The sequence below is a fragment of the Nicotiana tabacum genome, chromosome 3 (genome assembly GCF_000715075.1).
Source record: "Nicotiana tabacum cultivar K326 chromosome 3, ASM71507v2, whole genome shotgun sequence".
NCBI classification, from domain to species: domain Eukaryota; kingdom Viridiplantae; phylum Streptophyta; class Magnoliopsida; order Solanales; family Solanaceae; genus Nicotiana; species Nicotiana tabacum.
The window spans coordinates 3,566,449-3,638,537 of record NC_134082.1 but is presented as its reverse complement, the minus strand read 5'-3'; the positions used below and the strand labels follow the sequence as shown (position 1 = coordinate 3,638,537).

At 36.9% G+C, this 72,089-nt stretch overlaps 2 protein-coding genes and 2 long non-coding RNA genes across 4 annotated transcripts; all 4 read left to right on the top strand.

The window, feature by feature from the left end:
- The first annotated feature begins 6,186 nt into the window (after positions 1-6,186).
- Positions 6,187-9,422, top strand: LOC142179363 (uncharacterized). Its single transcript, XR_012707368.1, has 2 exons — positions 6,187-6,248; positions 9,060-9,422. It is a non-coding gene; the product is annotated as an uncharacterized LOC142179363 (long non-coding RNA).
- A 12,644-nt stretch (positions 9,423-22,066) lies between these two features.
- Positions 22,067-22,375, top strand: LOC107817155 (glutaredoxin-C11-like). Its single transcript, XM_016642930.2, has one exon. It carries the CDS (start codon positions 22,067-22,069, stop codon positions 22,373-22,375), a length of 309 nt encoding a protein of 102 aa, XP_016498416.2.
- Positions 22,376-34,486: 12,111 nt separating this feature from the next.
- On the top strand, positions 34,487-34,789 carry LOC142174679 (glutaredoxin-C13-like). Its single transcript, XM_075240702.1, has one exon. The coding sequence runs from the start codon at positions 34,487-34,489 to the stop codon at positions 34,787-34,789; it is 303 nt and encodes a 100-aa protein (XP_075096803.1).
- Positions 34,790-37,253: 2,464 nt separating this feature from the next.
- On the top strand, positions 37,254-45,089 carry LOC107808603 (uncharacterized). The gene is made up of 4 exons (XR_012707367.1): positions 37,254-37,673; positions 38,484-38,588; positions 40,410-40,690; positions 44,494-45,089. It is a non-coding gene; the product is annotated as an uncharacterized LOC107808603 (long non-coding RNA).
- Positions 45,090-72,089: the final 27,000 nt, after the last annotated feature.

The window sequence follows — 72,089 nt, the reverse complement described above, 5'->3', positions numbered from 1 at the left end:
ACTTCTTAACAAATGTATGGGCATCCTTGAATAGAGATGGCCAAAAGAGACCAAATTGTAGTACCTTTGCAGCTGTTCTATCACCTCCTTGATGGGACCCATAAGGTGAAGTGTGACAGTCGTACAATACCAATTCCACCTCATTTTCTAGAATGCATCTCCTCATCAACTGATCAGCATATTGCTTGTACAAATATGGCTCATCCCAATAGTAAAAGTTTACATCATGTAAAAACCCCTTTTTAGCTTCAGATTGGATTTTAGGAGGAAGCACCCTACTCACAAGATAATTCACATAGTCTGCGTACCATGGGGGAGGGTCTTGGGTGATAGAAAAACGTTGCTCTTCAGGAAATACTTCTTTAATTTGGCCACCCCCCTCCATGTGATCGTGATTTTCCAGCCTTGATAGATGGTCAGATACTTGGTTCTCTGTCCCCATTCGATCTCGTATTTCTACATCAAATTCTTGCAGCAACAAAACCCAATGCATCAATCTAGCCTTAGATTCCTTTTTTTGTAAACAGATACCTAATTGTTGCATGATCGATATGGACTATGACCTTCATTCCCACCAAGTATGACCGAAATTTTACAAAGGCCCACACAACAGCTAACAACTCCTTCTCAACGGTGGTGTAATTCAGTTGTGCATCATCAAGAGTCTTACTCGTATAGTAGATGGAATAAAACACCTTGTCCTTCATCTGGCCTAGCACTACCCCAATAGTGTGGTCACTTACATCACACATAAGTTCAAATAGTAAGGACCAATCGGGTGCCACAATAATGGGAGCAGACACCAACTTCTTTTTGAGTTTTTCAAATTCCTTGAGGAAGGCGTCATCAAAGTTGAAAGTTGCATCTTTTTCAAGCAACCTGCACAAAGAAGTAGCAATTTTAGAAAAATCTTTAATAAAGCGTCGATAGAAACCCGCGTGTTCCAAGAAACTCCGGGCACCCTTCCCTTAAATAGGTGGAGGTAATTTTTCAACTGCTTCTACCTTCGCCTTATCAACTTCAATGCCGCTCCTAGATACTCTGTGACCCAACACGACGCCTTCTTGTACATAAAATGGCACTTTTCCCGATTCAGTACTAGATTTGTTTCTTCACAACGGGCCAACACCTTGTATAAATTCCTCAAGCAATCATCATAAGAACACCCAAAAACTGAAAAATCATCCATAAACACTTCCATAAATTTTTCCACCATGTCAGTGAAAATAGACATCACTCATCTCTAGAAAGTGGCTGGTGCATTACAAAGACCAAACGACATTTGTTTGAAGGCAAAAGTCCCATAAGGACAAGTAAAAGTGTTCTTTTCCTGATCCTCTGGGCATATGACAATCTGATTGTATCCCGAATAACTATCAAGAAAGCAATAATATTCATGCCCGGCTAACCTGTCTAGCATTTGGTTAATGAATGGAAGTGGTAAGTGGTCCTTGCGAGTTACTTTGTTGAGCTGTCTATAATCAATGCAGACTCTCCACCCTGTCATAGTGCGAGTAGGAATTAGCTCATTCTTCTCATTCTCAATCACAGTCATTCCTCTTTTTTTTGGTACACATTGAACTGGGCTTACCCAGTTGCTGTCAGAAATAGGAAAAATGATACCTGCATCGAGCAACACTGTTACTTCCTTTTTCACCACCTCTTTCATAATGGGATTTAACCTCCTCTACTGCTCCATACTAGGGTGGTGCCCATCCTCCAAGAAGATTTTATGCATGCAAACCATTGGACTAATTCCCTTGATGTCAGCAATAGTCCACCCTATAGCCTTTTTATACTCGCGGAGTACTCTGAGCAATTTTTCTTCTTGAGTGTTGGTCAAGCTGGACAAAATAATCACGAGCAATGTCTCAGAGTTCCCCAAAGTATCATAGCACAGATGCGCTATAAGCGACTTCAGTTCTAGCTTTGGAGCTTCTTCAATAGATGTCTTAGGAGGGGTCAGAGTGACAGGCCTTTCCAACTCCTCAAATCCTTTAACCCCTGGACATAACTACAAGACATATCCAGTACTTACTCAATTTCTCCCATCATTGCATCTTCATTATCTTCTTCATCCCCAATCAACACTCATTCAACAGGATCTACAAGGCTCATATAAGGCACTAACGATGTGGCATCACTCTCCACCACAAAGATCATGGATAACTCTTCATAGTGGGCTGGCAACCTGAGTGCTTTACAAACATTGAATACCTCCACTCGATCACATACTATCATCGTCATCTTTCCTTCACAAACATCAATAATAGCTCGGCCCATGGTTAAGAATGGACAACCCAAAATAAATGGGACTTCCTGATCGGACTCGTAGTCCAGGATAATGAAATCAGTAGGGAATATGAAATACCCCACTTGAACCAGCACATCTTCAATCACTCCTTCAGGATGAGCAAGGGAGCGATCAGCCAGCTGTAAGATTACCATTGTTGGGCGTGGCTCACCCAACCCCAATTGTTTGAACACCGATAGCGACATCAAATTGATGCTCGCTCCAAGATCACATAAGGCTTGCCCAACTGCATGTTTACCAATCGAGATTTGGATAGTGAAACTACCTGGGTCCTTCAATTTCTGAGGTAGCTTGCTTTGAATTCTTGAGCTACACTCCTCAGTGAGTGCCACGGTTTCGAACTCGGTCAGCCTCCTTTTATTTGCAACTATTTCCTTGATGTACTTTGCATATTTGGGCACTTCTTGTAAGATGTCAACCAATGGAATATTAATTTGTACCTGCTTTAAAATATCAAGAAACTTTTTATATGCGGCGTCATCTTTTACTTTCTGCAATCTTTGAGGGAACGGAGGTGGTGGCCTTGCAACCACTGGTGGGGGTTGCTCAGCCATCGCCTCTCCAGCTGGCTTCTTGGATTCCTTATATTTTTCTGATGTTGATTCAATAGTGGCTGGCCTCTCATCAAAAGTTACTTGTTTGCTCTTTTTCGACTGAACTTCTTCTAATTGTCTCCCATTCCTCAACGACACGGCATTAAGGAATGCCTTAGGATTAGCTTCTGTGTCACTTGGAATAGCTCCAACTGGTCTAGTGTTTTGAGCACTGGCAAGCTGTCCCATTTGGTGCTCCAAATTTCTAAAATCGGTCCTGAGTTATTGATTGTCAAGCAACAACTACTTCAACAAATCATTCCCTTTCTGTTCTACCTGTTAAGGTGGCTTCTGAGGTTGATTGAAATTTCCTTGGGATCTATAATGATTCTGATTCGGCTGATTTCCACCCCATGAGAAGTAGGGATGATTCTTCTAATTTGGGTTATAAGTGTTCCCATATTGTGCATTCTGACTCATTGGACCCCTGCTCTGTTATCCCACATAGTATATAGATTCTGAATTCATGGGGAACATGTCACTCATATGGTTGTCACCGCATAGTTCGCAGCAAAGAGACATCTGTTGTACATATTGCATCTATTGTGTTTGTTGCATTGTCATTCTATTCATCTGGTTTGCCAATTTTTCTATCTCAGCTCTCATGGCCGAGAAGTCATCAAGCTCAATCAACCTGGCTGCCTTCTATTTATTTGCCTTGCGTGAATCCCCATCTCCTTGCCAGTTATGATCATTAGCAGTGAAGTTATTCGGCAAGAGTTGAATTTTCACTGTATGGTTTCGCCATGCAACTACCCCCACAAGCTAAATCAAGATTCATCTTTGAGGCCTCATCTAGCCCGTCAACCAAAGTGTGTCCCAATACCTCATCAGTCTGACAATGGTGTGGGCAATCTCTGAGTAGCTTCTTGTCTCTTTCCCAGGCTTGACGAAGTGTCTCACCATCCCGTTGTTCGAACCTAAGAATCTGACTCCTCAATGACTTTGTCTTCTTGGTGGGGAAAAACTTGATTAAGAATTTCCTTGCTAGATCATCCCATGTATGGATTGAGTTTGCAGGCTCTTTTTGTAACCATTCCTTAGCTTCCCCCAGCAGTTAAAAGGGAAAAAGTGTCAGCCTGACATAGTCCTTGGAAACATTCGGATAATTGTAGGTGTCCGTAATTTCCAAGAAATTCTGAAAGTGCCTCCGCGGATCTTCATGAGATAGACCCACATATTGCCCTGTGGACTGAATCAGCTGTACCATGTACTATTTGAGTTCAAAATACCCTGTGATCTCAGGCTTCACAATAGCCTGAGTCATATTAGCAAGATTGGGCCTTGCGGCTTCTATCACCGCACGCTCTGCATTACCTGCCATCTCTATTGGTTGTGGTTGAACTATGATGTCCAACTCTCTTTCTATTTTAGTTCTAGCTTCGACCTCCCTCCTCACTCTGTGAAGTGTCCGTTCAATTTCAGGATCAAGAGGAAGGAGATTGTTTGCGCCGTCTCCTCCTCCGTATCCAAGAAAAGAGCCTGTGTTAACACAAACAAGGTAAATTGAAAATTAAAACTTGAAAAAATAACAAATAAAAGCTTAAGTCAGCAAAGTAGCTAATTTTTAAGTCCCCGACAATGACGCCAAAAACTCGTTGCTCCCAAATGCACACGCAAGTATACGTGGTCGTACAAGTAATAAAATGATAAGTCGAACCCACATAGACTTATATAACCTACTCACTAACACACCGTCAAGCTATATTCGAGTTCAAGAGTTTAATTATGCTTAACTACAATTCTAAGTAATAACTAAATTATCAAGCAGTAGAATGATTGTTATGTATTCAATAGAGACAACTATTTGAGGGTTGTGATCAATTCACCAATCCTATTGTGTTCTAGTTAATTCTTCCTCTCATATAATTCACTCATGGATGCTAATTAGTCGATAATTGCTCTCATAGCCTTCTCCCGAAGTACTCGCCTTTTCAAAATAGATTAACGCTCATATTCCTATGGAATCAATCTATTAAGAATGCATTAAGATTACGATATTTAATTAAGCACGGTGACTAAGTATATTCTTATCATAACCAAAAATCCTCCTCCCTCCCAAGGGTTAAGATCATGATCTCTTCAATTCTTCTCTAATCTAAAAATGGCTTTCCCAAGCATAGCATAGATAGTAAATAAAACCTAACTGCTGGCCAGATAATTAAGCAATTAATCACAGAATTGAAGAAACAACCATATATTAGTGAATTATAATTGAGGTTAAGTCAACATTAAATAACAATATTCATGGCTAAATCACAACCCCAGAACAATGGGTTTGTAGCCACTCATAATACTAGCAAACAATTGCATAAGGTTTGAATAATTGAAAATACTATAAAAGATGAAGAAATTTGAGATGTTCTTGCTCCCGGATGTTTCTTGTGTGTATTTTCCCTCCAAAGTGGCGTCTCCAGGTCTAAGCTCTATCCAAAATCCTCAAAATAGAGTTTTTATATGTATTTATACTAAGTAGGGTCGGGCCCAGACGAAGCACCCTTTCCTGTGCGAAATAAGACTCCGGCTTTGTGAAATTTGTACAGGAGCGCCACACCCTGCACCGTGCCCTGCGGCGCGCTAGTGAAGATTATCAGCAGCCTTGCACTTTTCTTGTCAGGCCAGTTTTTACATTGTTGTGCCGCACCCTGCGGCATCCCATGCGACGCGGTAGTGAGAATTTACGAAAATGCAAAACATGAAAGTTGTAGCCAGTAGCCCTTTCAAACAGCTTTCCAACGATATATTGTGGAGCCCAAACGGAGTTCTGAGTGAAAAGTTATGTGCATTTTACTAGACAATGCGTTGTATGCTCGCTCGATTCTTCGTTTCGTTTTTAACTATCATCCGTTGATCCCCGAACACGATCCCGGCTTAATTCCTTGGGCTTTTATTCAGAATTCAAAGCTCCTAATCACTTGAGTTCATTCCATAATACCTACATATAGATCGGAATCACTCCTACAAGGCATAAAACATATATTTAGTGCAAAATACTAGCGATTAAAGCTCAAACTCAATTAAAGTGCAGTAAATTAGAGTGTAATAAGCGACTAAAATACACAATTATAGCCTATCATTAGTAGATATGTATTTTTATTGATGATATATATAGTCTTGCACGGTATTGGATATTACAAAATATTTTAATTTGGTCATACAGAAGTGCGTGAATCATGTTGAAGCTTGACAATAACTTGTTGCCTGCAATATGTTTTTATAATATCCTATCATGTCTATATAAACCCATACATATAGAAAAGATCAATATATAACTTAATACTCCTATTGAAATGACAATGAAATCGGTTGTTGCTCTTATCCTGCTCTTTTCACTTGCCCTGGTAAGTTTTCACATATGATTAATTCTAGGCCTCCTTTTTGGTTATTCATTACTCCTTTTGCTCCTTAATAAGTGATTTTTTAATCTTTTTACTTTGGTCCAAATTAAATATCCTTTTACATAATTAAGAAGGAATTAATTTTTTTTATAAGTAAAATATATTATTTACCAAGGAAAATATGTACAAATATAATCAGACCCTTTGTTGGACAGATGGCCCCAACCTTGGTTCTGGACCAGCTGTGACACTTCTAAACCTATTATCATTCGCCTCTAAGCAGGCATGCAACAATGGATATACATTAAGATCTTGCATGAAACTAGCTAAATTTCGTCTTAGGCTACTCCTGTAATGCACTTCCTGGACAATCAATCGTGTGATGTCTTCCACTCTCCTCTTCTTCTGGTTGAATATTCTGCAGTTCCTTTCCTGCCACACATAGTAGTTGGCAGCAGCAAGGAATTCATTTATTTTTCCGAAATTTGTCCTTATTTACATATTCTAATGTGTCAAAGTAGCAATTAATTAAGGGTAATTTAGTGAATACTTTTTTGTTTTGTTTAGAAGTTCGTATTTTCTTAAGAAGTGTGCCAAAGGCTATAAAGTCGCTTATTATGGACCGGTGAGGGTATTAATTACTCTTGGTGCACTATCATGCACTTCTTTCTCAATTGACTTGCCTTTCGAATTACAACATCTTTTCATTTCAGATTTTAGCAATTGAATTATGTAGCTTAAATTCTATGCAATTGAATTATGTAGCTTAAATTCTATCTCTTTCAATTTATGTAAACCTATTTGATGAGGCATAAAGATGTTCTAAAAATTGATGAAATATTTTGAAATTTATGATCTTAAACATACCAAAATGTTTGTGTGGCTACAAGATTGTTGAAACCTGTGGTCCTTAAATATGTCATATTATTTGTATGATTTTAAGAGCTTTTTATTAAAAGTAATATTGAAATTCTAAAATTAAAAGAGTTTCCTTAATAGAAATGGATTCATACTGAATCGAGAGGAGATAGATTCATGCAAAATTGAAACGGATGGAATAGTATATATTTTCGATTGTCTAAAAATAATGCTTGCTTCTTGAGCATTACTAACATTTCATTTTTGCACAATCCTTGCCGTTTAAACAATCTAGCTAGTGAGGGGCTTAACCTATTTAAGAGGATCATTCATTTGTTTTGGTGTATCCCTCGCGGTAGGGGTGTTTATAAAAATCCGAAAAACCGAATCAAACCGAAAACCAAATCAAACCGACCAAAAAAATCGATACTTTTTGGTTTGGTTTGGTTTTGGTTTTGAATTTTAAAAACCGATCAAATTTGGTTTGGTTTTGGTTTTAATAAAAAAAAATCGAAAAAAAACAAACCAAACCGACTATAGAAGTAGCTATTTTTTGAGCTATTTCAATTTACTGCTACAACTATATATATGTATATTTTTGTACAATATATTTAGTAGTTTGTATTTTTACTCTGGTTCTTTGCTATTATAACAATATAATTCTTTGCCTTTACATTCTAGTAGTTTGATTGATAGTTTTCTTTTGCTAAGAACAAGAATTTATTTCATGTTAAAAATAATCGATTTTTAATTAAGTACTTAAATTATTCATCACTATTTGCTTCAATTATCATCAATATATCTTGGTAAATGATAGATTTCTCAAAGAGCAATTGGTTTGATAGTGTTAAGTTGAAATGTAGTCGCCGGAATATGTGTTTGGTAGTGTATGTCTTATATTTAAGAAAACCCCGACTAAAAACCGAAAAAACCAAAAACCCGACAAAACTATCAATAAAAAACCGACTTAATTGATTTAATTTGGTTTTAATATTTGAAAAACCGACTTACTTGGTTTGGTTTCTTTTTAGGGAAAATCGATCCAAACCGAACCATGAACACCCCTGCCTCATGGGGAGGGTTCTTTTAAGTAAATGACTCGTTGGCGGTTGGAGCAGGACTTCTTATCGGACGTGTAGAAATAGGAATAAATATTTTCTACAAAGTACCCTACAAAATGCAATAGAATTTTACGTAGAACTCTACGTGTCCACACTAAACATTTACGTAAAAATGACACTATATATATATATATATATATATATATATATATATATATATATATAGTATATACAAATATTATACATTTTTTCGGCTATCAGATGTAAATAGTTTCTAGCTTGGGTTAAAAGTGATAATACCCCAATATTTACATGTGCAGTACCCTACGTAAAAATTGCACGGGACGCCCTATTTGGTTTCCCCCATTTAACCTATACCCATTTTTTTTAAAAACTTTTAACTTGTACCCACTTTTTAAATAACTTCAGCCCCTTTCTCTTCCTTCTCCTCCTCAAAGTTATATCCGTCTCTTCTTTCTCAAACTTCTCCTTCTCCCTTTTCTGCAAAAGTAACTTCAATAATGAGAGAAAGGAAAATCTTTTGCCACCATCAGTTTATTTTCAATATTGTGGATGTTCTTTCTGTTTAGATTAATTACAAGAATAAAAATATATTTCTGTTTTTGGAAACTAACAAAATGTTCACTCCCCTAGAGAATTGCATGTTCACATTATATCAAAGCATCGAAAACTCAATGTAGATGCATATATCAAAGATTGTGTAAATAAAGAGTAGATTATTTTTGTGTGTTGGGTGGTTGTCTACTCTGCCCTTCAACCACGCACCCCCATCCTTTCCGTTCTTTTATATATCAACAAGGCTTGGTGCTTATTGGTTTTCCTTTTCTTCTTGTTCTTCTCTTCTTTAGCTCTGTTCATCTATTATATATTGTAGGGAACTCAATACCACACTGCAATGCAAAAGTTTGTCGATGTGTGCAAGCTGAACGAATGAAATGGCCATGATCCTTGTGAAGCTTACAAACAAAAACTTCAGTTCTAGAGCTGAAGTTCGATAGTTAAAAAACAAAAACTTCAGCTCTAGAGCTGAAGTTCGATAGTTAAAAAAATAAAAAACTTCAGCTCTAGAGCTGAAGCTTAAAGCTATGAGCTTATTACAGACCTTTTTTCTTTTTTTTTTCTTTTTTTTGTCCTTACTTGCCTATAATCATCTATAGTTGTTTACTTCCATGCCCTTTTACTTGTATGGTTACTTCTGAACTAATATTTTGACTGCCTTCCCAGTGGCACTTTCTTTTATTCCTGTAACACTCATACGGTACCTTTAACTAACCCGAATCTTGTTTGAATATATCTCAAGTATTATAATGATGTTCTTCGAGGCTGAGTTCTCCATGTTGGGTTCTACTATGTTTATCTTACACGATCTGATGACTCGTCTGTAACCTCCTGTTTAGCCATAACTGAGATCTTCCTGACCAATTACTAACTACTCGTTGGCCCATTCTCATATCAATATTCCTCGTAATCTTTCTTGGGTTATTTACTTTGTTTTAACTTACGTTTCGCACTGGCTCCTTATTTATTAATAACAGCTCAGGAAGGAACTTTTACTTCCTCTCCTTGACGTTATGCTAGCACAATATTCTTGAATTGTAGCATATCTGTAAGATTTGGATAAGTGACATCTCATTCTTCTTTCATTTATCGCATTCTTCCTTTACCTTTCCATAGTCACTAGAACGACTTAATTTTGACTTAATGCCATGTCACTCCATATTCCCCCTTTAGGGGTGTACTAAAAGCTGAAGCCAAGAAGAGCTACCTATAGATGTTTACCTCTTCATCTTTGGCGCCGTTTCTCAACATCAATGATCCTTACTCGCCTTGCGGCAATCCTTTTGTACCAATGATGACAAATTCCCTTACTCATGAGGGTGACACTTAGCGTAATTGGCACATATAGTCTCTTAAGCTTAACTTTACTCACATTGTTTGCTCTAAGGAAGCGTCTCCCTAAATGACCATTCTCTAAATTCATCATGAATTTTCTTTTGTGGCCCATTCTATTACCGCTGGAACGAAATCTAAAATTCCCATGATGCCGAGTACTTTCCAATCATTTAGTCCCTAATTCATATTTAATTTATCTTGTGTACCAGTCCATACTGATTTCTGTTACTCTAGAGATTAACTTTCCCCTCTGGTAGTCGTGTTGGAGCCACAAACTTATTTCTCAAAATGAGGATATAACCTTATGGCCTATACTCTTTCGTTGTCTCAAGGCCCATTACCTTTCGTCTCTTCCTTTATTTGACTATAGGTTCTGTAACACTCTACCATCTTCATCCATGTATCATACCTTATTCATAATGCTTTCTTATCCCTCTTCTCATTATTCTTCTAATATTTCTGCATATCCCTTTTCTTGTGAAAACTTCAATACGACATTCTTTCGCGTTTAGCTTTCCTTTGCTTCATCTAGTGGCTCTTCAAGTTGCTTAAAGTTATCACTTTACTAGGGACACGAGCAACACTAAGGTAATATTTATCCCTTCAAGGTTATAGTGCATGTCTTTGTAGCACTCATATCTAGCTGGACTATTTTAGAGTGCACCATCTAGGTGTCTCATAAAGAAATCTATTAGCACATTTGTAATATCCTTCGAAAATGTCAACTGACGCAATCAATTCATCTATCATATCTTCTTATACTACTTTTGTTAACCCCTATAGGGCATATCTGGAATGGGTGCGACCAATCGTATATACCTCTGTTACTGTTGAATATAACTCAAAAGACTTATGTTCCTCTACCTGAATTATAACCAATGTTAACCTTCGTTAACTGAGCGCCTCATACCCTTCCTTATCTTGCTTCTTTTGCTTGTTGAAACTAGTATTTATCTTCTTGATCTCTCATTGTCTTTCACCATAAAGGTGGATAGGCATTCTTTCCATAAGGCCCCTTATCAAGAGGCTTACACCCTTCAGTACGCATAATCTGTTGAAGACCTCATATTTACTTATCACAAGCATGATACAAAGTCGAGTTCCTCTAATTCAACACTTCCACAGCTATATCTCTTATCGATCATCTTTCTGAACATAGGCATCGTCTTATTACGAATAAAAATAGAAGCTTCGGATTTGAATTCTTATAAGTGAGCTCTACCACACGATCTAGAGTAAGAAGAAAGAGGGACAGTCTTAAATACCTTGTAGCCTCCTGTTTATAAGTGTGGTGCACGACATACCCATAAACAAAACTCTACTAGACACGGCTTGTAGACTCTCTAGGACAGAACTGCTCTGATACCACTTTTGTCATGACCCAAACCGATGGACCGCGACGGGCACCCAGTACCTTACTTGACCGAGTACCAACGTAATGTACCTTTCTTATTACATCATTATATACATGTGACATATGGGCCTAATAGGCTAACATAATCATTTATAAACTCAAACATAGGCTGACAGGGTCGTACAATCTTTCACATACACGACATATGTCTACAAGCCTCTAAGAGTACATAAGTGTCACAAAGGTCGGGACAGAGCCCCATCATACTAAGCAATAGATGTCTAGATCATACTAACCAAATACGCAACTCCGAATCAAATGGAGCCCACCAACATCTTCCGCTGAGCTGATAGCCTACTTGGAGAGCTCTCGACCTGTCTATCAGGACCTGCGGGCATGAAACGCAGCATCCCCAGGCAAAAGGGACGTTAGTACGAATAATGTACCGAGTATGTAAGACACATAAATAAATACATAGGAGACATGAAAGACATATGGAGTACATGACTCAACCCGTAAGTCTGAATAACTTTGTAAATCATAAATTACTTTCAGCATCATGCATATGCGTATGAATGTCATGTCGTGCATAGGTATATGTTTCATAACATCATCAACCTCTGAGGGCATCCCATCATATCATATCGGCCACTATGGACAAAGTCAAAATCGTATACCAATTGATCAGGTGGTGGTGCGTATATAATGCCATAACCATTCCCATATCCCATATACATATATACGCCATATCCCATATACATATATATACATATATATATATGCGTATATAACGCCGTTTCAATACATACATATATATATGCGTATATAACGCCATTTGAATACATACCCATATATGTGTATATAACGCCGTTTGAATCATATTTCAGCCACTGTGGGCAACATCATCATCATATACCAGCTGATTAGGTGGTGGTGCGTATATAACGCCGTAACCTTTTTCCATATCCCATATACATATATTTACATATATACGCATATATAACGCCGTCTGAGTCATGGGTCAATGTACATGTATGCAATGTATGAAAAGTACGTTAATAAAATCTTTCAAAATTGTCATAAGACCACTTTGCCTTTGAGTAATATCATAAAGTAATATCTTTTCAACTTTCGTATTTTTCTGAGACCCATAAACAGATGATAATATATTATGACACGTGGAAATTCAAGAACATAGATATTACTAATACTTCTATGAATAGAGTCACTTATGGAATTTGTGCATTTGCACGTTTCATTCGTATCGTATGGATCATGCCAAAAGAAAGAAGGGATAGCCTTAACATACCTGGAGTAGGGAAAACTCCGTGTAATATTTCTTACAACTCCAAAAATCGGATTAAGCTTCTGCTTTTGTTGAAATTCTAAAACGACATTTCCTTCTACTTCGTTGGAATTCTAATTCTTGAACAAAACGTTAAGCTTCATGCTTTTCACTTGAACAGAAGTTTGATAAAGCTTGTCTTTGATTATAAAGTTTGATAAAGCTTGTCACTTGAACAGAAATTTTAAAATTTGTCTTTGAAATGAGACGTTTGTTTCCTTTGATTTAATAAAGATTCCAATAAAGTCTTGGAATTTTGTTTGATTTGCAGAAGCTTTTCTTGGATCCATAGTGGTCGAAAATGTTCAGACTACAATGTGAATTGTAGATAAATCTCTTAGATTGGAAAGTCTTAGGAATTTTGAGGGAGGTGTCTTGACACAAGTTTCTTAGGTTGCCACCTATCCAAATGAGCAAAGAGTCATTATTTGGAAAGTGCCATGGCTGCCACGTTTTTTTTGGGTGGAATTTATTAATCTTTATCCCCTTATTAGGTAATTAGGTAAGGTCTCGTTACTCGGTAATTAATCAATTACCCGTAAAATTGAGAAATATTCCGACTTGCTTAAAATATTACTCACTTTTCTCATACCTTATATACTTTATGTCATGACCATATAATACCTTGTATGACACTAGTCCATAAATACCGGGTATTTTATCTCGGACTGTATTTTACCCCAATATGCCAAACTTCGTCAAAATTCGTTTTCTTCGATATTACTTACCCTCTTACCTTCACGAATTTACTAATCACTTGTTAAATAGCATAATCCTTATAATCCCCAAATAATCTTTTCCTTGGACTGATGTCAATTACCTTACGACAAATTCAACGTAAAATACTGCAGGGTGCAACACTGTCGTAACTTATTACTGCAAAGCGCAACATCACGGTAATGTAATACTTCTGGGTAGAACACTGTCGTAAATTGATATTGCAAGACATAACACCATCGTAATATATTACTGCAGAACGTAACATTGTCGTAATATAATATTGCAGAACATAATATTGACATAATTATTGTGGGGTGTAACAGTTTTATGTGATGCACAACCTATTAAATGAAAGATATTCGAGTCTAGTTTCTAATGCTTCAGATCGTTCATCATTTGGACACTTCTACCAGAAGTTATGACCAAATTACCAAAAGCTCGCAAAATTTTACACTACCGCACCGCCCCATGCGTCGCCCTATGCGGCGCGGCTGTGTAGATTAACAGAGCACCTCCAAATTTCTTTTCATTACCACGATGCCCCATGCGCCGCAGCTGTGCAAATCTTCATTCTTTTTCAACCCGACCCTATTTTGATATAAAATCTTCGGGGGTTATTTTCCCCACTTCATTTGGACTAATTTTAGGGTTTTCCTCCACTCTCTCAAGAACTCCAACCCCTCCCATCTTCAAGTAAGCAATACCTATTATCTTGGTGTGAATTCCATTATTTATACACTAGTATTGATGAAATCTATACATAAAATACTTAGATTTTATAGGGATTTCTTCAAGAACTCAAAGGAGGGTTTTGCAAGATTTATTCCAAAAAGGTAATCCTACACCCTTAGACTTACATGTATGGATTTACTAAGGGAATAAGAGTATGAATAAGTATTGGAACTCTTGGTATGGTGATTGGAAACCATAAGTTCCCAATTTAATTACACAACTATTATAGAGATTGAAATATGTTTATTTAATGAAACTTAGTTGGTTGGGTGTGGATGGATTGTCATATATGTGATTTTGGAAGTTATAAGTTAGGCAATCAAGATGGTGGGATAAATTGTTGATGAATAGTGGTAGATAGATGAACTAATTATGTGGTGATGAAGTGTAGAGATTTATGCCTACAAGTTATTTGATAATATGCCTAAATGGATTAAGTTATGGAATTTGTTACTAATATTGGGTGCCATTGGATGTTGCTATTGTAGATTGAAGGTTCTTAGTATTGTGGATCATTGTAGTATCACTAAGGGGCGAAATTGAGGTATGTGAGGCTAACTCTCTTTACGTTTGGGAATGTTTATGATTCTCCCTACGTCCCATTTATTATGACTATTACTAGTTTCCTCAGAAAGTGATTATGCCTTAGTTCCATGAATAGTCGTAGAACTTCTATTCTCTAGCTTCGTAACTCACTCATGACTTTCATTCTAAATGTTGTAAAATCAGTGCATAATCAATATAGACTTGGGTTTGATGTCAATGAGTCTCAGTCTAGATTACTCAGCATGTCATAAACAGTTGAAGTTTCAGTTTTTCATAATCAGTTCATGAATACATATCTCAGTCTAGCTCTATTCAGCATTCAAGTATCATGTAACTTAGTATGGTTCAGTATTTCAACATCATGTATTTCAGTATGATTCTCAGTTCCTGAATGTTGAACACCTGTATTTGGGCATGAGGCGGTAGTTTATATGATTTATGCATACTTGGGCCTGAGACCGTAGTTTATGCTTTATGCATGTTTGGGCCTAAGGCCGTATTTTATGCTTTATACATTTTTGGGCTTGAGGCCGTAGTTATGTATACGTATACTTAGGCTTGAGGCCCTAGCTTTTGCACATATATATTAGGCCCGATGTCGTAGCTTATTCAGATAAACAGGTTGTTCATCATTCAGAAGAGGGAGTATTCATATCCTTATTTTCTTTGTCCATTTCAGTTATCAGTTGTCATTTCAGTTATCAATTATCATTTTAGTTATCAGTTATCAGTTCAGTTACCAGTTATCAGTTATCATTTCAGTTTTACTTTCAGTTTCAATAGTTATCATTTTAGTCATCAATTATCAATTCTCGGTTATCAGCTTAGTTTCAGTTTCAGCATCTATAATTCTTTTTTTCAGTTACTTTACATACCAGTGCAATTCAAATGTACTGATGTCCCTTTTTCCCGGGGCATGCATCTCACGATGCAGGTACTGATTTACATGTTAACGATTCAAAGCGCTAGGATTCTTGTACCAGCTATTTGGTGATCCCTAGTTCTTTTGAGGCATTATCATTACGTTATAGTCTTTCAGTATTTACAGATAGTCAGCGTTTTCAGTACTTCAATAGAGGCTTTATAGACTAGAGTAACAGCTAGACAGAGTCGCAGGCTTTTCATATTAAGCTATTTTGGCAACAAATATGTTTTAGAATTGTATTAGTATTTCCGCACTTTGATTTTTATCATTCAGACTTTTATTATATCAGCATGTATTGGTTTATCTTCCGTGTTTAGTATGTTATGATATCACATGTTGATTCAGCCAGCCAGTTGGTTCGCTCGGTCACATGTAGTCAGACACCGAGTGTCGTGTTACGTCCAGGCCTATGTTCGAGGCGTGACAATTGGTGCCTCGGAACCCAGTTACCCTTTACCGAGTTTTTATCGGGCTACAACTCAGTCCAGCCCGGTTATCGTTGTAATTTTTGTTTTGACCGTTGCCAATGGTCAGATTAAAAAATGACCGTTGGGCAACGACCATCTTTTGCAAAAATGGCCATTTCGGCCTACACCCTTAAGAAAATAACCCCTACCCCTACCCCTAATAATTGATAAATTACAATTTAAGTCTTTTAAAAACTATAAATAGCACCCCTTATATTCAAAGAATTTATAACCTTTTGTTTAAAGGTATTCCTAGAAGTACTTGTAGAGTTGATATCTTTAGGCTTTTTGGACAATATCATACATATATCCGTTATTTGTTCACTAGTCTTTCTTGTAGAGTTTCTCTTACTTCTGATATTGGTCGTACTATTAATGGAAATGATTATTTGACTGTTATATGACATTGGATAGATGATAATTTTTATATGCAAAAATGTATTATTGCTTTTGAATATGATGAAGATCAAAGCCATACTGGTGCATTTATAAGTAATACTATCCATGAAGTTGCTATATTTTACAATCTTTCAGAAAAAGTTTTGTGTATGTCATGATAATGCTTCTAACAACAATGTTGTTCTTAAAAAGGGTAGCCCGGTGCACTAAGCTCTCGCTATGTGCGGGGTTCAGGAATAAAGGGCCGGATCACAAGAATCTATCGTACGCAGTCTTACCCTGCATTTCTGGAATGCCACCCTTATCCGCCACATAACTGTAACCCAAATCACACAACAATTTACACGAAATATTATCACAATAACATAATACAAAAATTCATATCACAAACTGCCCATAGGCCACAACCAATTCCAAGGATATAACAAAATCAATTAATTTTGCAGCAAATAGCCCAAGGCTCCACACAAAGTATATAAAATCTCAAAAACAATAAAGATAGAAAAGTAACTCAACATAGGACAACGCCTTCTTTAATCTAAATTTTTGACAAATATATTCGTACCTCAATTTAAACTTATTTAATTAATTATTTGCATATGAAAAATCCATAATGTAATTATTTCCAAGAAATATCAACTCAACAAACACACGGAATTCACATAAAGATTCAAGTAGCAATCACATAAAATTATCATACAAAATACAAAATTGACAACAATGAATGAGGCACGACAAATCAAGGATTTACTAATTTCCAACAATTTTCCAATCTAATATATATATATATATATATATATATATATATATATATATATATATATATATATATATATAAGGGTGTCTACGAATTTTAACAGGTATAATTTACACATATAAATCAAGTACGTACTTGTCACCTCATGTACATGGTTTTCAATCACGCTCAATACCTAAGGAAAAATTTCCCCACACAAGATTAGGCGAGATACTTACTTTTTTCAGGTTAGGCTGATATTCCAAAATAGCCTTCTTGCTTGAATTGACCTTCGGACAACTCAAATCTATGCACATTAATTGTATAACTTCATTAAAATTCATCGAAAATAATTTCAAATAATAAAACGTCGACTTAAAATTTCACATTAAAAAGTCAACCAAAAGTCAACGTGGGGTTTGCCTCTCGGAACCCGATATAATTTTTACGAAATTCGAACACCCATTCCGATATGAGTTCAACCGTACCAAATTTACTAAATTCTGATAACAACCCGGGCCTCAAATCCTCATCTTAACCTTAAGGAATTTCACAATTTTTCAACTTAATACACCAATTAAATATTAAAAACAACAATGGATTCGCGTAATTTAACCAAAATTGAGTTAGGAATTCTTAATCCAATGTTATCCTTGAAAATCTCCCTAAAATTGCTTCTCCCGAGCTCTAAAATCGTCAAGAATGAATAAAATGGCTAACTCCTGAATATAAGCTTCTTTCCAGGCAATTTGCATTTGTGAAATGCGACTTGCCTCATTATTTCCCGCCAAAACAAAAGGCAGTACTAGCTTTCAGTAAATCTGCCATAACTTTCTGTAAAAATATCCAAATGATGAAAGGTTTAACTTTCTGGAAAGTAGACACCAAGGATTACAAATTTTATGTTTTGGTCATCTCCAAATTCCTTATAGATTTCGAGATATAAGCTCCCAAAGTCAGCCCTGTGCAGCAGAAATTTCTTCATCGCGATTTCAAAACTCTTCCCAGACAGTATGTAGTATATCGACCATAACTTTTTGTACACAATCCAAATGCCAAGTGGTTTGAATTTCTGAAAACGAGACACAAAGAGCTACAACATTCAGGATCATCTCCAAATTTCTTATGCAATAGAAATTTCTCGTGATGCACACTGTTGTAGCCAAAAACCAGCAATTAAAAATGACCTAGAAATGGTTCGAAACCACTCTGAAACTCACTCGAGCCACTCAGGACCCCGTTCGAATATACCAATAAGTCCAGTAACATAATACGGACTTAGTCGATACCTCAAACCACGTCAAACAACGCAAAAATCATGAATCGCGCCTTGAATCGAATTATGAGTTTATGAAATTTCCAAATTCTATATCTTGTGCCGAAACATATCAAATCAACCCGGAATGACTTCAAATTCTGTATGCAAGTCATAAATGACATAATGGAGTTGTTTCAATTTCCAGAATAGAATTCCGACCCCGATATCAATAAAGTCAACTCTCGGTCAAACTTTCCAAATAATTTCTATTTTCCAACATTCGCCAAAATGCGCCGAATTATCCTACGGACTAAAAATACCATACGAAACTATTGGAATCATCAAAATTCAATTCTAAAGTCATTTGCTCAAAAGTCAAATCTCCGGTCAAAACTTTAGAAATTCAAGCTTTATAAAATCAAACCTTTTATTTTTTTTCAAAAACTAATGGAAAACGTACCTACGCACCTCGAAATAACTTCAAATTTTGTACATAAGTCATAAAATATTGTTAAGAAGCTGATCGAACTCTCGGAATCCAAATCAGGACCCGGTATCAACAAAAATTCAATTATGGCCGAATTTAGGAATTCTTTAAATCTTTAAATTTCTAGTTTCCGTCAAATGGCGATAATTCATGCTAGGGACTTCCAAATTTTATTTCAGGCATACGCCCAAGTCCCAAATCACGATACGGACTCACCGGAACCGTCAAAATATTGATTCAAGCCTATTTTAAAACATTGACTGAAGTAAACTCAAATGAGTTTTAAAGACGAAATTTCACATTTGCTTTGTTTTTTCACATAAATTTTTTTTGAAAAAAGATACGATTGCATGCGTAAATCGAGAAAGGCGGAATGGGATTATTCGAGGTCTCGAAATATATAAATAAATATTAAAATTAAAAATAACCTATCGAATCATTACATACCGTTTGTTAAAATCTAAAACTTGGGATGTCATTGAAGATGTTGTGTGGTGCTTATTATCCTACTATTGCAAATGGTTTAGTTCATATTGCTGAAATTTCCTTTTTACTCCATAATTTGAAGAGGAAAGAAGGATATACTTTTGTTGAATCTATGCTACATAAATTTAAGAAATATTTCTACCCAATTCCCCCTATTAACCTAATTGGAGCTATTTTAAACCCTTCTATCAAAATGACCACTTGTTACCAATTAATCATTGCTTTATATGCTTATATGGATATTGGACCAACTGAAACCTCTGTTATTGAAACTTGTATTTCTGATCTACACAAGCATTTACAAACTTTATATAATTATTATGCTAACATTGTTGATGCTTCTGTTGCTGTAGATGCAAATATTACTTCAAGTTCAATTTCAACATCTGGGACCGCTGCTTTGGATGATAATGATGGTGTTGAAGATTATTTGATTTGGTCTACACTTGGGGAGTATCAACAAAGCAGTAGCAGGAATATTGATGAACTCCAATTCTACTTGCAAAAGTCACCAGAGACCCGTACAAAAGAATTTATACCGCTGGACTGGTGGAGGAGCAACTCAAATCAATTTCCTGTTCTTTCGGCCATGGCTCGAGACGCGCTAAATGTACCGATTTCAACAGTCGCATCAGAGAGCGCATTGGCAGCAACAAGGAGATACCCGTCATTCATTGGGCAACAACGTTTTGAAAATTTCTATATGCTTCATAGATTGGATAAAAACAGAGCGGCGAAATCAAGGGCGTGAAGAGGTAGATGAAACAGAGGACCAAGAAATTGGAGATATAATGGTTTATGGTTTCGATTCAAGCAATGCCGGAAAACCAAGAACCTCATGTTAAAATGGGTGAACTTACAAAAATGATGCAAAGCATGTGATGTATTCTTTCTTATTTTTTATAATTGTTGTAAACTTTTAATTTGCAAGTTCAAAAATTAAAAAAAAAATCAAAATAAAACTTGCAAATTAATTTGAAGTATTATTTATTATTCAATGAAAATATAAAACGAATGCCTTCGGAGTTTGATCCTTACATATTTGTCTTGTTAAATAATTTTTCGTAGCCACTTACTTTCAATTTTAAAATTTTAAAATTCAAATTTAAAATTTAAAATTTTAAACTTTAAACTTTAAAGTTTAATTCTAAGCCGTAAACGTTTGCAAACACTTAAGTATTAATAACTTGAATAAGAAAAACATAATATACTATATAAAAAAAAAGTAACCCGGCCCAGTCCGGACCCATTAAGCCCGAACCTGAACGGGTCCTAAATAACCCGAAATTTCCCAACCCGTTACCAGCCCGATTATCCAACACAATAACCAGCACGGAACACTAACTGGAAGGGCTATTTCTTTTGTGTATAGCCCGAAACAGCCCGTCCCGTTAACACCTATAATATGAACTCGTCGTAATATTTTATTATATGATTAATTATCGAACAAATATCTTATTCTATATTCCTCTACATCTCTTGTATCAGTAGTATTAACTTTACGCATCATTAAAGTTTTGAAAACATTATTATTATAATGGTTTCTAGTCTCCAAAAGTATTTACCCACTAGACAAAAGGAAATTTCATGAAAAATCAAGGAATAATATCTTTGCCTTTCACCCCATTAATGTACGTATCGATTAACCATAAAAATGGTTGTACGGACACTGCAGAAGTATTATGTTATAGTTGGTTCTTTCTGTCAACTTTTCATAGCATTAAGGGGTCAAAATTCGGACACTTATCAAAGAGATCAAGTTTTATGCACTAAAAATATGAAATTATTAACATAATAATCAGGTTTCTTACAAGATAATCACAAATAAATATCTGTCACAAGCATAAAATCGTAACTTGCTAAAATATGATAATTAACCTGCTATTCAAGGTTAAACTATAAATAATCTATATATCACTAGTATAGTGATATATAAATAATTTTTAGACTGCCACTATTTTTAACTTACATCATGAACGGATCTAGAGTATTAGATACAAATTTGAACGAACCAGTAGCTTTAGCTTAAATAATGTATTTATTAGAAAATTCATTAAATATGTATAGATATTTAGTTGCGAATCCAATAACTAAAATGAGCTACAGGTTCGGTTTGGCAATTTTAAAACCCATAAACCTCAAATCTGGCTCTGCTCTAACTTAAATCGATTATCAAGGGCATGGAATTATTTTCTACTTTTGCTTTCCTTTATACAAATAAATATCTTTAAGGAACATTGTCTTTTCATATATGTATCAGTATATTTCTTTTCCTTTTCTGGATAAACAATGTAATCCATATCTATCAAGTTCCCTATAAATAAGCAAGGTATGAAACCTCAAATATCACCACCATCTACCAAATATTCTAGTACCTAAGTGAAAAACTCTTCCTTTCTCTAGCTCCTTATATATCTCCTCTAGTCTATATATCTATATAATTCTCGTCATCGCATCGATTTTTATCTTAACGCCAACTTGTTTGGGACTGAAGCGTAATTATTGTTGTTGTTGTTGTTGTTGTAGTATCGAGATGGATAAAATAGGAGACTTGGCATCAAAGAAGGCAGCAGTAATATTTACAAAAAGTTCATGTTTTATGTGTCATAGTATTAAAGCACTCTTTTATGATATAGGAGCAAGTCCAGAAATTCATGAACTTGATCAAGATCCAAGAGGGAAAGAAATGGAGTGGGCATTGAGAAGTTTAGGTTGTAATCCATGTGTTCCTGCAGTTTTTATTGGTGGAAAATTTGTTGGATCATCTAAGGATATTATATCCTTACAAATTGATGGATCACTCAAACAAATGCTCATTGATGCCAAAGCTATTTGGTTCTAATTGTCGGCGTAAAAAAAATAGTTCAGTGCACCAAGTTTTTATTGTGTGAGAATTTCGAAAAAGATTTTGGACCAATATTAGGTTTATTGTACAAAGTCTTGTATGAAACAAACATCTAGCTAGGTTCTTAGCTTGTACACAAAATTTTCATGTGTCAACTTTAACCCACTATGTTTTTTTCCCTCTTTTATTTTCTTATTTTTAGTTTTTATATGTTTCTAATCCCCTTTTCTTTAAAGGAGGTGGGGAAATGATAGCCATATGTTTTGTCAAAATGGCTGATAATGGAAACTTTTTCTTGATTAATAAAATGTTTTTGTTTATGGTTCCATGTTCTCAAGGTCACTTGTAAAATACATTAAGTTTATTGTTGTTGTTGCTCCATATTCTCAAGCTATTATTCTTCATGTTTTCTGTGACAATTGGATTCAAAATCACATATACTTAACCTTGACTAACAGTTAAGTCAATAATGTAAAATTATCTAATAATCTTCGTGCGTCACAATCAATAGCGATTTTGTTGTACTAAAAAACAGGTGACATGTAACATATAGGAGAACGCAATTAAAATTTACTTATTAACTTATGTGATCCATGTATAAGTTGAAGGTTTGACATAAGCAATACGAATATATGAGTAACAACGTAAGCTTTAACTCGTTGACGTATGATTTTTTAAGAGTTCTTCGGTGAAAGAATTGTTAGTTTTTTGTTCGAACTCTTCAAAAATGTTGTCAGGTGCCGATTCTTTAAAAATAGTGCATTTTTAAAGAACCCGACATAGCTTATAATCTTTTATTACATTTAGTTTTAGAGCTGATAGTCTCATTGTGAGGATACTAGAATCGTCCTATCCTATTTTAGTTTGATCAAATTCCCTCAAGATTTGTATATAAGCAGAAATCCTGGTAATTAATCAAGGAGTCAATATCTTTCAACAAGTCTTTCTTAGTATTTTAAATTTTAATTTCACACAATCATGTACTATGTACAATTCGATATATAACTATAGAGCTAAACCCTCAAAGATATTCTTAGCACTTCGTACAGTTTTCTCCAAAATAACTCTCACCACTAAGAGTATCCCTACACCCATATATTGCTTAGTCCTTATGGTTTTCTTCAAAAGCCTCACGCTACTAAGAATATCCCTACATCTTATGTGTAGCTCTCTAATATTTTCAATTACTAATATAAAATTTTGTTCGCACACTTAACAATCTTCACCTTATATTCCACGGAGCCCATTATACCATGATCCATGGTTACTTGCGAGATTCATTGTGCGTCACCTATACGATCGAGCCAACATTAATGGCTCACGCTTTGGTGTGATAAAGGTAGTAAAGTGAGCCCCACGCTGCCATTATTCTACTATCTTCAAACTTGTCTACGAAAAAAAACTCGTCTTATTGAACCGTACCATTGTTTCTTATACCAATTGTTTGGCTGAGTCAGTCCAATGATACTCTTAATAATTGTGTGGTATTATTTGCTTTATATATGTCAAGTCTGATACTCACAATTTTTTCCAAAAGGCCTCAAACACCATTAAAAGTATCCATACATTTTGTATGTAGCTTTCAATCTTTTCAATTACCGATGTGAAACTTTGTTCGTACAACCAACAATAACGAATACTCTTACATGCATGATTTAAGAGGGACTTTTCACCCGATGCGAATCTAGATTAATCAGAACAATAGAGATTTTGATGCCGAATAGTTCAAGAAGAAAAGAAAAAGGAGGACTTATTTTCTTCTCTGTCATTTATTTCCCCCCCCCCCCCCAAAACCTATTTTGCTACACTAGCTCAAAAGGAATCAGCGATCTAGAGTAGACATAATAAGTTTGAGAGAAACCACTATATGTCTAACTTGGACTAAGATATACTCACTCCGTTCACTTTTACTTAGACACGTATATTAAAAATAATTTTTATTTGTCACTTTACGCATATCAAGAGAAGACAAAAAAAATTTCCCTATTATACCCACAGTATTTATTACTCATTTCAAATTATTTTCTCAAATCATAAAACATGCATCAATTAATATAGGTATCGTGATAAATTATACGCTTCATTTATTATTTCTTAAAGGGTGTGAAAAGTACGTGCAAAGTAAAAATGAACGGAGGGACATAAATTAAAGACCAGAATTTATTAACTCTCAATTCTGAATTCGCCGCGGAAAGGATTCTTATCTTTTGCCTCCGCGTAGTGAGGAAAGAATATCAAGAAATAGATATGAAAAGCTAAGAACTTTTCATCTTCTTAGCTAAAGCTAAAGATGGACCTGTTTAACTTGGACAAGAACTTATCCCTTGATCGAGTAAACAGATGTCATTTCGTGCGCTGTGAATCTCACAAATTAATCTTTTCTGAGAGATTCCACAATAGAATACTGATATATATTCGATTGGTCGATTCACTTTAGAAAAGTGGCCAAAATAATTTATGGATGATACGCAACAACAACAACAACATCCCAGTATAATCACACAAGTGAGGTCTGGGGAGGGTAATATGTACGCAGACCTTATCCCTACCCCGAGGGACAGAGATGCTGTTTCCAGGAGACCCTCAGCTCAAGAAAGCACCAAGTGACGATATATTAGTACTATTGATACTCAGAATATAATAACATAAAATACATAACATACATAAAAGAAATTAAAATAGCAAAAATAACAGCCATATAAGAGAATATAGGAAATACGAGAGAGATGGAAGGTAAACTAATATCCAGTGTATAAAGCCCTGCATCAGTAGCTAACCAGTAGTATCCTAAGCCTAACTCCTAACGGGCTAGTCTCACTCTAGTGCGCTGTATAGATATTCACAACTTCCCCCTAACCTTCAACCTTAATGTTCGACCTCCACAATTCCCTGTCTAGGGTCATGTCCTCAGTAATCCTAAGTCGCGCCATGTCCTGCTTGATCACCTCTCCCCAATACTTCTTAGGTCTCCCTCTACCTCTCCTCGTACCCACCACCGCCAATCGCTCACACCTCCTCACAGGTGCATTAGTGCACCTCCTCTGAATGTGCCCGAACCATCTGAGTCGTGCTTCCCGCATCTTGTCCTCTATTGGGGCCACGCCCACCCTCTCTCGAATATCTTCATTCCTAATCTTATCTATCTTTGTATGCCCGCACATCCACCTCAACATCCTCATCTCTGCTACTTGCATCTTCTGGAAGTGTAGGTTCTTAACCGGCCAACACTCGGTACCATACAACATGGCAGGTCTAACTACTGCTCTATAAAACTTACCTTTTAGTAACGGCGGCACTTTCTTGTCACACAGGACTCCCGTCGCTAACTTTCACTTCATCCACCCCACCCCTATACGGTGTGTGACATCCTCGTCGATCTCCCCGGTCCCCTGAATAACTGACCCAAGGTACTTGAAACTACCCCTCTTAGGTATGACTTGAGATTCAAGCCTCACTTCTACTCCCTCGTCCGTCGCCTCGTCCCCATATTTGCACTCGAGGTATTCCGTCTTCGTCCTGCTTAATCTGAACCCTTTAGACTCAAGGGCCTGTCTCCAAACCTCTAGCCTCTCATTGACGCCGCGTCGGGTCTCGTCAATTAGGACCATGTCATCAGCAAATAGCATGCACCATGGCACCTCCCGTTGAATATTGTGCGTTATGGCATCCATCACCAGGGCAAATAGGAAAGGGCTAAACGTCGACCCTTGGTGCAACCCTGTAACAACCGGAAAATGCTCGGAGTCGCCTCCTACTGTCCTAACCCGAGTCTTAGATCCATCATACATGTCTTTAATCACCCTAATGTATGCATCTGGAACCCCTTTAGCCTCTAAGCAGCTCCATAAGACCTTCCTAGGTACCCTGTCGTACGCTTTCTCTAGATCGATAAACACCATGTGAAGATCCTTCTTCTTATCCCTGTATTGTTCCACCATCCTCCTAATAAGGTGGATAGCTTCTTTGGTAGATCGCCCCGGCATGAACCCGAACTGGTTGTCTGAAATAGACACCGTCCTTTGCACTCTCATTTCAGCCACTCTCTCCCAGACTTTCATGGTATGACTCAGTAATTTGATACCCCTATAGTTGTTACAACTCTGGATATCACCTTTGTTCTTATACAACAGAACCATTGTACTCCACCTCCACTCTTCAGGCATCATATTAGTCTTGAATATAACATTAAACAACCCAGTAAGCCATTCCAAGCTTGCTCTACCCACACCTCTCCAAAGTTTAACCGACATTTCGTCTGGCCCGGTAGCTCTGCCCCTCCTCATCTTACACATTGCCTCCATGACCTCATCGACCTCAATGTCCCTACAATAACTTAATTCATGGGGGTTGTCCGCATTCCTCAATTCACCTAGTGTAATATCCTGATCCCCATCTTCATTTAGAAGTCTATGAAAGTAGGACTGCCATCTCCTCTTAATCTGGTCATCCCCCGTCAAAACTTTGCCGTCATCATCTTTTATGCACCTCACTTGGTCCAGATCCTGAGCCGCCCTCTCTCTCATCTTAGCGAGTTGAAATAACTTCTTCTTCCCGCATTTGTTCCCTAGTTCCTCATACGGACGAGCAAAAGCTGCTGCCTTAGCCTCCGTTACTGCCATCTTCGCCTCCTCCCTAGCAACCATATATCTCTCTCTGTTCGCTGTCTTCTCCTCCTCGCCAGTGCTCTCTACTAGTCGCAGGTAAGTCGCCTTCTTCACTTCCACTTTACCTTGGACACCGACATTCCACCACCAGTCTCCTTTGTGGCCACCAGTGCGTCCAGAAGATATACCTAACACCTCTGTCGCCGACTTCCTTATGCTGTCTGCCGTCATCGACCATATAGTGTTTGCGTCCCCATTACTTCTCCAAGCTCTCATTGTCGATAACCTTCCTGCCAACTCCTAAGCTTTATCCTCAGTCAAGGCGCCCCACCTAATCCTCGGGCGGCCTGGTACTGACCTCTTCTTCCTATTTATCGTAATACCAATGTCCATCACCAAAAGCCTATGTTGCGTTGCAAGGGTCTCACCTGGGATAACTTTGCAATCCTCGCACCACCTTCTGTCGCATCTCCGGAGGAGGAGATAGTCAATCTGAGTCTTCGCCGCCGAACTTTGGTAAGTAACCAAATGCTCCTCCCGTTTCGGAAAACTTGAGTTTGCAATCACTAGATCGAATGCCTTGGCAAAGTCCAGCAGCGAAGTGCCCCCTCCGTTCCGTTCCCCAAAACCAAAGCCGCCATGCACCTCAGTATAACCACCTGCGGACGACCCAATATGACCATTGAAATCTCCTCCTATGAATAACCTCTCGGAAGGTGGAATGCTACGAACGATGTCATCCAACCCCTCCCAAAAGCGCCTTTTAATCTCCTCATCCAAGCCAACTTGCGGCGCGTACGCGCTAACGACATTTAAAGTACACTCAGCCACCACCAATTTAATAGTCATTAGTCTATCATTCACCCTCCTGACCTCAACCACTGACTCTCTAAGATGGCTATCAACCAGGATACCCACTCCATTCTTACCCCTGTGGACTCCAGAGCACCAAAACTTATACCCATCCACGTTTGTCGCCCTCGATCTAACCCACCTAGTCTCCTGGACACACGCTATATTAATCTTCCTCTTCTGGAGGATCTTTGTCAACTCTATGGACTTACTCGTTAGCAAACCTATGTTCCATAACCCGATTCTCAACCTATAGGCTCCCTTGCCCCTTCTACATCCCCTGCCTCCCGTCCCACACCCTGACCCTGGCCCCACACTCTGCCCCACACGAGGACATGCCCTTAATCTACCATCTCAGACTGCAACCACTTACCCCTACTGCCAATCTAAAGAGGACTCGCTAGTGCCCAACGGCCAACGAATCAAACTAGAAGGAAACAAGTCACTACAAGTACACTTGTAGAATGATTGAACTATTGTGAACTAAAGGGACAACAATTTAGTTAAACACCAAAAGGGAAACCGTAGAACGGGAGGTACCAACTCCCGAGAACCAAACGTGTGTTGACTGGCTTTACTTGGTGTAGTTATACGCTCACGTACCGCTTCCCACCGCCCTTTGACGACGCTCACTCGGATTGCTCTCCTTTGCTAGTGCTTGTGCTCCCAACTTGTCTTCGACAAGTTCGAGAACTTCCCTGAAAACACAGAATATACCACGACCTAAAAAGCAGGAGGGCTGTCACCGCTACCACTGGTGTAGCCCTGATAGTAGTAGTGGAATTATAGGGAAAAAGCAGAGAACTATACAAAATTCACCAAGTTCTACCGTGGTACAACAAACTGAACAATTGCAAGGTAGAAATCTTACAACTTTTTAAGAGGAAACCCGCCGTCGAAAAGGATCAAACCCGAAAGGTCGCCGGGGCTCCGATACGGGATCTTTGCATTTTTTTTGGGGGGGGGGGGGGTTAGAAGAAGAAAAAAGAACAAGAAAAAGAAAAAGCTTATGGATGATACACAAATTTTAATTTTATTTAGGTTTTCCATCTGATGTCTAGTATTCACTTTGAGTATCGATTTGCTATCAAGATTTTTTCATTTGCAAAGCTCGAATTCAAAATCTTTAGTTAACGATTGAAGGATCCTACAAACACGTATATGTTATATACTAATAAATAAACGTCAATACAGACATAGTACTACTTAGAATACTTAAATCTCCAAATCGTTCCAAATAGTTACAAGTAATAATCGATATAATCCATCACAGAAAAGGATAATTGCTTGTATTTGTACTACACGAAAAGAAATATATACATCGAGATAGCTAGAAATCGATTAGTAATCGTGGAATGTGATCATTTTATTTAAAAGGCTAAGATGTTAAAGAGATTAGAACTTTATTTACTAAATTATAACTTTAAAGTTCATTTTGATAATAGGTGACATGTACTTGCTTTGATATCATATTAGGAATGATTACTTAGGGTGTGTTTGGTACGAAGGAAAATGTTTTCTACGGAAAATATTTTTATAGAAAATGTTTTCATGGAAAATGAGTGGTTTTATCATTTATTTTCCCTTGTTTGGTTGTGAGCGGAAAACGTTTTTCGAAAAATATTTTTTAATGTTTGGTTAGAGAGTAGAAATATTTTTTTATGCTACTCTCCTCACTCCTCTCCCCTCCCCCTCCCCCAAGTCTCTAAAATTCACACAAATCCAAAGGAACTAATATGTTGCTTTAATTTTTACGCAAAAAAAAAGTTGAAATTTGTGAAAAATACTCTTTTTTGGTTGAAAAAAAAAGTACTCTTTCTACAACATGAAAATAAATTACTCATTTTATTAAAATAAAAAAAAATACTTTTTCTACATCATGAAAAGAAAATACTCATTTTGTTGAAATAAAAAAAAACTTTTTTTACATCATGAAAAGAAAATACTTTTTTTGTTGAAATGAAGAAAAAAAAAATTCTACATAAAATGAAAGTATTTTTTTAAAAATGAAAAATAGTTTTTTATATCAGGAAAAGAAATGAAAAAAAAAATATATCTATAACATGAAAATAAAGTACTATTAATAATATTTTTATTTAGAATGGGGTGAGGGTGGGGTGGGTTGGTAGGGATGGAGAATAGAGTGGGAAAGGTTGAGAAGGAGTTTTGGAAAATGTTTTCCCTTCTCTTAATAGGGAAAATATTTTTCTTAAATTGGAGGAAAATGATTTCATGAGAAAAATATTTTTCAAAACATTTAGGCCAACCAAACATGAAAAACTTGGAAAACATTTTCCAAAAAATATTTTCCTCCATACCAAACACACCCTTAATTATGTCTTTAATTTCATGCCTATTAAACAGAATTCAAATACTATCGCCATTCACGATTGTTTACACAATTAAATAAACATATTCTTCATATATAATTGAAGTTATCATGTACTGAAAGCCATTAAGCATTTTTTCCCCAAGGACTAACAACCCGATCTAATAATAATAATAATAATAATAATAATAATAATAATAACATCATGGAGAAGAGGGAGCAGATAAGGTACTCTAAGCTAAAATCATACTCTCCCACAAAGAAGATATAAATCGCTCGACTACCTAATAACCTTCTATCATAATCCTCTACCTCCATAAACTCCTATCAAGGATCATGTTCTCGATGAGCTTAGGACATAATATATAAAAATAAAAATAAAAAAAGCAGGTCGCTACACTAAGCTCCCGCTATGCGCGAGATTCAGGGAAGAGCCAAACCATGAGGGTGCATTGTGTGTAGTTTACCCTGCATTTTCTGCAAGAGGCTGTTTTCATAGCTCAAACCCGTTATGAGCTTAGGACATAAATATATAAATTAAAAATCACTAAAATTTAACGGATAATCGTTAAATTATGAACTCATAAATTTAAAATTAGAAGGTGTTGATACAAATTGGAATTTTTACCTCCTATAACAAAGGTTGATACCTTATTTATTTTAAATAAATACCATTTTAAAAAATTATATTCCATAGCTACCTTTTGATTTTTATAGTCAAATATCTATTTATGGTCACCTCCTATCCTAAGCCATAAAATACGCTTTGTATTATTTTTCTCGCTCATTCTTTCAGATTTTTCTCCAGCTTCTCTCTCAACGCCAGTTTTCTCCATGCATCAGTGTAGAGGGTGTAATCAATTGAATACGAGTCCATTTCAGTATCCCAAAGGTCAAACTTAAAAGTTGAAACACACCATTAATACTCCCTCTGTCCACTTAGTAATGGCGAGTAGTAATAGGGACAACGATTTCATAAATCCTACACAACTTCCTTCTAGATTCTTCTCAGATCGGTAGGGCTTCTGGAAGTTTCCAAAACGAGGGTTTTCTCTCCGGCCTCGACGCCGCCGCCGGCACTTCCGATGCCGAGTTTAGTTTTTCGCATCCTGATTTTCGCCAGATTCCACTTGTTGGTACTGTCGAGTAAGAATCGTGGCCCTCTCGACGAGACGACATTAGGATTGTTCTTGAACAAAGACGAGGGAGTTTGGGGCTGAGCAACTTGAAGATTCTGTTACCTTTTTTTAAAGTGTATTTCAATGTATCTCGTTGTATTTCCATGTATTTCATTGTATTCATTATCTTTTTTTCCATTGTATTTCAGTGTATCTCGCTATATTCCATGTATTTCTTTATATTCACTGTCTCGCTATATTCCATGAATGTATTCATACAATTGTTTTAATTAATATAATTTATGTATTCAGATGTATGTATGTATTCAAATGTATCTGCAGTATGCATCATATGTTTTTGCACTATAGATGACCTGCTATACTTCATGTATTCAATGTATTTTTATGTATTTTACTATATTCAATGTAATTATATAATTTCTCTGAAGATTGCTATATTTTTGGGGTGTTTTTCGGTTGAGAATCTTTTTTATAACTAGAAATACAAAATTTGTGTGTTATTATTGAGCTTGTTGAGTTATATTAAGAGTCTATTATGTTAATTGATTCACTTTCCGTTTAAAAACAGTTGAATAGACCATGAATTGCGCTATTTACTTTACTGTATTCACAAATACATATCGTGAATACAGTCGAATACAATAATTTGTCTAGCTGTAATCCCCTGTTTTACGCCGTGAATACAGTCGATTACAAATATCTGTCTAGCTGTAATCCCCTGTTTCACGCCTAGAAATGCATACAGTAGCTTAAATATATCGAATACACTCTAAAAACCCTGAAAATATAGCTGTAAAAAGTAATATAGTAAATGGTAGTTACAACTAGCTAATAACCACTAAAACATAGTAATTTCTCAAAATTTCTCATACAAATTTAAAAGTTAGAATCCATCAAATCTAGTTCCCGACTTCCTCTCTAGCTTCGACTAACTCGCCTGGTCCAGTTTCATTGCCATCCCTTAAAAAAAAATGAAAAAAAAAGAAGGAAAAACCAGATCTCAACCGGCTAATGATATCCTAAATTATTAGAAGCTTAATTAATTAGCTAACTAACCCCTAATTAACTCACATGAAAAATTAGTACGGCATATTTTTGCCCCCTTAGGCTAAAACTTGCGTTTGCGTCACACGTACACCAGTGTATGGCAAGTGTATGGCCATCAATTGTCATTTGTCCATGTGCTATGAAGAATAAGAGCCGTTTGGACATAATTTTCTTTTTCCTTTTTTTCAAAAAAACATTTACCTTTTTTCGAAATCACCGTTAGTTCATAAAATTTTCAATTTTCACTTGAAGATCCATTTTGGAAATTTTTGAAAATTTGAAAAACTCCAAAAGGTTATTTTTCAAAACTTTCACTCAAATCACTCACAAAACTTCAAAAACAACCCAAATGTAATTTATGTCCAGACACAACTCTAAATTTCCAATACTATTTTCACTTAGAAATTTTTTTTCACCATTTTTTGGAATTTTACAATTCTTATGTCCAAATGCCTATTAAGTGTATGTATGTGGGAAGAATAACTAGGTGACAAAAATTTATTCAGTGTTTAATGTTTACATCAAATTAATAAACACACAATAACAATATGTTAAGTGATGTATTTTTATTATAATTTTAACTTTTAAGATTAAATTATTAAATTTAATATAAACGTCTGATGCAAATGAGTATTTATCAGAATCGATACAAGTTGGGAGTGGACACAACAGAAAGAATCAAAGCCACCGAGCGCTTTTCAGTTCCTGATAAATCTTTAAGCATAGAATAAAATCCAAGAATATTGGAAAAAGAATCTTAAGAAATTGACTACACATAATATATATAAATTAATGCATCTTCAAGAATAACACTTTTATAGTCTAATCTTGCATGGTCAGTTGTTTGTCCACGTTTCCTTCAAAATTCCTTATAGTATATGACTAACTCAATAAAGATGGATAATCATCAGTCTAATTAATTATCTTAACATGCACATACAATATTCCGATGGTGATTAAGGAATTAATTAATTGAGTTTGACTTATATATATGGATAGTGCTTTTTTTATTTTATTTTTTATTGTTGTTTTTTCATTATTATCGTGTCTATGCTTTTCTTGAGCCAGAGATGTATTGGAAACAATTTCTCTACCTCTACAAAAATAGGGGCAAGGCCCGCATAGATACTGTATTCCTCAGAACTTATTATATCAAGATTATACTGGGTAAGTGTATACTAATAGTGCAAAATAGTTATTACATTATTAACTCACTTAAAATATAGGTTACGGTCCATAAAGTTGGATTAGTAATCCGGAAAATAAGACGGATCAAAAACTTTAATAGGTTAAATGTTAAATCCTATTAATAATATTGAAAGTGCATATAGGTACAAATTTGCAGGTGGTTTAAATAAGTACAGCTCTTTCCCACCACAAAGATTCTACATTCAAAAACTGCATGATTAAATAGAATATATGTGCTATATTCTCCAACTTGCTCAATATATGTGGAATGAAACAGTATCTGTTTTTTTTTTTTTTTTTTTTGGAAAAATTCTTTTTAGTAGAGCTGTACTCCAGTTTTTGGAGCATCTAAATAAAGCACACCAATTTTTGAATCTTTACAATTTAGATAGAGGACTCCACTTTCATAGTTACTAAATTAGATGTTCCATTTTACTCTTTTATAAATAGTGTAGCAATGAAAACTCTCCATTTCCAAGCAACCTCTAAGAAATTAACCCTAATATTTGCCAATCTTTTTTCTTGCTCTTTGTTTCTCTTTCATCTCTTCTAGCATCAAATTATCAACCATCGGATCGATGTTCAAGTTCAATTGAACTTAGATCCGATGGTATACTAAAGAGTACTTCTATTTATCCTTATTTTTCATTAAGTTTTCAGATACCTGAATTTCAAGTATAACTCGTGACAATCTATCTTCTAGCTACTTATAAGCTTTCAAACCGCACGGCTTGTAGAACTGAAAGCTTATTACAACCAATATAAATAGCAATTGAGGGTCAGACAGTCTGATTCCACTTAGTGGTGAATTAAACCAAACAAAGAAAGCAACCCTAGTTTTTGAAAAACTACCCCTACCGCCTTTTTTTAATCGAATTTCATCGTACTACAACTCTCGTTGTTATCCCAAGGGCATAAAGCGAATCTTTCACGACCTAATTATCAAGAAATGGACAAAGTACAACGAATGGCATCAGAGTACGGGGTAGTGATCTTCAGCAAGAGTACATGTTGTTTATGTTACGCGGTTACTATACTATTTCGAGATCTTGGTGTTGATCCATATGTTCATGAACTTGATCATGATTCTGAGGGAAAAGATATGGAGAAAGCTCTTATGAGAATGGGTTGTAATGCCTCAGTTCCAGCAGTTTTCATAGGGGGGAAATTAGTAGGATCTACTAATGAAGTTATGTCTCTTCACCTAAAAGGCTCCCTAATTCAACTCCTCAAGCCTTATCTTCCTGATTAAAACAACTAAATTGAGAGTTGAAGAGTGAAAATATTTAATCTCCCTTTAAGGGAATTAAGAAAAGAAAGTCTATGGGTAGTATGAATTAGGAAGAATATTAAGAAATAGATTAAGGGAATTAACAACAAACAAATAAAAGTTCTTGGCAAGATCGACAGACACTAGTCATGTAGATCATGGTCATTATAGTATATCAATGTTGTAATAGCTAGTAGTTGTGATTATATGTACTTTGTGAGATATTAATTGATCCTAATTAGTCATTTGATTAGCTAGCACGAATTGTTATACTTTTCGCTTCTTCTAAGCTCTAAGCTACATCTCGGATTAGATCCATCTATTATTTAACAATTAAAATTTCGATAATAAAAAACTAGACGAAAATTACATAAATTATAATTCTTTTCATGTTAATATATGATGAGAAAATATATTTTAAAATATTAATCAAAATTCACATAGTTTAAATCTCGAAAAGCATAAATATAACATAAATTGGAACGGAGAAGTAAATATTTTCTCAACAATTTGTTTGCCCTATACTAGTACTCCAAATAATGCACTTCTATTTATTTGCTCAATATAAAAAGAAAAGTTAGCTTGTTACTTTTAACTAATTTCTTTGGTTTGGCTTGGGTTTCGCTACTTCAATCTCCAAGCATTCAAACCTGGTATATTTTTTGCACGAATCCTCAAAGTGACTCTCCTACACTTTCTAGTCAATTATTGAAGATCATGCAACTTCGATCCTTAGTCTGTACTTGCTTGGTCGTTCTTGGACTTGGCACTAATTAATGGTCTACTAGATAATTTAGGGTTATTCTCAATATTTTCCGCTTTGCCGAGGCTATCTAGAACCGTATCAGTATGTGATAAGCGAACCACAAAGGCACAAAGTACATGGTTATTCTCTTTCACTTCCACTCAAGAATAATTAAAGTACCACCGTACAACCACCATCGTACACCCTAATAATTTGTGGATGCAATATTTGCATTTGTTTAAATGATTTTTATATTAGAACAATCTTAATCATTCGGTATTAAAATCTAAATATATCTTAATATTCATATGTATATTCAGATTTAAACATCTTAGTTTTAATAAAAGCAAAACGGCTCTTACAATAAGCTTAGATGGAACTATATAGACTGTAATAATTCATATAATCGACCTCAACTTGTTTGGATTGATATGTCATAGTAGTTAGTAGTTATATGATTCTCTTAATCCATTGAGAGAAATCATCATAGCTTTGGTCATCTGCCTGTTTTCATTCTTTTCCTTTATTGGCACTTGGGACGTGGTTTAATTTATGTAGCATTCTTTTTAGTATGTTTTAGAAAAACACTTTTTTATATTTTGAAATCATTTAGTTTTAAAGTTTTCATTTATCCTTAATGACACATACGATATGCTTAATACTGAAAGTTCTAAAGATATTTCTTTTCTATCTCAAACCGAGTGCCTGATCAAATTCTACCACATAATAAAGTGGAGGAGGTGATAAATTTATCTATTTATTCTCACAAATTTTCGGGTGAAGTTTAAAAATAGCAAGATTTATAAGTGATAATTGAAAAATAGCCACAGTATCAAAAGTACTCGAAATTTAGTCACTTTTTATGTAAAGATAAATTTGAACGAAAACATTATTCAAAATCCGGAAAATATTCCAGCATAATATACTAGAGTTCCAGTATAATATACTGGAGTTCCAACATAATATACTGGTTCAGCATAATAAGGTGGAAGTTCATACGCAGGTGCCCCAATCTTCAATATATTATGCTGGAACTTTCCATATGTTGGAGTTTTAGCATAATATGCTGGAAGTTCATACACAGGTACACCAATCTCCAGTATATTATACTGGAACTTTCCGTGTTGCAGAAAAATAGTGGTTAATTATTTCAATTGTGAACACCTAATTTTTGCACTATTTTAACACCTCCTAAAGTCATTAGTATTTTTTGCACTATTTTAACACCTCCTAAAGTCATTAGTGTTTTGTTATTTTAATTATTTTTCTCAAATTTTGTGTCTTTAATTGCATATTTCCTATCATGAAAATACCAAAAAATAATAATTCTTCTTTTATTTATGCATTTTAGGTATTGCCTAACTTTTCGATTGGTGAATCAATCTAGTTAATTGATCATTTGAATAAGTTATTTAATTAATTTATTTGTTTGTGTAAATTTAGTTTAATAAGTAGGATTAAGGAAGAAATTTGGCCAAATTTGAAAGATAAAATGGCCAAGAGTGCAAGATAAGGGGCTGCCATTGAAAGGGTCCAAAACGACGTAGTTTTAATTACCTCAAAACTACCTCGTTTCATTAAGTGACCAAGACCAAATCTCAACCCTTCATCTCACTTTGATCTAATGGCCTTTATTCAATGCCCCTATAGGTATATAAGGCCCCAAAAATCATATTTTTTGGCCATTTACTAAGCCTAAATTTCTCTCTCTTCATTTCTCTTCTCACTCTCTCTTCACTCTCTCTACCGTCGCCCCTCCACCGTCGTCGAAAATCTCTACCGCCGGCAGACCACCTCCGAACACTTCAAATTCACAACATGTAATCTCTGCAACTTCATCTTTCCATATCTCCAAAACCAAATCCTTCAAAACCCCCCTCAAACTCCTTGAATCTCATATCTAGGAAACTTTTTCGTCACTTTTTTGCCCAAATTCTTGAAGCTCCAACCACTACCACCCCACAATACCTACATCAACAGATAGAGCTCCTCAAGACCTAGCTATTGATGCCAATTTCACCTGAAAATCCGGCGACCAAAATCCGACCAAATTCCGGCGACTTCCCCGAACACCCTCGCTTGGCACACAACTATTGTATTGGCCACTTGAATTGTAAAATGGTAATAATCCTATTCTTTTTGTATTGCTGATTTTTTATTTTTATTTTTATTTTTTCAGATTTTACTTTGTCTCTTATTAATTATTTTAGCATTAGTTTTTGATGTTTGAAATTCTAATTTTTTTTGTTTTTGCACTTATTGAAGTAGTAGAATAGTTTTGTATTAATGAAAATGATGTAGTGAAAGAATACTTGAGAGTATAGGGTACTTGTTTGGAGGCTTATTTACTGCTTCAAGACTTTTTTGAGTACAAAACTCAAAAGTCTTTTGTTTGGTAAGAAAATATAGACTTTTGGACAGTTTTTGAACAAAAGTCTATCTTTGAATAGTGAAGAGCAGATTTTAGTTAAAATACTCTTTTGGATAAGATTGAACAAAAAAGTCTTGCCTTTTGAATTTAAGAGCAGATTTTTGTGGCAAAATCTGTCAAAAAAGATTGATTTTTAATTTTGAAAAGTTGGTTGTTTCTCATATAAATAGGAAGACATCTTTTACACATGGTGGTGGGAAAAAACATTTTTTTTACACATCTGATAGAGTAAAATATCAGTTGAACACTCATAGTAAGTTGCAAAACCTGAGAGCTGTTTGAGTGTTAGCCAATCTTGTGGAAAGACTTAGCGAAGATACTTAAAGTGCTTGAAGCCAATCTTGTTTCTTTCTTTCTCAAGCCATTGAATTTTTGGTCAAGTTTTTGGTTTACTTTGGTTTAAATTGTTGTTGACATTGTTGTTGCGTTGCTGTTGTTACTGACTTTATTTGTTAAAATTCATTTCGTTCTCGGTTGATATCTTATTTTCTGCTGACCAGGTAATTCCCTCAACTAATGTACTACTTTTGGGTCAAGAATGAATGAAAATGAGATGATTCAAGCTTCCTTATTTTAAGCTATGCCTTGAATAACATTCAGTTCAGGTACTATGATTGACGTATGAATGAGCATTTGTAATATAATAGCTATCAATATGGCAAAGCTTTCACTCTGTTTTTTTTTTTTGCCAAGTTGTTAGATTCGGAAACACAAGTTATGTTGTTGTTTAAACGGTAAATTTCATGGTGGGCATATTTTAGTTTATTTTTTTCAATTTAAAACTATTTCCACTCTCCTTTCAAATGTTGAAAAAATATTTTTCCTGTCATTGGATTAATTGTTGATGAAAGTGTGAAAAATATGTAGGTTTAAATAATGAGTATGCTAGTAAGGTTTAGAAAGAATATTTTTTTTTGTGAGTGCATGAAGTGTGCTGGTGAAGTTTTAATGGAGAGAATTAGTGGAAAGAATATTTTGGGTAGCTTATGTCGGTTACAATCCGTACAGTTAGCTCGTTAGTGAAATTGTCCTCTGTTAAGTAGTATCTTTATTTGACATTTAATCTTTTGAAATTCATTGAATAATTACATGATGTGAATCGGGATGTTTAGTTATTTTGTTCTTAAGAAAACTGGATATGTTGTGATTTTTTAATGATAAATGGAACATGGTTCATCAACAAATAAAAATATTGTTTGATTTGTTAGTGTTTTGTTAAATCTTGAAATAAGATATGTTGTCTTAGATAATCTGATATGTGGGAAAAATTGAATATTGAGAACGAGACTTACTAATTGCTTAAATTGAAATTTTATTTGAGCAAGTTAACTAGGTAGTAGGATTAAGTAAATCAAAGTTTGAATTAATTAATTATTCTTTTCTAAATCATAACAAAGCTGGCCCATATCTTTTAACAAGCAGTCCCTTTTTACTTCAATAAGATAGCTTTTTTCTTTAAAATAATAAAAGTTGGCCCAACATTATTTTTCTATATTTCCCCCTACTAATTAGTTCCAAAATCAGATTTTTTTACTAGTTTAATAGCTTAATAACCTTTAATGAGTTAATTAAATACAATGCAATTTTAGGACGCTCTAAATATAGACAATGTGTTCACACGATCTTTGATCGTTTTTTTAAAATAAAAATGGTCATGTGTGCATCACCTCTCCTTGACTCTAAAATAATAATTCGTGTTTTCTAGTTAATCGTATTTGATCATGTGTTCATATCCGTTCCTAGGTCAAATGCGCATAATCAAATAAGGACCATGTGTGCTTACACATTCCTCGGTCAAAATAAATTATTAAGCAGTGCTAGACAATAGTATTTTTTAAGGCAAATAAATCACAATTTATCAAGAATTAATTCATGCCAAGTTCAAGTTAATAAAGCGACCGTGCTAGAACCACGGGACTCGGAGAATGTCTTACACCTTCTCCATGGTTAACAGAATTCCTTATCCGAACTTTATTTTCGCAGACCAACATGAAAAGAATTAAATCTTCCTTTGAATAAGGATTCAAATAAAAGGTGACTTGGGACACCGACAAAAATCAATTCCAAGTGGCTACTCTGTAAATAAATTAATTCCTATTCAAGTTTGTCACTTAAATTGGAAAAACCCTTTAACCCACAATCCATAATATTACATTATCTTTTGGGGATAAAAAGAGGTGTGACAGCTCTGACGACTCTGTTGGGGACCTATAAGAATTCGATCTTGTACATTGATTAATTTTGGATTTTATTATTTTTGGATATTACTGTGTATGTGAGCCTAATGTACTAATTGTCGCTCATTTACTTTTTTGATATTGTTTTAACTGTATATATAAATTGTCTTCTCTCGCACCCAATCTGACTCTTTTGATATGTAATAGTGTTGTATGTGCTGACTAGCTCCACAAAATTTTCTGTCTAAGACAAAGACAGTGTGCAGACCTGCTCCTGGTGAAGGATTTAGTCACATATGTTTAGGTGGGGAGAACCACCAGTAAAGCCGGAACCGTTCTACGGCCAGTACGCTGACGCTCCTTGGCTCGAGTTGTCCGCTAGAGTAAACCAGTCTAGATACCTCTCCACTGGGATTTAAACCTAGAAGAACAAACATCATGTCAGATATCCCTAGTAAGTTCGCTTTATGTGCATCACACACATTTGACTTAGCAAAACTCGGCATAAGGGACGGGTCTGTATAAGACAGGTATCCTCTTTGAGACCATTATGTTCACTTTTGTACTACTTGCTACATCATTTGGAAGACTTACTTGCATTGTTTGACCGGCTTTAGAAAATTAATTTAGCGGTATTTAAAAAAAATTATTCTCTTAGTTTGGTACAGATAATTCTTTTTTTACTAAAACTTTGTAGTGGTCTGGCGTGAAGATTAATTTTCATAAAAATCAAAAAGAGAAAAATAGTCGGTTTGACTGAACTACGCGTGTCTAATTCTCACCAGATGTGAGATACGTAGGCAAACTTCATCGGTTCCGGCCCCCAATTTTCAAAACAAAAAAAAATTCAAAAAATATTTCCCTTTACTTACTTCTTTAGAAAATAATTTCTTAGAGACCCAAAATTTTGAAAAATCCAAAAGAATTCAAAAATATTTTCTTTCTTTGGAAAATTACAAAAAAATAAATAAATGAAAAATCCAAAAATAAAAAAATCTTTCAAAAATTCCAAAAAAGGGTTAAATTCCAAAATATTTTTATTTTGCTTTAGAAGTTTTTCTTTTGAAAATTGAAAGCAAAAAACTTCGAAATTCAAAAATATTTTATTTCTTCTTTAGAAGTCTTTACTTAAAAATAAATTCCAAAAACAAAAAAAAAATATTTAAAAAAGCTTTAAAATCCAAAAAAATAATATTTTTTTAGAATTCTTTCTTTCAACAATTCCAAAAAAAATCGAAATTCAAAAAAAAACAATCGCTCTTCTTTAGAAGACTTTCTTTCAACAATTCAATAAAAAAATTTGAAATCCAAAAAAAAAATGCTAAAAAATTCTTTCTTCTTTTGAAGCCTTTCTTTCTACCAAAAAAAATCCAAAAATATTTTCCTTGTTAGGAGCTTTCGTGGATTTATTTGTATATGAGTAAAAAAACGAGAGTTACTTGGTTTACTTTATTCCTGATTTTCCTGAACTACATAATAATCTGATTCATGAGGCGACATGATAAGTAGGCAACCTCCAAAAGGTTCGATCAAAATATTCTTCAATGGCTCTAAATTTCACGATCAAAATGAGGCGAGTGAAAAGAAAAGCAAAAAAGTAGAGAGAAGAAAATAAGAGCGTCAATAAGCAGCAACCTGATAAGCCGGAATGAAACATTGAAGCCTTCCAAAAGCATGTTTGATGTTAGGAGCATGACATATTAAATGTGATTCATATCTGTAAAATGCTTAATCCCAACACGTTTGTTGTCTCTTATCAAGTAAGCTTAAGGTGGTTGGTTTGCGGTGAAACTGGCAACACATCATTACTTCACCAGATCTAAGGGAAAGGTATTGATGGCTAACAATGATGAAATCGAGTTGGTCAGTGACGAGTCCCAAGGTCGCTTAGTTGAGCAAGAGTCGGAGGAAGTAAGAAGATTGAAACAACAAATGTCTCATATGTATCAGGCTTGGGTCTCCGGTCAACCTCCGCCTCAGGGTCCCTCAGAGGGAACTTTCACCATACCCCTAGCTACTCAACCACATCTCCCTGCAACGAGTGATCACATTCTACCACCAGGGTATGTGCCAAACTACAGCTTTCATGTCGGCCCTAGTACATCTAATGTGCAGCCTCCTACCGCACAGGTTAGGAACACACCTCTCGCCGTGTCTAGCATGCGTGTGTATACAATTCTGCTATCACATCCTGTGACGAAGCCAAATAATGAGCTGGCATCTCATGCTTATGATGGACAATACCACTCTCTAAACATGGCTTTCAGAGTCTCGGCTCCATACAATCAGACTTCTCTGTACGAGTCACCTGTAGAAATGAAAAAGGTTGCCAAGATAGGTGAGCCAGATGAGTTAGCTAGAAGAATGAAAAGCCTTGAGCAGAACATAAAGAACATACAAGGAATAGGTGGTCACAAAAGTGTTCCATTCAATTATCTATGCATATTCCCTCACACCCATTTGCCACCAGGGTCCAAGACCCCAAAATTCGAGAAATATGATGGACACAGTGACCCGTATCGCCCACTTGAAAAGGTACTGCAACCAGATGAGGGCTGCAGGAAGAAATGAAAAGTTGCTGATGGCTTATTTTGGGGAGAGTTTGGTAGGGGTAGCCTCTGAATGGTTCATTGAACAAGATATCTCTCACTGGCATGTTTGGGACGACATGGCCCAGGCCTTCGTCAAACAATTTTAGTACAATATTGATATTGCGCCATATTGCAATTCCATGTCTAATATGAAGAAAACGCCGACTGAAAGCTTTAGGGAGTATGCCATTAGGTGGAGAGAGCTAGCATCTAGAGTTAAGCCATCCATGGATGTGAGTTAATCACTGTCTTCCTTCAGGCTCAAGATCCTGATTATTTTCAAAATATAATGTACGCAATGGGCAGACCTTTTGCTGATGCAATCAAGATAGGAGAAATGGTCGACAATAGCCTCAATACAGGACGGATTATAAGTCAAATGGCTCTCAAAGCAACCATCCAAGAAATACAGAATAGCCTGGATAAAAGAAGAAAGATGAGGAGGCCGGGATGACATCACAAGCAAAATGAGGCCAAAGGGGAGCATCTCAACCTCTGGATCCACGATACTCAGGTTCTCCACAGTATGCAACAATCAATGCTCAATCGTATGCCAAACCATCCAATCGCCAAAGATGCGGGCCCCAGCTTTGACATACCTTCATCTGCGATAGCAAAACTCTCAATCACCCTACAACCCTCATCTAAAAGAAGAGTATGAGATGGAATATAAGTAGAGGGACGATTTCACACCAATCGTAGAATCCTACACAAGTTTGTTTGAAAGGTTTAAACATTGTGGCATGATTGAGTCGTTTCAAGGGTGTGTTCCTGTTCCGTATGCAAAAGTTTTTAACCCTGTTGTACAGTGCGTGTACCATTCTAAGGTCTAGGGGCATAGCACTGAGGATTGTCGAGTTTTAAAAAAGGAAATAGAAATGATGATTTAAGAAGGGATGATCGTGGTTCAAGATAATTGCACCCTAAATGTCATGACAACACACGCAATGCTTGGATGATTTACAATGTTAAAGTATATGAGGATAGTTTGACGAAAAGATCAAGAACCCGTCCACTGAATGCAATGCGTTCAAAATTATTGAAGGTCTTGTTTGATGATGATGTGCAAATGCATAGCTAAGATGTCGAACTTGGTAATTGGAAAGTCAATGCTCTCCTTGCCGGAAAGGAGTCTTAGTAACTTATTTTGTCATTATTTCTATCATATGGATTACTTCGAGGTTGTGATCCAGATGTTATTTGTTTGTCCTATCATCAAACCTATCTATCCTTTAATCAATGAAGTGAAATTTCTTGCTTTGTGTCACTTTAATCCATTGTGTTTAATTATTGTTGCATATATAGTTCTTTTACGCCAATTTTAGTGACATGACATGCATACAGAGTTTTTGGCTAGATTTTAGAAAGCTTGTCCAATCTTGAATTGAATCGAAAAAAGACACTTGGAGGATAAATAAGAGGTTGAAGAATTGTAATGATAAGCCTGTGTCACATGGAACCAATATAGTTGTATCTGTAGAGCTTAAAGATGATTATCTCAAACCTATCATGAATATCGGTTTAAGGATAATTGAAAGTTTTGAATCCTAGTTGGACTAATTGATGAAAGGCTTTTTGGCCACGGCCTTCTATAATCTAATTATATCAGGAAAGATGACTGATAATAGGCGAAATCTAGGTGATTTAGCTATTGTTTATGCTTCCGCTTGATTATATTCCGATGACATATTATGGTTAATTGATGAAAAATAGGCTCTAATTGTGATATGTATACATTGCAGGATGAGGAGCCTAAATGATGCTTTCAAGAGGAGATTGGAATGATTTATGAGCAAGAACAACCCTTAGGAGTCGAGTGTGCGTAAGGACGAGACGGAAAAATGGACAAAATTGAGCTACTGAAGCGCGCGAACTATTGCGTTAACTTCCAAACTTCGCGCAATAGTTTGCGAGTGTTTCTACCTAGAAGCCAAGAGAAGCGCGCGAACTATCGCGCGAGTCCTATCCGGAGAGACTTTATTTAGGGTTAAAATTGGAATTCCTTCTTAATCCTACTCAATTTACATAAAGCAACAACTCCATTATTGTGAAGATCAGATTTTAGAGGAAGAAATAATTTTAGAGAGAGAAAGTGAAGAGAAGACTCAATCTTGAAGTGAAGAAAAGAAGGGGATTACAATCTTGAAGCAAGAACTAAAAGAGTTTTTCTAAACTTTCTTCTTGTATTTACTTATATTATGTTTAAGACTTTTATTGTTGATATTTGTATAATTATGAGTAGCTAAATACCCAAGTATTCTGGGGTTATGGGTGTTAGATGATTATGTTGTTTGAAGCTTAAATTGATGATCTTGAATTTATCATTATGGGTTGTTTATTTGATTCTGCTGTTAACTATTTTACTGAGTAGGTAACAGTAAAATATTATTTACGAATCTTGAGTTAAACTTGAAAAAGGAAATTCTTGATTGCATATAGAATCAAATAGAGCAAGATCCGGATCCTGGGCATCGGGTGAAAGATTCGCAATTAAGATAGAGCTATACTTAATTGCCTTGCTTGGTTGAGAAATAGGATTTGTAAATGCATTTGAGTTAATATTAATACCATAGAAATATAGGTATTAATTTAACTTGAATAGGCGCATAAGAAATTGACAGATTCTTATGGATATTATTAACCCTATAATCAATAACCTAGATAATTCAATAAATTATCTTTACGCTAAAAGCGTAGCATGATCTCAAGCAAGCCCATGACCCCGAAATATCTCTCTTATTAATTGTTAAAAGAAAATTGTATAAGTTGTGTAGTAACTTTGTGTAGTATTATTGTAAAATTACCAGTCAAGTTTTAAGTTGGTTATTTATGTATTTTGTAATGAATTAGCTTAAATCGATAATTGTTTGAGTTTGCATAAGTTGATAGGTTAATCACAAGTCCTCGTGGGAACGATACTTTACTTATTACTATATTACTTGTCGATCGCGTACACTTGCGTGAGTGTTTAGGTCGCAACAAGTTTTTGGCGCCGTTGCCGGGGACTTAGAAATTAACTATTCTTCTAGATTAGACATTGAATTGTTTTTTTTTATTCATTTTTTTTGTTTTAGTTTAGTTAATATTTTTTATTTATTTTAACATGGAATCTTGGAATGAAAGTTATTCGAATGATGGTTATTCTTATTTTGATGATCCTTGTCCATATTGTGGAGGACCGCACTGGTGGAAAAATTGTCAGAATGTTCCCGGAAACGAGTTGTACGCACAATCTCAATCCTTTGAGTGGAATATTTGTAATATGTGTGGTGGTCAAGATGGCCACTGGGATGGTTGTCCTAATTCTTTTCATCCTTCTCGGAGTCCTTATTATGATCATTCTAATAATGTTTGTGAGTTTGATAGGGGCAATGAAGTACAAGATATGGAACCTGATGCATATATTAGGGATATTTTAAAGCAAGTAGCAGAGCAACAGGATGAACTCAAAAAAGATATGAAAAGAATGAGGGAAACAATCACAAGAAGGAAGGCCAATATAGAAGAATTGAATGAAGATAGTGAGTACCAGCAAGAGGAAAATTTTGAAAAAGAGGAGATTTTGAGTCAAATTTGGCGGGTGGAACAAGCTGAAAGATTGGAGATATATGAGGCTCAATGTGAGATAATTACAGATAGGATACAAGACCTAATAGAAGGAAGAACTGAAATAAGACAAGAGATCGAAAAATTTGGCACTGTTATTCATGACTTGGGAGCTCAATTGATTGCAAAGGTTGATGCGTCTAATGCCTAACAAAATAGTTCTGAGTTGTGTGAAACTGAAAAAGAGCTTATACGCCAATTCGAGGAGCTAAAATTGGAGAGTCAATCATTCGAGCGTACTTTTATTAATGATGTCCATGTTGAGGAAAGCACTCTAGAGTCATGTGAGGAAGTAGATAATGTTATATTTGAAGACTCTAGTGTGTGTACATATGAGGATGTAACTAGTGATACAATTCTAGTGTTAGGGCGTACTGCTCCTCATTCCATACATTTTTCAACATTGTGTTTGGATGATTACATGGAAATCGAGTCATCTGAGCCTTTTGGGGAGCCAATGTACGAGGACATGGGTGCTTATATTCAGGAATTTATCATGCCAGGGAGACATAATTACATACCTCATTTGAAAGCCAATAAGTGTAGAACACAATATTGGTTGTTTGACCCTGTTAAATTGTCTCACCACCCCTAGAGCATAGCAAAAAGCTTGAAGCCAAATTGGGGGCTCAATTTATAAGTTCAAGGTGGAGGCAAAAAGTGGTTCACGTCGTGCCGCGATGTTAAATTAGGCGCTTGTTGGGAGGCAACCCAACTTTACTGCTTTCTTTTATTTTTGTTTATTTTATTTTTCTATCTTTGTAGCATTTTTTTTGTAGGATTATGAGCATAGAAGAAAAGCCACTGAAAGTGTGCAAATGCGAGCCAGCTGGTTGGAACTAGTGTGAGGTACCCGCACAAAGGACCATCCTTGGGAGAAGTTTGAGTACCCCGTGAGCTGTCAGTGCTTCGGTCTTTGGCCTTTCAGGGAGTTTCTTGTCCACCCTTGTTATTTTTGCTTTATTTGTGCATTGGGGACATTGCACTCTTTTAAGTGTGGGGTGGGAGAATTCCTTTGGATAATTAGCTTTTTAGTATTTTAGCTTCTTATTTCTTTTCTTCGTAGTTGTGTAGTATTTTAGAAGATTAATTTTTTTTTATATGAAAAAAAAATTGAAAATGGTAGAAGAAAAATTAGATTTTTCCCTATGACGGATCTTTTAGACGAATTTCTTGAGGGAAGTGAGTTTAAAGAAAACGACAAAAAGATTTTTTTAAATTTTTTAGGTAGTGTAGCAATTCCCCCTTGGTTTTTCTTTAAGCCGTGGTTCTTTTCCAAGGGTTTATCTTGAACCGGGCATAGGTAGTTTTTAATTTCTGTTTTATATTTTTTATTTGTAGACTAAAATAAGGAGTTATAAGCTATAGAAAAGTGAACCCATAGCGTTGATACACCTGAACACATTAGACCCTAGAGTGTAACGCGTTTAGTCTTAATTGTTGAATCTCACTGAAAGTGCCTTAATCTGTATGTTTGTTACTGAATTAACTGCTCGTAATGGAGTGTCTTGATGATCTGATCTGGAATGAGTCATATGTCATGTATGGTGAGTATTTGTGTAGTCCATGTATTGTACTTGTGTCTAGAACTTGCCCGGTATGTGAGTTGAAGCGGAATTTGAGGTGATGCTCGGTTTGAAAAATGATGTTAGGCTTTCTTTGACCTTTTTGAGTTTAATTGCTTATTAAAAATAAAATTTATCCCTATTTAACCCTTTTGAGCCTTTAGACTTTTGTTTGGCACCAACATTACAAGCCTATACCCTTTTGTTCTTAATTGACATTGTTTTGATCCTTTTACCTCTTAAAGTACTTTAATTGTGAGAAGAGCGCTAAAAGAAGTAAGAAGGAAATAAGTGTGTGGTGACTTTTGAGTGGAACTAATAAAAGGATGAAAGGTGCACTTATATTGTAAACGAATACACCACTAGCAGAAATTGAGTGACAAGAAAATTAAACTGAAAAAAATAAAAATAAAATAAAAAATGAGATGATTACATTGTGTCATGCTCTAGCTAGTGAGAATGAATTAATGGAGTGCTTAAAGAAGAAGGGAGTATTTGTGGGATGATATTGTGTGTGAATGAGAAGTGGGTTGAAGAATTTGCGCTGAAAATTGCTCGTGTGATGTGTTAAAGTGCTTAGGGGTTGAGTTACTATTCCTAAATACATCCTACCCATCCCTTAACCCACATTACAACCATGAAAAAGTCCTAATTTATTTTGGATCGAGCTAGCCTACATTAGTAGAGATTTACATTAAGGGCAAACTTATGGTACCAATTGCATGCATGTGACCTCTTTTGTGAGAGTGAGTGATTTCCTTGATATATGTGGGCATATGAATTGAATGTGATAGATTGAACTCAGTTTTTATTGATGTAATTGTGAGGGCATATGATTCGTGACGGAAAAGCAAGTCTTGACTTCTATATAGAGTACTTTGAGGAAGTGTGAATATTGCATGACACTTGAGAGTCGACTTTGAGGCTAGGATTGTTCACTGCTAAGCGTAATACATGTACATTGTTCTAGATGTAAGGTATTAAGGGAAAGGGTTGAGTAAAGAATTCTCTAGTTGATTGCTCGAGGACAAGCAATGAATTAAGTGTGGGGTGTTGATAATAGGCGAAATCTAGGTGATTTAGCTATTGTTTATGCTTCTGCTTGATTATATTCCGATGACATATTATGGTTAATTGATGAAAAATAGGCTCTAATTGTGATATGTATACATTGCAGGATGAGGAGCCTAAATGATGCTTTCAAGAGCAGATTGGAATGATTTATGAGTAAGAACAACCCCTAGGAGTCGAGTGTGCGCAAGGACGAGACGAAAAAATGGAAAACATCGAGCTACTGAAGCACGCGAACTATTGCGCTAACTTCCAAACTACGCGCAATAGTTCGCGAGTGTTTCTGCCTGGAAGCCAAGAGAAGAGCGCGAACTATCGCGCGAACTCCATACTTCGCGCGTGTCCTCTGCGGAGAGACTTTATTTAGGGGTAAAATTAGAATTCCTTCTTAATCCCACTCAATTTACATAAAGCAACAACTCCATTTTTGTGAAGATCAGATTTTAGAGGAAGAAATAATTTTAGAGAGAGAAAGTGAAGAGAAGACTCAATCTTGAAGTGAAGAAAAGAAGGGGATTACAATCTTGAAGCAAGAACTAAAAGAGTTTTTCTAAACTTTCTTCTTGTATTTACTTATATTATGTTTAAGACTTTTATTGTTGATATTTGTATAATTATGAGTAGCTAAATACCCAAGTATTCTAGGGTTATGGGTGTTAGATGATTATGTTGTTTGAAGCTTAAATTGATGATCTTGAATTTATCATTATGGGTTGTTTATTTGATTCTGCTGTTAATTATTTTACTGAGTAGGTAACAGTAAAATATTATTTACGAATCTTGAGTTAAACTTGAAAAAGGAAATTCTTGATTGCATATAGAATCAAATAGAGCAAGATCTGAATCCTGGGCATCGGGTGAAAGATTTGCAATTAAGATAGAACTATACTTAATTACCTTGCTTGGTTGAGAAATAAGATTTGTAAATGCATTTGAGTTAATATTAATACCATAGAAATATAGGTATTAATTTAACTTGAATAGGCGCATAAGAAATTGACAGATTCTTATGGATATTATTAACCCTATAATCAATAACCTAGATAATTCAATAAATTATCTTTACGCTAAAAGCGTAGCATGATCTCTAGCAAGCCCATGACCCCGGAATATCTCTCTTATTAATTGTTAAAAGAATATTGTATAAGTTGTGTAGTAACTTTGTGTAGTATTATTATTAAATTACCAGTCAAGTTTTAAGTTGGTTATTTATTTATTTTGTAATGAATTAGCTTAAATCGATAATTGTTTGAGTTTGTATCAGTTGATAAGTTAATCACAAGTCCTCATGGGAACGATACTTTACTTATTACTATATTATTTATCGACCGCGTACACTTGCGTGAGTGTTTAGGTCGCAACAATGACCCAAATCTCCAAGAAGGTGCATTCCATGGAATTTTAAATGGATTACTTGGTACTGAAGTACATCATTTCACATCAAGGCAAAGACCAAGAAAAAGTGACTCCAAGGTCATTTGTTGCGAACAAGATATTGACTACGGAGCTATGCAACTGACACAACCAAGAAGATAGTCATGTCCATCAATACCGAACCTGAGAAGAGATAGAATGTTTGGCATTCTTAAGGCTAGGAGGCTCTTTTTCTGCTACCCAAACACTTTATACCCTTCATTACCCATTTTGAGTCTGTTTTATTTTTTTTCTTTGACCCCCTCCTTTGGAATCGAGTATAAGAAAAAATAAAGAGAAGAATTAATTGAACTACGTTTGACTTGATTCCTTCAAAGGATACGTAGGCAGCTCTACACTAGGGTTCAGTCTAATCGAATCAAAAATAAAAATTTCCCAGTATATGAAATTGGGGCAGATTTTTAAAAAAAAATATTTTTATGAAGAGTCGATTCCAAGAGTTGTAAATATATGACCATATAATCTTGAGTCTATTTTGAGCCTTAATGTGACATTTCTTTCTAACCCTCTCCAAAAGCCTTCCAAATAAAGACCTTCCAAATAGTCTTAAGAATGCCAATGGAAACACGCAGTAAGCAACCGTTGTCATACAACATAGAACAATGTCAAGTTGCTCGCACAAAAAGGCAAAAACAAAGAAGTGATAATGAATGAAAATGAGAGTCTTATTGGTTAAAACCCTCATGGACACTGTAAGGTGATGGTAAGTAGAGATAAATAAATGAGAGAGGCCGGTTGGTAAAAACCTATCAGGGCACTACTGGTCGAAGGTGAGTTGTGATTTGATGAAAATGATTGGCACAAAGAGGCCAACTTCAAAGTCAAAAAGGAACAACAAGAAGAAAGGGTAGATTGGTTGGATTGATTCGACCGCTCAGTCCAAAATGCATGTCATGATCATTAAAGTTGGCTACCATATTCAAATGAGCCCCTTTTTTCTTGCTCTCCCCGTAAAGTGGCATTTTCAGTTAAATATTATTCCTTCTCACTTTTACATCGCTTCATTTTGTCCATTTGCATTTTTATTTTGAGTCAGTCTTTGTTAAAACAACCGAGAAATGATTTCAAAATCTGTTACCAGCTTTCCAATTATACAAAGCGACTTCTACCCTAGCACATCGAAGAGGACATACCCAGGAAGCAACATGCACAATAAGTTTTTTGAAGCTAAACGAGATCTGAGGGTTCATGCTAATGAAACTTCCAAAAGTTATGTTGGTCTATTTGTTTAGAAGCCAATAAAGAAAGGGCCACAAAATTGGTCACTATTTCCAAGAAGTGCAAAAATAAAGGATGTGCGGCATATGTGACATTGATAAAGGCACGAATCCATCAGCGATCTCCTCTGATAAGCCGAACAAAGTGTTTCAAAGAAATCGAAAAGTTCACTAAGCAACATTTGCTTCATGGGGAAAGCTAATAGCACCACAGACACAAGCTGATATCGGGTGCAAAATAATCAAGTTTGATTTTAAAGGAAAAAACCGCCCAAGCGAAGACTTGCTCTATAGACAAAGTTCATCAACACTTTAGACATTCGATTATGAAACAGTCAGAGGCGACATTAGAAATCCAAAGTTTCCAAAACACGGTATAGAGCCTCCTAGCCGTTACAGTACCATTACTGGAAAATCAGTTCTCTAACAACGAGGTGGATGCATATTCAAATTGCTCAGGGCATTCAAAGCCACAAACCGACCACTTTGAAAACTCACAAGTCTTTCTTTGTTTGAAGCAGGAAACAAAGTAGTGTAGAAATAAAGTTTATCAAAGGATGAATGTCACTAAAGGTAAATTCTTCAAAGTCTCTACTTTTTCTTTCTAGATATTCCTATAATCACATCATCAACTATTGCATTTTCCAACATAAGGTACATCAGTCCTTAGTTGAGGTCCCATTTTGACATAGGTCACACCACTCCCTAATTGCATGTTTAGTATAGGGTATACCAATCCCTAGCTGTATTTTCCAATATAAGGTACAACAATCTTTAGTGAGGTTCCATTTTCATACAAGGTATCCTATTCCCTGGTTACTTTCTCTCTAAGTGATATAAGGCGCCATCCCTTGGTTAGATTCTCTCAGCGATACATGGTACCAATCCCTAGTCATATTCTATCTCAGTAATACAGGGTGCCAACCCTTGGTTACATTCCTTCTTAGTGATACAAGGCGCCAACCCCTGGTTACATTCTTTCTTAGTGATACAGCGCGTCAACCCCTGGCTATTCCTTCTTAGTGATACAGGGCGCCAACTCCTGGTTGCATTCTTTCTCAGTGATACAGGGCGCCAACCCCTGGTTATATTTCTTTTTCAGTGATACAAGGCGCCAACCCCTGTTTACATTTCTTTCTCAGTGATACAAGACGCCAACCCCTGGTTATATTTCCTCTCAGTGATACAGGGCGCCAACCCCTGGTTATATTTCTTTCTCAGTGATACAGGGCGCCAACCCCTAGTTACATTCTTTCTCAGTGATATAGGGCGCCAACCCCTAGTTACATTCTTTCTCAGTGATACAGGGCGTCAACCCTTGGTTACATTTCCTCTCAATGATACACGACACCAACCCTTGATTATATTACCTCTTAGTGATATAGGGCGCCAACCCCTGGTTACATTCCTTCTTAGTGATACAGGGCGCCAACCCCTGGTTACATTCTTTCTCAGTGATATAGGGCGCCAACCCCTGGTTACATTTATTTCTCAGTGATACAGGGCGCCAACCCCTGGTTACATTCCCTCTCAGTGATATAGGGCGCCAACCCTTGATTATATTCCCTCTTAGTGATATAGGGCGCCAACACCTGGTTACATTCCTTCTTAGTGATACAGGGCACCAACCCCTGGTTACATTCTTTCTCAGTGATACAGGGCAGCAACCCCTGGTTACATTCCCTCCATATCCTTCAACCTCACTCGTAGGAGACGCACTTCCTAGTTTGAGTCATTCCATTAGAAGACGCATTTCCTAAATCTGAACATCCAATCCTAGGAGACGCACGTCCTAGTCGAAGTCCATCAACCTCACATTGTAGGAGACACCCTTCCTAATCTGAATCATCAATCCAAGGAGACGTACTTCCTAGTCCAAGTCCATCAACCTCATATTGTAGAAGACACGCTTTCCTAATATGAATCTTTATTCCTAGGAGATGCACTTCCTATGTCAACCCTGTTCATTCTAACAGGAGACGCACTTCCTAATATGAATCATTAATCCTAGCAGTCATTCTAATTCTACCCATGGAGATGCACCACTCAGTTTAAACTTTATCTATTATACTCCTAAGAGAAGCACATTCGATTCGGAGTTGTCAGTATCATTTTTGCATCTTTCAAACAAAATTGTAAGCTGATCTACAACTTTACCCAATAACCCACAAAATTTTCTTAGCGCCAAACTGGGGCAGAAAATTTTGTTCGTTTTGTTCGTCTTTGATGGATTTGCAAGCCCCGCCATAGAGAACAGGTGTGACAATCAAACCTTGTAGTTTCAATTATCATTATATGGAAGAAGTCTTTCGATCACGGGATAGTTGGAATTAACTTTGACAATGTGCCAGCAACCTAGCTTCTCAAGATTCATCTTCTCAATTTCAGATCAGGAAAGCAAGCAACTGAAATTGAGTCATAATATTTTCTTCAAAGAGCATCATGATCCAATCTAAGGTCAACACAAAAGGCTAGGTCAAGAATCCAGATTTGACTCCAGAAGGCATATAGATAGAAATTTTGTAATTCTTAGTTTGCAGACATATATAGTTCTCTTTCTTTTCTTTTTTATGTAAGCAGAAAGTAACTGTAACAGCAACAACAACAACACCAACAGTCTTAACTCCAGTGCCTAGTAGTCCCTGCTACCTAATTTTCCAGAACTACACTAAACTGATTCCTCTAAACAAGGATATGTAGGCAACCTCGGAAGCAAGGTTCGGTCAATATTTTTCAAAATTGCTTCCATTGTAGTGATACGTGAGCAAAGATTAGCTATAATATTCACTTTTATTTGCACGAAAACTCTTTTAACATCTCCTAAAGTCATTAGTATTTTGTTATTTTAATTATAACTTCAAATTTTGTGTCTTTAATTGCATATTTCCTATCATGAAAATACCAAAAAATAATAATTCTTCCTTCATTTATGCATTTTAGGAATTGCCTAACATTTCAATTGGTGAATCAATCTAGTTAATTGATCATTTGAATAAGTTATTTAATTAATTTATTTGTTTGTGTAAATTTAGTTTAATAAGTAGGATTAATGAGGAAATTTGGCCAAAATTTGAAAGATAAAATGGCCAAGAGTGCAAGATAAGGGGCTGCCATTGAAAGGGCCCAAAACGACGTAGTTTTACCTCAAAACTACGTCGTTTCATTAAGTGACCAAGACCAAATCTCAACCCTTCATCTCACTTTGATCCCCATAGGTATATAAGGCCCCTAAAATCATATCTTTTTGGCCATTTACTAAGCCTAAAATTTTCTCTCTTCATTTCTCTCCTCACTCTCTCTTCACTCTCTCTTCACTCTCTCTTCACTCTCTCTACCGCCACCCCTTCACCGCCGGCGGACCACCTCCGAACACCTTCAAGTTCATAACATGTAATCTCCACAGCTTCATCTTTCCATATCTCCAAACCAAATCCTTCAAAACCCTCTCAAACTCCTTGAATCTTAGATCTAGGAAACTTTTCCGTCACGTTTTTGCCTAAATTCTTGAAGCTCCAACCACTACCACCCCACAATACCTACATCAACGGATAGAGCTCTTCAAGACCTAGCTATTGATGCCAATTTCACTCTGAAAATCCGGCAACCAAAATCCGACCAAATTCCGACAACTTCCCCGAACACCCTCGCTTGGCACACCACTATTGTTTTGGCCACTTGAATTGTAAATTGGTAAAAATTCTAATCTTTTTGTATTGCTGATTTGTTTTTTATTTTTTTTTCCAGATTTTATTTTGTCTCTTATTAATTATTTTAGCATTAGTTTTTGACGTTTGAAATTCTAAATTTTTTGTTTTTGCACTATTGAAGTAGTAGAATAGTTTTGTATTGATGAAAGTGAGGTAGTGAAGGAATACTTGAGAGTATAAGGTACTTGTTTGGTTGCTTATTTATTGCTTCAAGACTTTTTTGAGTACAAAACTCAAAAGTCTTTTGTTTGGTAAGAAAATATAGACTTTTGGATAGTTTTTGAACAAAAGTCTATCTTTGAATAGTGAAGAGCAGATTTTGGTGAAATACTCCCTTTTGGACATGATTGAACAAAAAAGTCTTGCCTTTGAATTTAAGAGCAGATTTTTGTGGAAACATCTGTCAAAAAAAGATTGATTTTTAATTTTGAAAAGCTGGTTGTTTCTCTTATAAAAAAGAAGACATCTTTTACACATATGGTGGTGGGAAAAAATATCTTTTTTTTACACATATGAGAGAGTAAAATATCAGTTGAACACCCATAGTAAGTTGCAAAACCTGAGAGTTGTTTGAGTGTTAGCCAATCTTGTGGAAATACTTAGCGAAAATACTTAAAGTGCTTGAAGCCAATCTTGTTTCTTTCTTTCTCAAGCTGCTGAATTTTTGGTCAAGTTTTTGATTCACTTTGGTTTAAATTGTTGTTGATATTGCTGTTGCGTTGCTGTTGTTGCTGACTTTATTTGTTATAATCTATTTCGTTCGCGGTTGATATTTTCTTTTCTGTTGACAAGGTAATTCCCTCAACTAATGTATTACTTTTGGGTCAAGAATGAATGAAAATAAGATGATTCAAGCTTCCTTATTTTAAGCTTTGCCTTGAATAACATTCAGTTCATGTCTTATGATTGACGTATGGGTGAGCATGTCACGACCCAAATTTTCCCACCCTCGGGAGTCGTGATGACGTCTACTCATAGAAGCTAGGCAAGCCACGAAATTAGAAATCCTTAACTATTTTGTTTTAATCCTTTTTAACATACATTAACAAGTGATACATAGTTAAATAACAACGGAATATGAGATTAAGCGGAAGACTTAGATAAAATGAACCAAAATGATAAGAAACTCCACATATGCATCTACCCAGAAACTGGTGTCACAACATTCACAGACTATCTATGATTACATTATACAAACGTTTGAAATATGGAACAATGTCTGTCTCGGATACAATGATAACGGAACAGAATAACTGATAGAAGAGGCGCCGGGTCTACAGACGCCTGCAGGGCTACCTCGGAGTCTCGGTGGACTGAAGGCTGGCTCCCCTACTACTGCTGACCAAGTGCTGCTTCGGTATCTGCACAGAGTGCAGAGTGTAGCATCAGCACAACCGACCCCATGTGCTAGTAAGTGCCTGGCCTAACCACGGCGAGGTAGTGACGAGGCTAGGACCAGACTCCAGATAAACCTGCGCAATTATATATATACACGGCGAAAAAGAAATACAGAAATAACAAATAAAGATTGGAGAGGGAAACTTGCTTCGGGGAATAACAGGTAAAACAAAACATCAAGGGAAGTATGAAGGAATCAAAATCAACCACTAACAAGAATGAGGAAATGCATGAAAAATGAGTTTTCCAAAGTTTTTACCCAAAAAAGTCAAAATTGCCCTCGGGTCCACGTGGTCAAAACCCGAGGTTCGAACCAAAACCCGATTATCCATTCCCCTACGAGCTCAAATATTTAATTTGTTTTGAAATCGGACCTCAAATCGAGGTCTAAATCCCTAATGTTTTTGAAAAACCTAGTTTCTACCCAAAACACCCAATTTCCCCCATGAAAATCATTGATTTGAAGTTGAAATCATGTTAAAAGATGTTAATGATTGAAGAAAACTAGTTAAAAATGACTTACAATTGATTTGGAGAAGAAAGGTTGTTTGAAAAATCGCCTTTTATGTTTTTAGGGTTTTGAAAAATTCAAAATAATTGAAAATCTCATCTATTTATACCCCTCTCAGACCCCCTGTGCGGACCGCACAAAATGGACTGCGGCCGCACAGGCCTCCACCGCGGACCGCACGAAACCGACTGCGGACCGCACAGGCCTCCACCGCGCCCCGCACGAAACTGACCGCGGACTGCACTGGCGGGTTCAGAGACCTTCAACTTCTGGTTTTAAGTCTAAAACATCCTGAAACCTACCCGAAACTCTCCCGAGCCCTCGGAACTCCAAACCAAGTGTGCATACTAACTCAAAAACATCATATGGACCTACTCGTGGGATCATATCATTAAACTAACATGTAAAATAATGAATTAAACCTCAAAACTCAACATTTTCATCAAGAACTCTCAAAGTTCATAACTCCTCAACCGGAAGTCCAATTCGCGTCAAATAAACTCTGTTTGCACCAAATTTCGTAGAAGCGTCTTAAATCATATATAAGACCTGTATCGGGCGCCAGAACCAAAATACAGGCCCGATACCATCATGTTCTAAGCAAATATCATTTCAATTTTCCTTAAACAATTTCAGAAAATAATTTCCTTTAAAAATTCATTTCTCAGGCTTGGGATCTCGGAATTCGATTCCGGGCATAAACTTAAGTCCCATATTTTCCTACGGACCCTCCAGGACCATCAAATTACGAGTCCGGGTCCGTTTACCCAAAACGTTGACCGAAGTCATATTTATTCATTTTTATAGTCAAAACTTATTATTTTTCACAGATTTTTCACATTTAAGCTTTCCGTCTACACGTCCGGACTGCGCACGCAAATTGAGGTGGTGCTGAGGGAGGTTTTTAAGGCCTCCAAATATAGAATTTCATTGCAACACAAGTCATCACATTCTCCACCTCTAAAACAACCGTTCATCCTCGAACGGATAGAAGAAGGAAGTACCTGAGTTGGGAAAAAAATGGGGATAACGGCTCCACATATCGAACTCGGACACCCAGGTCGATGCCTCGGGAGGCTGACCTCTCCACTAAACACGAACAGAATGAATACTCTTCGACCTCAACTGACAAACCTGCCGGTCTAGAATAGCTATCAGCTTCTCCTCATAAGACAAGTCCTTGTCCAACTGGACAGTACTGAAATCTAACACGTGGGATGGATCGCCATGATACTTCCGTAGCATGGAAACATGAAACACTGGATGCACGACAGATAAGCTCGGCGACAATGCAAGTCTATAAGCCACCTCTCCCTCTCGATCAAGAATCTCAAACGGACCAATGAACCTAGGGCTAAGCTTGCCCTTCTTCCCAAATCTCATCACGTCCTTCATAGGCGACTCTCGAAGCAATATCCGCTCATCTACCATGAATGCCAAATCTCGAACCTTGCGGTCTGCATAACTCTTTTGCCTGGACTGAGCTGTACGAAGCCTATCCTGAATAATCCTGACCTTGTCCGAAGCCTCCTGAACCAGATCCGTACCCAACAATCGAGCCTCTCCCGGATCAAACCAGCCAACCGGAGATCGACACCGCCTACCATATAAAGCCTTATAAGGAGCTATCTGGATACTCGACTGGTAACTGTTGTTGTAGGCAAACTCTTCTAAAGGCAAAAACTGATCCTACGAGCCTCCAAAGTCAATGACATAAGCTCGGAGCATATCCTCCAAAATCTGAATAGTCCGCTCGGATTGCCCGTCCGTCTGAGGATGAAATGTTGTACTCAACTCAACCTGGGTGCCCAACTCTCACTGAACTGCTCTCAAAAAACCAGAGGTAAACTGCGTACCTTGGTCTAAAATGATAGATATAGGCATACCGTGAATATGAATAATCTCCTGGATATAGATCTCAGTTAACCTCTCGGATGAATAGGAGACTGCCACATGAATGGAATGCGTTGACTTGGTCAGCCTATCAACAATGACCCATACTGTATCGAACTTCCTCCGTGTCTGCGGGAGTCCAACAATGAAATCCATAGTGATCCGCTCCCTCTTCCACTCGGGAAGCTCAATTCTCTGAAATAAACCACCAGGTCTCTGATGCTCATACTTAACCTGCTGACAATTCAAACACTAAGATACATATGCAACGATATCCTTCTTCATTCTCTGCCACTAATAATGCTGTCACAAATCCTGATACATCTTCGCGGCGCCCGGATAAATATAGTACCGGGAGTTATGGGCCTCCTCTAAGATCAACTCCCAAAGCCCATCCACATTAGGCACACATACTCGACCCTGAAATCTCAAAACTCCATCATCATCTAAGGTAACCTACTTGGCACCTCCACGTTGTACCGTGTCTCTAAGGATACACAAATGGGGATCATCATACTGTTGATCACGGATACCCTCCAATAAAGAAGAACGAGCGACCGTGCAAGCTAATACCCGACTAGGCTTAGAAATATCCAACCTCAGAACCGATTGGCCAAAGCATGAACATCCAAAGCAAGCAACCTCTCACCGACCGGAATACAAGCAAGATTGCCCATACTGGCTGACTTCGTACTCAAGGCATCGACCACCACATTGGCCTTTTCTGGGTGATATAAGATAGTGATATTATAATCCTTCAACAACTCCAACCACCTCCTCTGCCTCAAATTCAGCTCCTTTTGCTTGAACAAATACTGAAGACTCTCGTGATCCGTGAACACCTCACATGCCACGCCATACACATAATGCCTCCAAATCTTCAATGCGTGAACTATGGCTGCCAACTCTAAATCATGAACTGGATAGTTCTTCTCATGAATCTTTAACTGCCGCGAAGCATAGTCAATGATCTTGCTATCCTGCATCAACACTACACCAAGCCCAATACGGGAAGCATCACAATAAAAGCTCGCTTATGAACCTGTGGGCAAAACAAACACCGGTGCCGTAGTCAGAGCTGTCTTGAGCTTATGAAAGCTCGCCTCACACTCGTCCGACCATCTAAACTGGGCACCCTTCTGGGTCAACCTGGTCATCGGGGTTGCAATAGATGAAAACCCCTCCACGAACCGACGATAGTAGCCCACCAATCCCAAGAAACTCCGAATCTCTGTAGCTGATACTGGTCTAGGCCAGTTCTCAACTGCCTCAATCTTTTTCGGATCAACCTGAATACCCTCTTCTGACACAACATGACCCAGGAATGTAGCTGAACTCAACTAGAACTCACACTTTGAGAACTTATCATATAACTGACTATCCTTTTGAGGCTGAAGAACCACTCTAAGATGCTGCTCGTGCTCCTCCTAGCTGCGAGAATATATCAAAATATCATCAATGAAAACTATCACGAACGAGTCCAAATAAGGCCTGAACACTCGGTTCATCAAGTCCATAAAAGCTGTTGGGCATTGGCCAACCCAAATGACATAACCAAGAACTCATAATGCCCGTACCAAGTGCGGAAAGTTGTTTTAGGGACATCAGATGCCCTAATCCTCAACTGATGGTAGCCAGGTCTCAAATCAATCTTTGAAAATACCTTGGCACCATGAAGTTGATCAAACAAATCATCAATCCTTGTCAATGGATACTTATTCTTGATTGTAACCTTGTTCAACTGCCGGTAATCAATACACATTCTCATCGACCCATCCTTATTCTTAACAAACAACACTGGCGCACCCCAAGGTGAAACACTAGGCCTAATAAAGCCCTTCTCAAGAAAGTCTTGCAACTGCCCCTTCAACGCTTTCAACTCAAGCAGGGCCATACGAAACGGCGGGATAGAAATAGTCTGAGTGCCCGGAGCCAAATCAATGCAAAAATCAATATCCCTGTCGAGTGGTATACCCGGCAAGCCTAAAGAGAATACCTCAGGAAAGTCAAGAACAACGGGCACAAAATCAATATAGGGAACCTCAATACTAGAATCACGAACATATGCCAAATAGGCCAAACACCCCTTATCGACCTTGCGCCGAGCCTTCACATAAGAGATAACACTACGAGTAGAGAGTCACTCTCCCTTCTAAACGAGGCATACTTGGTAAAGCTAAGGTCACAGTCTTGACATGACAGTCCAAGATAGCGTGGTAAGGTGATAACCAGTCCATCCCCAATATAACATCGAAATCGACCATGTCTAAAAGCAATAAATCTACACGAGTCTCAAGACCCCTAATCACCACAACACAATAACGATGGACTCGATCGACTATAATAGAATCACCCACTGGTGTAGACACGTAAACAGGAACACTCAATGAATCACTAGGCATGATCAAATACAGTGCAAAATAGGATGACACATACGAGTATGTAGACCCTGGATCAAACAACACTGATGCATCTCTATCACAAACCAGAACCGTACCTATAATAATTGCATCTAAAGCCTCAACCTCGGGCTTGGCTGGGAGAGCATAACATCGGGGCTGAGCCCCACCACCGTGAACTACATCTCTGGGATGGCCTGCAGCTGGCTGGCCTCCACCTCTAGCGGCCTAAGCTCCACCTCTAGCACTTCTACCTCCACCTCTAGCACCTCTACACCCACCTCTAGATGGATGGGGCGGCCTGTGGGACACCTGGTTCATGGACCACAGCATGGGAACCCTGATGTGGAGAACTGCTCGAAGCTCAAGGGCAATACCTAGCAATTTGCCTCGTGCCGCCACAAGTAAAATAAGCCCTCGGCTGCTGGGGCTGATGACCCTGGAAACTCTGAAGTGGTGGTGCACTGATAGGTGCTGGTGGTGCAATATAGGACTGCTGATCAGAATACTGCATCTGAGGACCACAACTACCTGAAGCACCGTGAGAAACCTAAAGCACTGACTGGAAAGGCCTAGGGGGATGACCTTTACTATATGAATCTCTACCTCCATACAAGGTACTAAATCTGCCTGAATGATGGGGCCTCTTATCCGACCCATGTCCACCTCCCTATGACAGAACCATCTCCACTCTACTGGCCACCTCTTGGAAAGATATTTCACTCCCGGTCTCCCTAGCCATCTAAAGACGAATCGACTGAATAAGACTGTCAATAAACCTCCTCACCCTCTCTCTCTCGATAGGAAGTATGACAAGAACATGGCGATCTAAGTCGATGAACCTGGTCTCATATTGGGTAACAGTCGTGGGACCTTGCTGAAGGCGCTCAAACTGCCTCCGATATGCCTCTTTCTGAGTAATGGGGAGAAACTTCTCCAGAAATAGCTGTGTGTACTGCTCCCAAGTCAAAGATGGCGATCCAGCTGGTCTAGCCAAACAGAAATCCCTCCACCAAGTCTTGGTGGATCTAGACAAGCGAAATGTAGCTTGGGTGACACTTTCCATGAGGCCCACTAATCGGACCAGAGCGTCCTGAAGAATTGGGGTAGCAATAAACCCCTCTGGGACCTGAGCTGGGCCCACCAGAACTGCTGGGGCCGGAACCTCCTTATCAAACTCAACCTGAGGCTCCGTCACTAGTGCTGCTGCTCGGGGCTGAGCTCTGCCCTTACCTCGGCCTTTAGCACAGCCTTGGCCTTGCCCTCTGCCCCTCGTGAAAGTTGCTTTTGGGGGCTCCGGCTACTGAGCAATGGATGAGGAAGCGTGTGTTCTCACCATATGTGAAAGAATAGAGTAGAAATTTAATTAGCATTAAGAAACAAACCGCACGACAAGAAGGAACGAATGTAAAGTTTTTCTAACTCTGTAGCCTCTAAGGATAAATACAGACGTCGTCGTACCGATCTCTTAGACTCTACTGAGCTTGTCCGTGAATTGTGAGACCTCTGTATCCTAGAGCTCTGATACCAACTTGTCATGACCCGGATTTCCTCACCCTTGGGAGTCGTGATGGAACCTACTCGTAGAAGCTAGGCAAGCCACGAAATTAGAAATCCTTAACTCTTTTGTTTTAATCCTTTTTATAACATATATTAACAAGCGATACACAGTTAAATAACAGCGGAATATGAGATTAAGCGGAAGACTTAGATAAAATGAACCAAAATGATAAGAAACTCCACATATGCATCTACCCAGAAACTAGTGACACAACATTCACGGACTATCTATGATTACTACATACAAACATTTGAAAAAAGGAACAATGTCTGTCTCGGATATAATGATAACAGAATAAAATAACTAATAGAAGAGACACCGAGCCTGTGGACGCCTGCAGAGCTACCTCGGAGTCTCGGTGGACTGAAGGCTGGCTCCCTTACTGCTGCTGACCAAGTGCTGCTACGACATATACACAAAGTGCAGAGTGTAGCATAAGCACAACCGACCCCATGTGCTGGTAAGTGCCTAGCCTAACCCCAGCGTGGTAGTGACGAGGCTAGGACCACACTCTAGATAAACCTGTGCAATTATATATATACACGGCAGAAAAGAAATACAGAAATAACAAATAAAGATAGGAGGGAGAAACATGCTTCGGGAAATAACAGGTAAAACAGAACATCAAGGGAAGTATGAAGGAATCATAATCAACCACTAACAAGAATGAAGAAAAACAAAGGCAGATTTCATTTTTTTTTCACATCTTGTTGCAGGCGTGCAACCCGATCCCGATTCCTGTATCTCGTGGAAGACGTGCCACCCGCTCCCATTTCATTTTATCTCGTGGTAGACATACCACCCGCTCCCTTTTCATGATATCTTGTGGTAGGCGTACCACCCGCTCCCATTTCATTATATCTTGTGGTAGGCGTACCACCTGCTCCCATTTCATTATATCTTGTGGTATGCGTACCACCCGCTCCCATTTCATCATATCTTGTGGTAGGCGTACCACCCGCTCCCATTTTATCATATCTTGTGGTAGGCATACCACCCTCTCCCATTTACAAGCCAACAATAATCACAAGGAATTCCGGCAAGGGAACAAGAGCAATATAACAACTTCCCGGCAAGGAAACAATGATATTTCAACAACATCCCAGCAAGGGAACAATGCTGTCAAAACAAACATCCCAACAAGGGAACAATGATGATAATAAGATGTGAAGTGCAATAAACCATAACGGAATTATAACAATTATAATACAAGACTCACGTGCATACTTGACACCAACGTATAGATACTCGTCACCATGCCTATACGTCGTACTCCACAATTAGCATATAGCAAATAAGACACAACTCCTAATCCCTCAAGCTAAGATAAGACCAAACACTTACCTCGATGCCTCAAACACAACTCAAGTTTGAATTATAGCTTTACCCCTTGATTCCGTCGCCAATTTGCTCGTATCTGGCTACAAGTTACTTAATTACATCAATAAATGCTAAATGAATCAATTCGAATGCATGAAAAATGCGTTTTCCAAAGTTTTTACCCAAAATGTCAAAATTTCCCCCGGGCCCACATGATCAAAACCCGAGGTTCTAACCAAAACCAGATTACCCATTCGCCCACAAGCTCAAATATGTAATTTGTTTTGAAATCGGACCCCAAATCGAGGTCCAAATCCCTAATTTTTTGAAAAACCTAAGTTCTATCCAAAACACCCAATTTCCCCCATGAAAATCATTGATTTGAAGTTGAAATCATGTTAAAAGATGTTAATGGTTGAAGAAAACTAGTTAAAAATGACTTACAATTGATTTGGAGAAGAAAGGTTGTTTGAAAAATCGTCTCTTATGTTTTTGGGGTTTTGAAAAATGCAAAATAACTGAAAATCTCGTCTATTTATACCCTTCTCAGACCCCCTGTGCGAACCGCACAAAATGGACTACGGCCGCACAGGCCTTCCTGAGGTACTGCGGTCCAGTCCCCTGTGCGGTCCGCACAAAATGGACTGCGGCCACACAGGCCTCCACTGCGGACCGCATAGGCCTCCACCCCGGTCCGCACGAAACCGACCACGGTCCGCATTGGCGGGTTCAAAGACCTGCAACTTCTAGTTTTAAGTATAAAACATCCCGAAACCTACCCGAAACTCACCCGAGCCCTCGGAACTTCAAACCAAGTGTGCATACTAACTCAAAAACATCATATGGACCTACTCGTGCGATCACATCATCAAAATAACATGTAAAATCATGAATTAAACTTCAAAACTCATAACTCTCAAAGTTCATAACTCCTCAACCGGAAGTCCAATTCACGTCAAATAAACTCCGTTTTCATTAGATTTCACAGAAACGTCTTAAATCATATATAAGACCTGTACTGGGCGCCAGAACCAAAATACGGGACCGATGCCATCATGTTCTAAGCAAATTTCATTTCAATTTTCCTTAAAGAACTCATAAAACAATTTCCTTTAAAAATTCATTTCTCGGGCTTGGGACCTCGGAATTCGATTCCGGGCTCTATGGACCTTCGGGGACCGTCAAATCATGGGTCCGAGTCCGTTTACCCAAAACGTTGACCGGAGTCAAATTTATTCATTTTATAGACAAAACTTATTATTTTTCATATCTAAGTTTTTCGGCTACGCGCTCGGACTGCGCACGCAAATCGAGGTGGTGCTAAAGGAGGTTTTTAAGGCATCAAAATACAGAATTTTATTGCAACACAAGTGATGACCTTTTGGGTCATCACAGAGCATTTGTATTACAATAACTATCACTATGGCAAAGCTTTCACTCTATTTTCTTGGCCAAGTTGTTAGATTCGGAAACACAAGTTATGTTATTGTTTAAACGGTAAATATCATGGTGGGCATATTTCAGTTCATTTGTTTCAATTTAAAACTATTTTCACTCTCCTCTCAAATGTTGAAAAAATATTTCTCCTGTCATTGGATTATTTATTGATGAAAGTGTGGAAAATGTGTAGGTTTAAATAATGAGGATGCTAGTAAGGTTTAGAAAGAATATTTTTTTTGTGAGTGAATGAAATGTGTTGGTGAAGTTTTAATGGAGAGAATTAATGGAAAGAATATTTTGGGTAGCTTATGTCGGCTACAATCCGTACAGTTAGCTCGTTAGTGGAATTTTCCTCTGTTAAGTAGTATCTTTATTTGAGATTTAATCTTTTGAAATTCATTGAATAATGACATGATGTGAATCGGGATGTTTAGTTATTTTGTTCTTAAGAAAACTGGATATATTGTGATTTATTAATGATAAATGGAACATGGTTCATCAACAAGTGAAAATATTGTTTGATTTGTTAGTTTCCTGTTAAATCGTGAAATAAGATAGGTATTCTCAGATAATCTGATATGTGGGAAAAATTGAATATTGAGAACGAGACTTACTAACTGCTTAAATTGAAAGTTTATTTGAGCAAGTTAACTGGGTAGTAGAATTAAGTACATCAAAGTTTGAATTAATTAATTCTTCTTTTCCAAATCATAACAAAGCTGGCCCGTATCTTTTAACAAGCAGCCCCTTTTTACTTCAATAAGATACCCTTTTCTTTAAAATAATAAAAGTTGGCCCAACATTATTTTTCTATATTTTTCCCTACTAATTAGTTCCAAAATTAGATTTTTTACTAGTTTAATAGCTTAATAACCTTTAATGAGTTAATTAAATACAAGGCAATTTGGGGACGCTCTAAATATAGACAATGTGTTCACACGATCTTTGACCGTTTTTTTTAAAATAAAAATGATCATGTGTGCATCACCTCTCCTTGATTTTAAAATAATAATTGGTATTTTCTAATTAATCGTATTTGATCATGTGTTCATACCCGTTCCTTGGTTAAATGCACATAATCAAATAAGGACCATGTGTGCTTACACGTTCCTCGGTCAAAATAAATTATTAAGTGGTGCTAGACAATAGTATTTTTTTTAAGGCAAATAAATCACAGTTTATCTAGAATTAATTCAAGCCAAGTTCAAGTTAATAAAGCGACCGTGCTAGAACCACGACGCTAGGGGAATGCCTTACACCTTCTCCTGAGTCAACAGAATTCCTTCCCCGGACTTTATTTTCCCAGACCAACATGAAAAGAGTCAAATCTTCCTTTGAATATGAATTCAAATAAAAGGTGACTTGGGGCACCGACAAAAATCAATTCCAAGTGGTGACTCTGTAAATAAATTAATTCTTATTCAAGTTTGTCACTTAAATTGAAAAAATAGCTTGTGTTTGCAAACACAAGCTATTTTTCAATTATCAGTTCGAAAACTGGCTAGCCCGTGTTATTTTCACCATATTTTCTCTCTAGATATAGTTGGCCCGTGTAGCACGGGCCCACCAATTTGTGTAACGTTACCTTTAATTCAAAATATCTTTCATGGTTTTTGCAATTTTATTAAGAAAATCAGGTAACAATATAAATGACTCAGTTAGAGTAGTATCTTTGTACTATTTTGTTCAATTATTTTTTATTTTCTTGTTTCAATGTTATTTGACAATATAGATGTATTTGTTTTTGCATCTATAGCATTAGCAGTCATGTTATTACGAGCTAGTATACTGGTTTTTATGGCACTACTTCAAAATCTTATTAGTTACTGCACCATGAAAAGAAATAAACTTCTCTAATAGAAAATGAGAAATTGTGTTACAGCTCAAATATTCTCATGATCAGATTGATACTTACTTCAGGAAAGAAAATATTGTGCACAACTCCTACATTTTGTTATATTCAATTCTGGGAAAAGTTCAACAATATGAAGTCCAACAAAAGTCATTATATTTTCAAGAATAAAGGGAAGTCGCACTTGAAAAACAGTAGCATGAACTTGTCAATTCTACTAATTAGGATTTAGGATGCAGATTTTTTGCATTGAGTTCTTTTTTGGATTTCTACATCAAATGTGAGTTCTACAACATCCATCTTTTCACCGTTTCCTTGAGCTATATTGCTTCCCTTATTCGAAGCTGCGGACAATTTGATACCTAATGTGTCCAAGTAAGGGAATATATATTGAGAAAAGAGTTAACAATTACTCGCCAGTCGGCACCATAGAAGTTAGGTAGTTAAACAAATCACAAAATCATAAAGTATAATAGAGGAGAAATAATAACAAATACCAACAGGGATAACAAAAGAATTGAATCACTTCCAAAATCATTGTTTTTCTATACCAAACATAAAAAAAGATTATATGTTATTGTCACCTACATAAAGAATCTTAATATTTGTAAGAAAAAAGATTGTTTCTATTGCCTCAACCATGTACAATTTATATTGTAAATTCAGAAGGGTTCAAGCTAAATAGATAAGTACAGCAAAGATATTCACAAGAGTTTGAGTGTTACTATAACTAGGCCTCTAGCTAGTGTAGCTTAACGTAAATGGATTACGTTGATGAGAATGATGTGTCAGGCTCTGAATTATCCTTATCATGTCCCCTTAAGATGGGCCCAATCTCTTTGAGCCAATCTTGTGAATGAATTGTCCAAATGATGGTTTAGGCAGTGCCTTTGTCAAAGCATCAGTAAGTTGACTCCCAGTAAAGCTCATTTCTTTCTACTTGATCGTGGACGAAGTGGAAATCAATGGCCACATGCTTCATTTGACTGTGAAAGACTAGATTTCGACTTAAGTAGGTAGCACCAATATTTTCACAGAGTACCTTAGGAGGGACTGGACATGGAAATATGCAATTCCTTCAGTAAGTTTGTGATCCAATTAAGTTCAGCTACAGCAAAAGCAACATCCCTGTATTCTGCTTCAGTAGACGATCTAGCAACTGTGCATTACTTTTTGGAGCACCAACTTATTGGATTATTGCCAAGAAGTATAACATAGGCCGAAGTTGAGTGCCTGGTGTCTGGTATACCACCCTAATCAGCATCTGAGTAAGCTAGCAACTTGAAAGAAGTGGTGGATATGAAGTGAAGACCATAAGTAATGGTACCCTTCAAGTAGTATAGAAGTCTCTTGCCTGCTTGCCACTGTTTCAGGCTTGATCGATGCTGAAACTGAGCAAGTTTGTTCATTGCAAAACATATATCTGGACGAGTGAATGTTGGATACCGTAAGGAACCAATAACCTGCCTGAATAACTTGGCATCTGCAGATGATGATCCACCATCATGTGAAAGAGGTTCATTGGTTGACATCGGAGTGCTAACAATGTTCGCATCGAGCATGCCGAATCTTTCTAGAAGATCAGCGATGAAGCTACTTTGGGTGAGAACCAAACTATGAGCATGCTGCAAGACTTCAACACCAAGAAAAAAATGTAAAGAACCAATATCCTTGATGGAAATCTTGTCACCTAGTAGTTTGATGGTACTTTGGACATGAGAAGATTTAGAACCATTGACGACGTTATCATCGACATAGATCATCACAAAAAGTAATGACCTGGTAGTACATTTCAGGAATAAAGAGTCATCAGATTTAGCCCTTTGAAAACCACATGACAGAAGGTATTGTTTGAGCTCGTTGTACCAGGCCCTAGGTGCTTGACGAAGGCCATATATTGACTTATGAAGCTTGCATACATGTTGTGCAAATTTTGGATCCCTAAAATCAGGTGGTTGATTCATGTATACAACTTCATGAAGTGTACCTTGGAAGAAGGCATTGTTCCCATCTAATTGCCGTAAGGGCCACTTAAACGATACCGCAAGCACAAGAATTCGACGAATTGTAGTATGTTTGATCACAGGACTAAAAGTGGAATGAAAGTCTACATCAGGTCGTTGATGAAAACCCTTTGCAACTAATCTCGCTTTGTAGCGATCCATATACCCATCAGGTTTATGATTTACACGATAAACCCACTTGCATCCAACTACATTTTGAGAGGGAGATGGAGGAACCAAAGTCCAGGTGGAATTTCTCAAAAGGGCGGTATATTCATCCTTCATGGCTATTTTCCATTCAGGATACTTGTGTGCTTGGGCAAAAGTTGTCGGAGCAAGAGGAAGCGGTTTGGCGGAAGAGATAGCAAGATAGTCAAAGACAACTTTTGGTTTGAAGATATTGTTCTGGGATCTCGTGAACATAGAGTGATGAGGAGAAGATGGCGAAGTTTGTGGTGGAGGCAAAGGATATTGTGCAACAGGAGACATAGTGTTGGGAATGCTTGAAGTAGAGGGTGAGGGTGAATTAGCTGAGGTACTTACAACAATATTTGATGACACATCCTCTGCAGTAGTTGGAGAGCCAATGATCTCTTAAGTAGTCCTTGGGACAACTGGCTCAATGGCTTGCAGTAATGGAGGTGGAATGCATGATTCATTGGTATAAGGTAGGGAAATTGAGGAGGAGGAAGATACTGGACAGTCCCAAGACTCCAAGTTGGAGGTTCAAGTGCGATCAAGGGAAGGGAAGTGCAACTTGAATGGAAAAACATGTTTCACAAAGACAACATGTCAGGAGAGAAAAAGTTTTGAGGTCAAGAGATCTAGGAAAGCAAAACTGTTAGTGACGGAGGAGTACCCCATAAAGACACAAGGAGTTTAGAGCTAGAGTAAGGTTTAAGCCAAGGATAGCAAAGGCAACCAAAAACTCGGAGCTTGTGATGATTAGGTGTGGTATTGAACAAACACTGAAATAGTGATTTTAGGGGTACTGAGGCATTAATGAGGAATATTGTAGTTTGGAATGCAATGGACCAAAATATTAGGGGTACTGATGCATGATGAAGTAAGGTCAGGGCAATGTCAACGACATGTCTATGCTTTCTTTCAACAGTTCCAACTATTTGAGGAGTACATAGAGGAATCATGAGATGCTGAATGCCCATTTCCAGTAAGAGAGATTTAAGACCAATATATTCACCTCCTCCATATGTGTATAGTGTCTTGATGGATTGACTAAACTGATTATGAATCATTCCACTAAAGTTAATAAAAATACTTTAAACATCTGATTTATTTTTGAGCGGGAACAACTAGGTATACTTAATATAGTGATCAACAAAGATAACATAGAATCGAAAGTTGTCAAAAGTGGAAATTGGAGAGGGACCCCAAACATCTGAATAAATAACATCAAATGGCTTAGAACTAGAAATAGAATTGTCACCAAATGATTGTTGCGGAAGCCAAATGTATATAGTGTGAATAAGTCACAACTACTATACAAAAATTATGACAGCCACCAAATAATAAATAAGATAATAAAGCAACAATAAAAGGAACACCAGAATTTACGAGGTTCGGCCAATTTTGCCTACTCCTCGGACGCAACCAATATTTTGTTCCACTCCAAAAATACAAGTGAAATAATACTAAAGAGAGAAGATACAAATGCCTTAAGAAAATAAAAAAGTAAATGAGAGGTGTGTTTAAATCCTAAACATTAGGCCTCCTTTTATATGGAAAAAATCCCAACCAATTTGGTCTTCCACCGATGTGGGAGTTTTGGCATTCAACAAATCTCCACCTTGGCAAAATTCCACATCTTCAATTTTCTCTCAATAACAAATTTTGGTTATATCTTCATCTTCAATCTTCAGTGTTCAACAATGTTGATCAAATCCAAACAATGTTGAAACTTGATCGTAGTCACCACCTTTGTCAGCATATCAGCAGGATTCTTTGTAGTAGGAATTTTCTTTACCGTGACTCCACCTTCTTCTATGATTTCTCGTACGAAATAATACCGAACATCAATATGCTTCGTCCTTGCATGATAAACTTGGTTCTTCGCTAATTGAATAGCACTTTGACTATCACAAAAAATTATGATACTTTTTTGTTCAACACCAAGCTCTTTTAGCAACCCCTGAAGCGAAATTGCCTCTTTCAAAGCCTCTGTAATAGCCATGTACTCTGCCTATGTTGTAGACAAAGCAACTGTTGACTGCAAAGTAGACTTCCAACTAACTGGTGCTTTTGCAAAAGTAAACACATAACCAGTAGTTGATCTTCATTTGTCCAGATCACCGGCAAAATCTTAGTCACAATATCCAACTACAGACTGATTGCATTCCTACT

Coding starts and splice junctions, on each gene's coding strand:
- LOC107817155 (XM_016642930.2), top strand. CDS start 22,067: ATGGATAAAATAGGAGACTTGGCATCAAAGAAGGCAGCAGTAATATTT.
- LOC142174679 (XM_075240702.1), top strand. CDS start 34,487: ATGGACAAAGTACAACGAATGGCATCAGAGTACGGGGTAGTGATCTTC.